The sequence below is a fragment of the Sapajus apella genome, unplaced genomic scaffold (assembly GCF_009761245.1).
Source record: "Sapajus apella isolate SASKATOON/1434 unplaced genomic scaffold, GSC_monkey_1.0 scaffold6, whole genome shotgun sequence".
NCBI lineage: Eukaryota > Metazoa > Chordata > Mammalia > Primates > Cebidae > Sapajus > Sapajus apella.
In genome coordinates, this window is record NW_022436946.1 from 61326417 (window position 1) to 61398505 (window position 72089).

Below are 72089 nucleotides of genomic sequence, written 5' to 3' on the forward strand. Positions count from 1 at the left end.
CAACCTCCGCCTCCCAGGTTCAAGCAATTCTCCTGTCTCAGCTTCCCAAGTAGCTGGAATTACAGGCCCATGCCACCACACCACCACGCCCGGCTAACTTTTGTATTATTAGTAGAGATGGGATTTCACCATATTGGCCAGGCTGGTCTCCAACTCCTGACCTCAAGTGATCTGCCTGCCTCGGCCTCTCAAAGTGCCTCCCAAAATGCTGGTATTGTTTTGAGATAGAGTCTTATTACAGGTGTGAGCCACCGCGCCCAGCCAATTCTTTCTTTCTTTTTTTGAGGCAGTGTCTCTTGCTCTGTCACCCAAGCTGGAGTGCAGTGGCATCATCCTGGCTCACTGCAACCTTCCCCTCCTGGACTCAAGCCATCAGCCTCCCCAGTAGCTGGGACTACAGGCGCTTGCCACTGCAGGCTAGTTTTTAAACATTTTTTTGTAGAATCAGGGTTTCGTCCTGTTGCTCAGGCTGGTCTCAAACTCCTAGGCTCAGGCAATCCAGCCATCTCAGCCTCCCAAAGTGCTGGGATTACAGGTATGAATGACCGCGCCTAGCCCGCATTAATTCTTTCTGAATCAACAATGCCTGGTTGTGGCCACTATCTTAGTTTCACCTCTATCACTGGTTTGTACTGTTGTTCTGGGTTCTGTGCTTCAGCATCCCTGATACCCTTCTGTTCACTTTTTTCCTTCTCAGTTCATGCTATATAGCACATTTAAAGCGGTTTGTTCAAAATCGTAATTAAAAAGGACTTACCAGAATATATCTTTCATTAACTTCTTTTAGATAGAATTCTTATACTCTTGAAACATTTTTTCAGTCACTTCAATTCAAACCACGTTTGTGATTCTAACCTTTAAATTTTGAAGTATGCTTTCCACTTGAGTTCTTTCAGATTCAGACAAACGACTGGTTTTACGCAACCACGCAGGTGAAGAGCATGTTCTATCGTGCAGCTTTCCATTCCTTAGCCCTGTGCTTCCATCTGTAGTCAATAAATATACTCCACAGGGAAAAAGAGAAAAAAATGAATTGAGTAAAAGAATTTTTACATGAACTGTCAGTAGACATTTTATAAGATTACTTTTTTAAGCTAAAATAAAAGTTCTACCAACCATTGACTAAATATATTTTAAAGCCTACAAACAAAACTATAATTCACAGACATATACATGAATACATAAAAGATGGAAGAAACCAAATATGATAAAATTGTCACATTTGAAAAATTAGAATAAAGGTCTGTAGGATCTGTATGAGAAATGCACAACTATACATGTCTTGTGGGGATGAAAAATAACCAACATTTGGTGTACAGATGCTCTTTGACTTACAGTGGGATCAGGTCCTAATAAATTCATTATAAGTTGAAATTATTGTAAGTCAAAAATGCATTTAATACTTAATCCACTGAACATCACAGCTTAGCCTAGCCTACCTTGAATGTGCTCAGAACACTTTCATTAGCCTGCAGTTGGGCAAAATCGTCTAACACAAAGCCTACTTTGTAATAAAGTGTTGAATATCTCATGTAATTTATTGAATATTTTACTGAAAGTGAAAAACAAAATGTTTGTATGAGCTCTCAAAGAATGGTTTCTATGGAATGAATATTGTCTTTTTACTGTTGTAAAGTTTAAAAATCTTAGTATGAACCATTGTAAGTCAGGTACTGTACAATGCTAAGCACTCTATTGAATCCACCGCACGACCCTGTGGACCAGGTGCAATTACTATCCTCATTTTGTAAACGAAGAAACCTGAGGCTTAATAAACAATTTGTTGAAAGCCCGTCACTTACCAATTGGTAGACCAAGATTCACACTTAAGCAGCCCAATCCCAGGCCACTGTACTGCTACAATGCACAAAGAGCTAAAATGGAAGTATGTGAAGGATTTCTTCCTGTATGGTGCAATTCTGAATGATTTTTTTTTTTTTTTGAGATGGAGTTTTACTCTTGTTGCCCAGGCTGGAGTACAGTGGTGTGATCTCAGCTCACTGTAACCTCCACCTCCCAGGTTCAAGCAATTCTCCTGCCTCAGCCTCCCAAGTAGCTGAGATTACAAGCGTGCACCACCACACCTGACTAATTTTTGTATTTTTAGCAGAGACAGAGTTTCACCACATTGGCCAGGCTGGTCTTGAACTCCTGACCTCAGGTGATCCACCTACCTCAGCCTCCCAAAGTGCTGGGATTACAGACATGAGCCACTGTGCTCTGCCTATGAATGATTTTTTGAAATCAGCTTCGTTAGGTTTAATAGACATAAAATTCACCAATATTAAGTGCACAATTGGATACATCTCAAAAGAAAAGTATACAATAATGTAATCATCACCGAAGTCATAATATAGAACATTTCTGTCATTGTGGAAAATTCCCCATGCCCTTTCAGCCGGCTTCTCCCTCCCATACTCTGTGGCTCTTAGTGACCACTCATTGGTCTCTTTTCTGTCATGTGAGTTTTGCATCTTCTAAAATTTCATGTTAATTGAATCATATAGTAGTAGCCTTTTGAGGATGAATTTTTAAATTTTCATAATGCTTTTGAGGTTTATGATGTCACATGTTATCAGTATGTTATTGATTTTTAAAAAAGAGACAGGGTCTTGCTCTGTTGCTCAGGTTGCAGTGCAATGGCACAATCATAGCTCTCATTGCAGCCTCAAACTCCTGGGCTCAAGCAATTCTCCTGCCTTAGCCTCCCAACTAGCTAAGACTACAGGCATGCACCACATGTAGCTAATTTGTATAAATTGTTTTTTTCAGTAGAGATAGGGACTCACTCTATTGCCAATGCTGGTCTGAACTCCTGGCCACAAGCAATCTTCCAGATTCAGCCTGTTATTCCTTTTTATGGATGAGTAATATTTCATTGCATGGGTGTGCCACAATTTATTCACCAATTGATAAGCATTTGGGCTGTTTCCAATTTGGGACAATTATAAATAAGGCTGCTATGAACATTTGTCCACAAGTCCTTGTATGGACATATGTTTTAATTTCTCTTCAGTAAATACTGGAAATATGACTTCCAGGTTATATGGCACGCAATACAAAATGTGTTCATAGGTAAAAATCACGATGATGGTATGCAAATAATTGTCTTTTGTTAAGACCCAATAGGCCTACAAAACCATATTAATATAAAAGGACATCTTTTATTTCAGTTAATCATTTCAACGATAACCTCTTTTATTTCTTTCATTTCTTATTTATAATTAATGATACTAAATTACTTTTTAATTAATTATCCAGAAATCAAGGGATAAAATACAAAACAAAATTTCAAATTTCTAGGTTGACCTTGATCCTGAGACCCCTGGAACTGGTGACCACAATCGTAGGGGTTTTTTTTGTTGTTGTTGTTTGTTTTTTATATTTCCCAAGGCCTTTCCCAAAGAGTCTGGAATTGTCTTTGCACTCCAAAGAACCCAGAGATAGTATTTTGTCAGGTACAAAGCTATTGTCCTGAACCAATAGAGGAAACAACTCCCCTTCATAAACCATCAGATATCATGAGACTTATTCACTATCACAAGAATAGCTTGGGAAAAACCTACCCCCATGATGCAATTACCTACCACTGGGTCCCTCCTACGACCACGTTGGGATTTTTACAATTCAAGGTGATATTTGGGTGGGGACACAGAGCCAAACCATATCATTATGTTTGAGGGCTGGAAAAACAATAATGGGCAGCTCCACTTAGTAACTGATATTATGCTATACTGGTGAGTGCTAACACTTAGAATCAGTAGCCTTCTGGCCTAACTGATATTCTTGCTTAGTGCTGAGTCCTTGCCACATTCGTGAAGAAATGGCTTGATTCAAGATTGAATTTCAGCATACAAAGTGGATTCTACAATATCAAAGACAAATTTTCCCAGTTCTCACATGTCTGTTCTTCTCAAGATTTCAGGTAGTGCCAGCTACTCTACATCCTAGAGACTTGATGAATTAACTAAAATACTGATAATGATATGGACAATGAAATCCAAGCTGAGACGGTCTCAGATGGAGATGAGGAACTTGTTAGGAACTGGGGTAAAACTATGTTTTATCAAAGAGACTGTTGGCATTTTGCCCCTGCCCTATAGAGATTTGTGGAACTTTTAACTTGATGGAAATGATTTAGGATATCTGGTGAAAGAAGTTTCTAAGCAGCAAAGCATTCAAGGGGTGCTGTTAAAAGCATTCAGTTTTTAAAAGGAAACAGAGTATAAAAGTTTGGAAAATCTGCAGCCTGAGCATGTGATGGAAAAGAAAACCGCATTTTCTGAAAAGAAATTCAAGCCTGCTATGGAAATTCACATAAATAACAAGGAACCAACTGTTAATTGCCAAGACAATGGAGAAAATGTTTCCAGGGCATCTGGCATGAGAGACCTTTGTGGAGCCCCTCCTATCACAGGTCCAGAGTTCTAGGATTGAAAAATGGTTTTGTGGTCTGGGCCCAGGGTCCTCCCTGCTCTGTGCAGCCTAGGGATTTGGTGCCCCGCTTCCCAGGGCATGCCCTGATTCTCCAGCCATGGCTAAAAGGGGCCAAGGTACAGCTCAGGCCCTGGCTTCAGAGGATGGAAGCCCCAAGCCCTGGGAGATTTCACATGGTGTTGAGTCTGCAGGTACACAGAAATCAAGAATTGAGGTTTGGAAAACTCCGTCTAGATTTCAGAGGATGTATGGAAACACCTGGATGTCCAGTCAAAAGTTTGCTGCAGGAGCAAGGACCTCATGGAGAACCTCTGCTAGGGCAGTGCAGAAGAGAAATGAGGGGTTGAAGCCTCCACACAGAGTCCTTACTGGGTCACTGACCAGTGGAGCTGTGAGAAGAGGGCCACCATCCTCCAGACCCCAGAATGGTAGATCCACCGAGAGCTTGCACCTTGCACCTGGAAAAGCTGCAGATGCTCAACACCAGCCTGTGAAAGCAGCTGGGGGTGGGTGTGGGGTGGCTTTACCCTGCAAAGCCACAGGGGCTGAACTGCCCAAGGCCATGGGAGCCCACCTCTTGCATCAGTGGGACCTGGATGTGAGACATGGAGTCAAAGATGATTTTGGAGCTTTAAGATTTGACTGCCTTGCTGGATTTTGGACTTGCATGGAACCTATAACTCCTTTGTTTTGGCTAATTTCTCCCATGTGGAATGGCTGTATTTACTCAATGCCTGTACCCTCATTGTACCTAGGAAGTAACTAATTCACTTTTGATTTTATGGGCTTATAGGCAGAATGGACTTTGTCTCAGATGAGACTTTGGACTGTGAACTTTTGCATTAATGCTGAAATGAGTTAAGACTTTGGGGGATTGTTGTGAAGGCATGATCGGTTTTGAAATGTGAGGACGAGATTTGGGAGGGGCCAGGGCAGAACGATATGGTTTGGCTCTGTCCCCATCCAAGTCTCACCTTGAATTGTAGCTCCCACAATTCCGTGTTGTGGGAGGGACCCAGTGGGAGACAATTGAATCAGGGGGGCAGTTCCCCCATACTGTTCTCATAGTAGTGAATAAGTCTCATGAGAGCTGCTGGTTTTATAAGGGAAACCCCTTTTACTTGGTTCTCAGTTCTCTCTTACCTGCTGCCACGTAAGATGTACCTTTTGGCCTCCCTAGCCATGTGGAACTGTGAGTCCATGAAACCTTTTTTTCTTTATATATTACCCAGTCTTGGGTATGTCTTTATCAGCAGCATGAAAACAGACTAATACAGACACCCAAGCTGGAGTACAGTGGCAGGATCATGACTCACTGCAGCCTCAACCTCCCAGGTTCGATCAAGCCTCCCACCTTGGCCTCTTGAGTAGCTGGGACTACAGGTGCGCATCACCACACTCAGCTAGTTTTTTGTACTTTTTGTAAAGGCAGGGTTTCACCACGTCACCCAGGCTAGTCTTGAACTCCTGGGCTCAAGCAATCTGCCCACTTCAGCCTCCTAAAGCACTGGGATTACAGGCATGAGCCACCGCACCTGGCCTAAAACACACAAGCTTTAAATAAGTCAGATGGAATCAGGGTTGCAGAAAGAAACCATCAGTGACTTCTTGGTAATCTTGGTAAACTAAGGGTCCACTGATTACTAAACTGCCCAACTTCTTGTGCTTTGTGACTCAGATTCTCCATCTGTCCGAGTGATGCTATACATCTGTTTCATAGAGCACAAGCTCCTTTACTCTAAAAAGAAAGTTCATGTCTTGGTAGCATAAATTCCAGAAAATTAAACTGCAGTAATTTCTTACAGTCCTCAGTCTTAGAGGCCTTCCCAGATGGCCTCCAGGAGTTAACATATCTTCCTAATTATCAGAAACCATGTGAATGGCATGCACTCTTACTGTACAGGTAGCCTTTAAGATAACTAAGAAAAATGAACTTCTTTAAGCTCTCTTTAAAGTAACTCTCCAAAATGTTTACAACTTTAATAATTTATATGGGGCATAGTATCTAAGGTCTATAATGGCCTCTCTAGATATTGTACACAAAGGAAACCGTATCTGGAGAGTTATTGTTCTCTTGTCAAGTTATGCTAAAAACTGGTTCATTTGGGGAAACTTTTTAAAAATAGTCTGACTTAATCTCTGTCTCAGTCAGTTTCACTAGAAAACCAGGAGTGAGAGTCCCAGTGAGATTTCAAAAACAACTTACTTTCAATTTTCTCTTGACTTTGCTATTCTCATCTTGCTACAGGCAGTTAGTCTCCAGAACCCTGAGGGAAAATTTGTCTTTCCTGACTGACATTAGGATGGTGGGAGGAAGCTACAGGGTGTACCCCACCACACATTGACCTGTGGGGCTTGGCATCCGGAGAGTACATCAGGCATGTTCAGGGAAGGGCATCCAGTTCTCCTCCCCATCACTCTTGGCTCCCTGCCCATGTCTGCTGGAAGGGTCAGGGTTCTGAAACCACTTTTGCAAAACTTATGACAGCGAGAGAAATCTAACATGGTAGATTCCATCTTGCTTCTAACCTCACAAGCTTATTGCTCTTGCTCACTCCTGAGTGTAGGCCAAGCTAGCCATGGGAGGAATTTACTGTTTATCTTAAAGCAAGGATGATGATAGCCCCTTCCCAAAACTACTCTCCTTCTAGTTCAGGGACTAAAACCACCTTTGTAAAATGAATGAAAGGCCAAAAGGTTAGAATTGTGGGAGGAGCCTGAATTCTAACAACAATGTAAAGCTCAGTAATAACCAGCCATGGTCCCTAGCTTGCTTACTACTCAGGAGTCATGTAGCCAGAGGTCACAAGAGTTGTAACTTCCCCAATTGTTCCTACAGATAATATCCCTATTGTAAAACCTAAGATTGGTCTTTGAGATATTTTTCAGACTTTTGCATCCTGATGAACTGACACAGCTCGGACCCATGACTCACACCAGGGAACTGAATCAATTGGTCCTGTAAATCCCAACCAGATGCTGGCTCCGCATGCGATGACAGTTCCAACACTCCTGAGATTTCATTCCCCAACCAATCAGTAGCACCCATTCCCCAGCTCCCTGCCTGCCAAATTATCCTTTAAAAATCCTAGCTTCTGAGTTCTTAGAGAAGTGGATTTGAGAAATATCTCCCATCTTTTTTTCTTTTACAACTGACAAATATAAGTGAGTCTGTAGCCCTATCAGACCAATCTGGCCCAACTTTTATGTAACAAAGTAGTGTGTTGTTTTTCAGTTGCCATGAACCCTCAGGTCATGTAACCTGAGCATGCCCAGATGGACCAAGCATTCAACCACACAGGGAACCTAATTGCTCAGACTGAGAAGTGGGAACTGAATTAAAGAAGTGGACATTGCATGGCAGAATCTAGAATCCAACTGGACTGAGCCCTGGCATCACCCCATGGCAGCATCCAGTTAGATCCTGCCTCCTGACGTCACCTCATTGCAAGATCCAATCAGATCATGCCTCATTACACAATGTTTGGAAAACCTGACCAGCCCCCAGCTCAGGGAGACACTGCTTTGGGGACTATCCCTGGTGTTCTCCTTACTCCTTACAAGTAATAAAATCCCCTTGGTAAACCTTCCTTAATTTTGGTCATTGGGTTAACACCCACCAAGCAACCGACCCCACCTGTTGTGTGGGTAGCAAGTCCTTCCTGAATTACTTTATATGGGGGTCCTAGAATTTAAATTGTATCCTACTGAATTTGAGAGAAATTGTTATTTTAAATTCACCATGCTACTGCATTCACCAAATGATAATCTCTTTACTGGAACTTAGCACACCTGCCCAGAACAGGAACAACCTGAGAACACATCCCTTTAATTGTTTTCTATGGCAATACATAGTGAAATAATTAATTATATATCTGATGTAGAAATGAAAAAAGACAAATACAGAAGTCTGTTTAGGCTTTATCCAAGAAATCTTTCCCCTCTTAATCAGTTTGCTCCCTCTTACTGCTTTTTCTTTTCAGACTTGGCTTATATAACCTGGAATGTGCTTTTTAATATTTTGGTTTTCCATGAAAATTCTTACAGCCCAACAGTACCCTGCACAAGGCTGGGGAATCAATGAATGGTTTTTGAGTAAATTTATTTAGTCTGGAATGAGGTCTTCTGTAGTTAAATTTCAATCGAAGACTTCTAATTGAGAGTTGTTTCCTCCTCCTTAATAACAAGATTAGAAGGTGTTTTCTTTCTTTCTGGCAGAATAAAATCTGCATGTCCTGGTGAAAGCTTAGGAAAGGTATAATTGATGTATTTTTGAAATGCCATCCTGGTTTCCTGTAATTCCTCCTCCAGGAAATCTTTCCAATTTGTCATGATTCCCAGCTGTTTTGCTATGGACAGCAGCTCCCCCTGGGTGTTAGCCAGTTTATCCATCACATTGTCAAGAGTGGCCTGATGTGTTTTCTCTGCTTCTTGAAGCACTTCCTGTACCTCTTCTTGTCTCTGCCTCTGAGCTATGCCATAGAAGACATTCATTTCATGTTCTTTTTCCCTCATCAGTCGGGCCACACTGGTCTTCTCATCCTTAATAGCTGTGATACCAGTATTCACAATTTCCTCCACGACTTTGCTACAAAAGATAATATGGATTTATAAGTTAGATGGATTAGCCACTAAAACCAAAGTAATTTCATCTTTAAACACAGATGAATGAGTAATTGTTGAGACAAGCCACCAGCCTGAGACAGGCTGATACAGATGAGCCTTTAGACTGCATCAGCTGTTTAGTTGTTAACAAAACACGTTTTCAGAGCAGGGAGGCTTCCTATGTACTTCCCTGCGGTGTGCTAGGGTGAGGCCACTAGTCTAACATCCAATGGCAACTTTAGGAACCCAAGGTCACCTTTGTCAGGAAAATATAAATGCACTGTGCTTAAAAATTAGGAGATAGGGTCAGAGTTCCAAACTCTGTAGAGAAAGTATTTCTTTTCTTTTTTTTTTTTTTTTTGAGATGGAGTCTCACCCTGTTGCCCAGGCTGGAGTACAATGGCACGATCTCAGGTCACTGCAACCTCTACCTCCCAGGTTCAAATTATTCTCCTGCCTCAGCTTCCCGAGTAGCTGGATTACAGGCGCCCGCCACCATGCCCAGCTAATTTTTGTATTTTTAATAGAGACGGGGTTTCACCAAGTTGGCCAGTCTGGTCTCGAACTCCTGACCTCGTGATCCACCCGCCTCAGCCTCCCAAAATGCTGGGATTACAAGCATGAGCCACCGTGCCTGGCCAAGAATGTCTTTATATTAATCCAGCTGCTGACCTTTAGCCAGAGATGAAAAAACTTTATACTCACAGGATAGATTTAGCTTTAATCTTGATTTTATCTGAGCAATACTCTATAACAGTCACCTAAACTTTTTGGGCTCAGGAGCTCTTTACATTCTCAAAATTATTGAGGAAGACCAAGAGCTTTTGTTTATATGAGTTATATCTATTGACATTAACAGTTATAGAAATGAAAAGGGAGACATTTTAAAAATATTATGTAAAATAAGAAATCTATTACTCAATATAAATATCTCTTATGAAAAATATTTTCCAAAACAATGAACTATTTCATGAGAAAAATGGTATCATTTAGCTTATTTTTTGAGACAGTGTCTTGCTCTGTCACCCAGGCTGGAGTGCAGTGGCCTGATCTTGGCTCACTGCAACCTCCACCTCCCAGGTTCAAGTGATTCTTACGCTTCAGCCTCCAGAGAAGCTAGGATTACAGGTGTGCACTACTATACCTGGCTAATTTTTGTATTTTTTTAGTAGAGATGGGATTTCACCATGTTGGCCAGGCTGGTCTTGAACTCCTGACCTCAAGTGATCTGCCTGCTTCTGCTTCCCAACATGCTGGCATTACAGGTATGAGCCACTGTGCCCAGCCTAATTAAAAAATTTTTTTTTGTAAAACACTTTAATATATGGCTTAATGGTAAAAAGCTGAATTTTCATACTGTTTCAATTTATTGTGATATCACACATTGCAAAACCCCTGGATAACACCATTATATACTCATAGGAGACGAAGAGTAAAAAAGGCAAATAACATGTTAGTGTTAGTAGGAAAATAGTTTAAATCTCATGGACTGCCTCCTTAAAGAGCCTCAGGGACCTTGAAGGGTCTATGGAGCACACTTTGAGAAGCACTGCTGAATGATTAATAGACCTCTGGCTATAATGTAGGGAATTATATATAATTTATAGCAGCCAACCATGTTGACCTCTTACCATGTCAAAGCAGGTTAATGAGCATTCTATGCATACATTATTCAGTGACTTCTCAAAAACAATTCTGTAGTGTGGTTCCAATACTATGCCCTTTTTATGAAGAAGCCACTGGGCTCAGGGAGTTTAAGTCATTTGCCTAAGTTTGCTTAATAAGTAAGAGAGGCAAAATCTATATCACAACTCAGGCAGTCTGAGTCCAGGTCACACCCTCAACGCACTGCACCCCACCCTATTCCTGGCTTCAATTCCACAACCTTAGAGGACTCATCCGAATGAAATTCACAGACACTCTGACCTCAAACTAAAGAATCAAAAATTCAAGCACTAAGGCAGTCTGGGAAGAGTTGGGGCTGGGTGCCATGTCTTATGCTTGTAACCCCAGGACTTTGGAAGGCTGAGGTAGGAGGATCACTTGAGTCCAGCCTGACCAACATGGCAAAACCCTCCCTCTACTAAAAATACAAAAATTATCTAGGCACTGTAGCACGTGCCTTTGACATGGTAAAAGCTTTTAGTCACTGTAATACATTTCCAGTGGATTTCTGCAGTTAATACAGTTTGAGACTGGGTGTGGTGGCTCACGCCTATAATCCCAGCACTTTGGGAGGTCAAGGTGGGTGGATCGCGAGGTCAGGAGTTCAAGACCAGCCTGGCCAAGATGGTGTAACCTTGTCTTTACTAAAAATACAAAAATTAGCCGGGCACTTGTTATCCCAGCTACTTGGGAGGCTGAGGCAGAGAACTGCTTGAACCTGGAAGGTAGAGGTTGCAGTTAGCTGAGATTGCGCCATTGTATTCCAGCCTGGGAAACAGAATGAGACTCCGCCTCAAAAAAAAAAAAAAAAAGTTTGAGCAAGCCTCTAAAGATTTGAGGTTTTAAGATCTCAATTGTACGGTTGTTAATAAAAATCCTCCCCCTCTGCCTCCCAGTCTAAAACAGCCTTTCCAAGATTTACCACTGGCCCTAAGTCCTAAATTCTACCCCCAAGATGAAATTCTCTCATCTTCTCAGAGTCTTTCAACTGGACTTCAAAACCTGACAGACTTCCCTAGTCTTGAAATAAATCACATCTTTTTTTAGCCACTATACTATTTCTCTTCTGTTTCCTACCAACTAAGCTATTTTCAATATTATTAACAGGGGTAATGATTATTGAGTACTTATCGTGTTGCAGGAACTGTGCTAAATATTTTACATGCATAAAATCTCATTTAATTTTCAAAACACATTGAAGCTGATACTTTATTTATTTAGAGATGAATCTGGCTCTGTCTTCCAGGCTGGAATGCAGTGGCACCATCTTGGCTCACCGCAACCTCCGCCTCCCAGGTTCAAGTGATCCTCCTACCTCAGTCTCGCAAGTATCTGGGATTACAAGCATGCACCACCACACATGGCTAATTTTTGTATTTTTAGTAGGGAGAGGGTTTCACTATGTTGGCCAGGCTTGAACTCCTAACCTTAAATGATCCACCCACCTTGGTCTCCCAAAGTGCTGGGATTACAGGTGTGAGCCACTATGCCTGGCGTATTTTTACTTAGAACCTGTGATTGTTCCCTTGTAACAGGTGAGAAAACTGAGGCTTAGAAAAGAATAAGTTATTTTTCAATGTCACACAACTGGGAAAGCCGGGGAGTTCCTGCTTCTATCTCATGAGTGGGCACTAAAAATTTTTTGTCAGGAGGGTGGCACAATGAAAATAACATTTTAGACTTGTTATTCAAGTCTAAGATTCAGTGGTTGAACTGAATCTTAGTGGGGTGAACTAGAGAGACCAATTAGTATCATTTCATAATATTCTTGAGGTGCAATGATGAGGGTCCGAACTAATGACAAAAGAGGGGGTTGGGAAAAGGGAGAGAAAGGGCTAAGCCTAGGAAATATTAAAAAGTCATAGGTGCCAGAATCTGTGACTGCTAGGACGTAGGGGATGTGGCAAAAAGAGGAATCAAAACCACCTTGCTGATATTCAACCTAGGTCACAGGAGAATGGAGGTTCCATTAATAGACTGAAGCTGTGTATAGAGTGGGGAGTGTGCATCGATACACATTCTTAGGATTTAGTCTGATGTTTTATAACATCCTCAGGCTGTTGATGAGATTGTCACGGTGACGAAGCTGCGTTCCCTGTGTCCTCTGACACAAGCAGGCATGAGCCTCCTGCCAGGTGGGGCTGACTTTCCTCTCACACAAACGGGAGGTTTCATTTACAGGCTAACTGGAAGGCTCTACCAGAATGGAGCTCAGGTAAAACTGATCCATTAATGCATATCTTAGTTACTCCAGCTCCCACCCTCAACGACAGTCTCTTTCAGACACCCTAATATCAAAATCTATTATTGCTAACAATCTGGTACTTAAAAAAAAAAAACTTTTCTTTTCTTTTTTTCCTTTTTTTGGTTCGAAACAGGGTCCCACTCTGTCGCCTAGGCTGGAGTGCAGTGGCACAATCTTGATTCTCTGCAAACTCTGCCTCCTGGGCTCAAGCAATTCTCCCACCTTAGCTTCCTGAGTAGTTGGGACTATAGGCACGTGTTAACATGCTCAGCTAATTTTTGTATTTTTTGTAGAGACAGGGTTTTGCCATGTTGGCCAGGCTGGACTAAAGTGATCCTCCCACCTCAGCCTCCCAAAATGCTGGGATTACAAGCATAAGCCACAGCGCCCAGCCCCAACTTTTCTCAGCCTGCCTCAGTGCTTGAATTTTTGATTCTTTAGTTTGAGGCCAGAGTATCTCTGAATTTCATTCTGATGAGTCTTCTAAAGTTGTGGAATTGAGGCTAGGAGTAGGATGGGGCGCAGTGTGTTGAGGGTGTGACCTGGAATGCCCATTTATTTTCATATCTCCCCTGCCTAGCGTGGTGCCCATTGTGGATACAACAGGTAAAAAAAAAAAAAAAAAAAAAAAAGGATGAATGAATAAGTGGGTAATACAGATGAAGTTCTCTCTAATACATGTTGTACTGAATAACACTAAATTTTAAAGCAGCTAAATTGGAACATTACAAAAGCTTAAAAGAATTCATGAGGCCAGGCACGGTAGTTCACACCTGTAATCCCAGCACTTTGGGAGGCAGAAGCAAGTGGATCACTTGAGATCAGGAGTTCGAGACCAGCCTGGCCAACATGGCAAAGCCCCATCTCTACTAAAAACAAAACAGATTACTTGGGCATGGTGGCAAGTGCCTGTAATTCCAGTACTCAGGAGGCTGAGGCAGGAAAATTGCTTGAAAATCGAGGCAAAGGTTGCAGTGAGCCGAGTTCACACCACTTCACTCCAGCCTAGGCAACAAAGCAAGACTCTCTCAAAAAACAAAACAAAATAAAAAAAAAAAAAACCAGAATTCATGCTTAAAAAGGATTCTTAACATAAGCAAAATGTTTGCCATAGGAAAATAGCCAATTCTTGGGATATGTATAAAACGTTTTTCAATGTTCATAAATGAGTATTGATATTTTTTTCCCAAAGAGGGCATAGAAAGCTTACCAAATGAGAAAGAACTGTGAAAGAACTAGGAATTAGTACTTTTTGGTTTTTCTTTCTTTCCTTTCTTTAAATTAAATCTTGGACATAATCTCTCTCCTCAAACATCTGAAGGATCACGGTGTACAGAGGAGGGGCAGGGCCAGAAGCCAAGGAAAAAGGCAAGGCCCAGAGTTTCTGGATCCACATTAGGAAGAACATGACAAGTAGAGGTGTTCAGTGTTTGGACCAACTATCTCAACCAGCAACATCAGGGAGGCTCACCAATGACTGGCTGGCATCTAGCAGAAGGAATGGCAAGTCCAGCTCCATAACCCCCAACGCCCATTCCAATGCGAAGTGAATGTCTACGCTTTCTGTAAGCAGTGAGGCTCTTCTGCCATCTCTATGAGGCCGTACATTTGTAATTTTGAAATACACACCATGTTTCAGGGTGGCACTAGCCAGAAATGTAACTATTTTCAAAATAGTTGTAGTATGTGTCCAAATTTACAGGATTCAGTCTGATATTTTATAAATCAGACTCTTGGAGAATGAAAACAAGTTACTAAATAAAAACATAATCTGATATCCAATAACTCAATCTTAGCTGATAGGAAAAAAAAAACCCATGGAAAATCCATACTAGCAATTGATCCTTTTGCCTGTTTAGTCCATAACAAGCTATTAATCTACTTTTCTTTCTTTCTCTTTCTTTCCTTCTTTCTTTTCTTTCTTTCTTTCTTTTCTTTCTTTCTTTCTTTTCTCTCTTTCCCCTCTCTCTCTCTCTCTTTCTCTCTCTCTCTCTTTCTTTCTTTCAGACAAAGTCTCACTCTGTCACCAGGCTGGAGTGCAGTGGCATGATCTCGGCTCACAGCAAGCTCTGCCTCCCAGGTTCAAGTGATTCTCCTGCCTCAGCCTCCCAAGTTGCTGGGATTGCAGGCACCTACCACCACTCCCAGCTAATTTTTATATTTTTAGTAGAGACAGGGTTTCATTGTGTTAACCAGGATGGTCTCAATCTCTTGATCTTGTGATCTACCCGCCTTGGCCTCCCAAAATGCTGAGATTACAAATATGAGCCACCACACCCGGCCTAATCTACTTTTCATTAGAACTGCAGTATTGGTAGCACTATTTCAGTCAGGTACAACCATTGTGTTTACCAGTAACCTATATTCTGATTTTTTGCCTGGGACACAGGGAACCCCTGGATCTCTGGTCTGGCAGGAGGCTGCAGGCATTTCAGAAGTTAGGCAGGTCAGGGACATCTCCAGATGCCAGCATTCAGCAGTGCATTTGTATCCCCAGGTTATTAACACTCTTGAACCTCCCCTTGGCTCTGCCTCATTATACATCACACTTTCTCCTTCCATGTCTTTGCTCATTCTGTTCTCATTCTTTTGCCTCTCTCACAAGTGGGACCTCCTACCTTTTCTCTTTAAAACCCAACCCAAGACTAACTTCCTCCAAAAAACCTGCTTCAGTACGTACCCCACCCACACTGCTTAACCTTTCCAGGACTTTGAACTCTTCCAGCACTTACGTGCTATCTGTACCAGTCCATCCAGACTTGCTTGTTGGGGCAGCCATGTTCTAGTGATTTCACAATGTTGAGGAAGGGCCCTTATTTTGTACCACATCCACAGAAGGTACTTGATAAGCTCTAGTGAAGTGAACAAACCCTCTAGAAAACTCACATATCTTCTCTACCTGTAGAGTAGGCAGCTTAATGGAGGGTCACAAGCTTTGGTGTCATAAAGGCCAGGGTTCAAATCAGGCCCTGTCACCTCCTTCCTCTGTGACCGTTGATAGTTTGCTTAGTTTCCCTTTAAGGCCTTAACCCTCCAGGGTCTTAGCCTGAAGATATGTAGGATGATAGAGTGTCCTAGGAAAAGCTATGCAGATACAAGGAGAAGTATACAAAAGGCCTTGCATGTGCTGGGTATTGAATAAGGACAGCTGTCACTAAGAATTACAGCCATGACCACAAAAATTCCTAAGTGGTCACTTCATTCATGCCTTGCCTTGGGCTAGAAAACAATTAGAACCTTTACGAACAGAGATTTTTTTTTTTTTTTTTAACTTTAAGAGTCCACTGTCTCTTGGGCAATCTGTTTAGAATCTAATCACCTCAATCCACAAAAAAAGTTTTCTATGTAGTTAACAAATTTCTCATAATATTTAAGTGTTATGAATCCTTAAGTCTTCATGAAAGTTTACAGTAAAACAAAAGATCTGCATAGAATTCTCAACACTGGTCTCTCTCCATGTATTAGTTTCTGCAAATTCTCTAAAGAACAGAGGAATCTGGAAGTGTCTAGATATACGATCTGGTGTGTGAAGAGTGGGTTCAACTAATTGGAACAAATTTAAATCATTTATTCAATAAATATTTCAAGAATGCCTACCATGTGCCAGACTTTCTTCCAGGCACTTGGGAAACATAAATAGGCAAAATGGGCATTCCAGCTGGATATATTTGAACACTACACATGGCATTTCATTAATCCTAGTCTACGGATTCAATAAAAGGCAGACATTGAAAACCTTCCATCAAATCTCACAGAGGAAAGGGCTAGATGGGACGCAAAAACAATCTAGCAAGAGAGAGAGGTGGGGCAGAGCTCCGGCAGATGGCTGGCAGGAGAGAAAGGAAAAGAAGGTCCACCTTCCAGTGCACTGGGGCACAACTCATTCCCTAAACCCCTCCTGGTATCCCCTCTCTGATCTTCCTCTTCTACCTCCACAATGACCTGTAGTCTATGCAGGAAAAGAGGTACCAGTTAAACTGTCACAGAGGCAGCTCTCATTCTCATTTATTTGTACTTCCTCTAGGATCTTACCTGTGACCCTATTCTGAAGAGTTCTAATGAAAAAGATTTGACCCATTAATTATATAGAAATGGCTTCATTTGTTAACTCAAGCAGCAAAGCAAAAGGGACCAGTCACAGACTAGAAGGCCAAATAGGGAGGTCTCAGTCTCATCTCTGCTGCTACAAATCAGTGACCTTGGGTAGGTAAATGACCTGGTAAAAAATCTGGAAATTATGGTTTTTCTCTTGCACCTGACAATCCCTGGGCTCCTAACTATTGTCCTGTTCCAGTAAAGAATCATTACATACATAGAAATAGGTATCTTGGTTCTTTTAAAATATATCTACGTATGACCTGATTTGTGTAAAAATGATCTGTGTTTATGCACATACATATGGCTGTAAAAACATCAAAAGGGCATGGAAAGATACAGATCCTATTGTTTAAAATAACTGTCTCTGGGAGGCAGGGAGGGTATAGGGGAAGCAGTGGATTAGGACTTGCAATTTTTGCTCTATATGTTTCCTTAATGTCAACTTCTTTTGCAACATATATTACTTGCATAATAAGAAAAAGACCAAAAAGTAACAATAACAGAATAGTGTATGATCTAGGCTAGAGAATGTGAAAATTGATTTTAATGACCTGTTTATGGGAAACTGTTTCTTGATTCCTCTCCTTGGCTTCTTAAAACTGGTGACACAGAATGAAAAATACCCTACTTAGAGAGTAGCTATCTTTCAAGGGGGAGAAAAGAAGATATGATTGAGGAAGAACACAAGAGAGCTTCAGAAATGTTGGCAATTTTCAATCCCTTAAGCTAGGTGGTAGCTTTTTGAGTATTTATGTTATTGTTATTATTATTAATTATTATTTTTTGAGATGGAGTCTTGCTCTTGTCACCTAGGCTGGAGTACAGTGGCATGATCTTGGCTCATTGCAACCTCCGCCTCCTGGGTTCAAGCTATTCTCCTGCCTCAGTCTCCTGAGTAGCTGGGATTACAGGTGCCCGCCACACTTGGCTAATTTTTGTAGTTTTGGTAGAGACAAGGTTTTGCCATGTTGGCTAGGCTGGTTTCGAACTCCTGACCTCAGGTGATCCACCCACCTCAGCCTAAGCCACACACATACTCTACAATATAAATTGTTCCCTCTATTTGGTATTTTCCATAATAAAAATGTAAAAACACAAAAACTGGGCAATATCCACCTATGTATCATAAACTTATCTGTTTCTCCAGATTGATTTTGATAAAGGAAGATACTAATTTGCAAATGGGTTCTCTGGAATACCTTTTCTGGGCCTGGATTGCTTCCTGGGCGATGAGTCTTTCTTCAGCCCTGGCTTTCTCCACAGCTTCAACTTTCTCTCTGTGGCATTCCATCATAATCCTTTGGATTCTGTGGACCATGCGCTGTTCCGCAGCCAAATGCTCTCTCTCCATTTCGTCATCCATGTTTTGATACATCTCTATCTTAGTTTTGGCTGTTATTTCCTGAAACAATAGCAAACTAGGTTTAGCTATTACAGGTTTGATGTTTAAAACAGCACATTAAGAGGCTATTTAAACCACAGTTTTATCTACCTGCTGGCAAGTGTACCTGTTAACACTGAGGATTTAAAACAAGAGTGTGTATGATATGGAAAACTTTTGTTTATATGATGTTAGGTAAAACAAAAAATGTATAAACGATGTAGCACAAATATCTATATAGATAATATTGAAAGGGAATATGGAAAAAAGAAAATAGTTGGGTTAGAGGGGTAGGGTTAAAGGTCTTTTTTTCCTTGATTGTCCAAATATTCTAGTATCATATTATCATTAGACATAATTACATAATGTAATTCTGCTTTAGTAAGCCAGACCTGGAAAATGGCAGAAATAATTATCATGCCTCCAGAGTGTCTCTGGTTAGGAGGAACCTGAGGTTCAGGTGGAAAACAAGTGCACGATGTTACAGTCACAGGAATCTGCCCACCTGTCCCCACACTGCTTCAGCACTCCAGCTTATTAGTGTTGAGGCGCTCTTTCTCCCTCACAGAAAGGACAGGACTAAGTGCTCCAATGCTCCAGGAAGGAGGCCCTGAGTAGGGCCTTCAATCAAACAAAGAGAGGAAGCACTACTCAAACCAAGACCTGTGGAAAACAGACTCACAAACTGTGCTCAAGGAAAGCCCTGTCACCATTTTGGAAACGCCTGCTAACTCCACAGTGTGCCTGGCACTCTGCGGCCCAGATGCTACAAACACGAGAAGGTGGGGATCTTGGTCCTCAGGGGATTCACTGTCTAGTGGAGGAGGCCCACGACCTAATTGTGTAATACATGTTACAGAAATATAACAATTTGTAGAAATATAACATTATAAAGAGGAGGAGCAATTCATTCTGTCCAGGTGTTTAAAAAACTTTTCATTTAAAGGTAATTTTTTTTTTTTTTTTGAGGAAGGTTCTCGCTCTGTTGCCCAGGCTGGGGTGCAATGGCATGATCACAGCTCACTTCAGCCTCGACCTCCCAGGCTCAGGTGATCCTCCCACCTCAGCCACCCATGTAGCTGAGACTATAGACACTTGTCACCTATGCCTGGCTTTTGTATTTTTTTGTAGAAATAGGGTTTCCCCATGTTGCCCAGACTTGTCTTGAATTTCTAGGCTCAAGTGATCTCCCCACCTTGACTTCCCAAAGTGCTGGAATTACAGTCATAAGCCACCATGCCGGGCCCAAAGGTAAATGTCTATCTCTATTTGGGAAGACATCAAAAGAACATAGAGAAATTATGATGTTATTTCACATAGCACATCAACGAAAGAACTAGGGATAGAAGACAGGATTGCTGACTGCCAGTTTCTCACTTCATTCCTGGCTGTGATGCTGTACTCTTTCAAGAGATTCATCAATTATACAGTCTAGTAAGATACAGTACAGTGGGTTTCGTTTCTTTTTCAATAGCTGCAGAATCCCCCCCCCCTTTTTTTTTAATGTAATCTTACCCAGAATGGAAAGGAATAAAACCAGTAAGAGTTCTCCTGGCTAAAGATTGCTCAATTCCCTTCAGCACCATTTCTATGGGAGCCCCTGAGAGAGCCAGCTCCATTTACAATGTCCAGAGAGAATCTTCAGCTGAAGCTGAGAGAAAGTCAAGAGAACTCTAAATTACAAGGGAAACTGAAATTGGTTTAGCTTCTTAGAAGATGATTTCAACAATTAAAATATCTGTGAAGACAGACCTTTCTCTTTTTTTCAAGAGCTTTCAACTTCTCACTTTGGCTACTTCAAGGGTAAAAAGTTAAAAAATGAAACACAACAGAAAGCAACTTTAAGAACCTCTCCAGAGTGGTCTCAGTTCATGTATTTAGAAAATACTTTAAGGAAAATATTAGCCATTTAGAAATGCTAGCTGGGTTTCCTATACTGCAGAAGGCTTTGTCTTTTAAATCCCTAAAATTTTTTGATAAAAGAATATTTTGAATGGAAATGTTTCTAAATGCCTTTAATACCATAGAAAGAACATTATGAAACAATCTAATACTTTCTTGATGATCCGCGCTTGGTAGACAAAGATGAATGATTGTACTGGGCCAAAAACTTCATGTGGCATTTAATAACTGTTCAAGTTCATAGAGCCACTCATATCTGTCAGAAATGACCCCAGATTGCTTTTTTAAAATTTAATCTTTGCTTTTTATAGGTACCAAATCAAATTTTTCTTTTCTTCAAAGAACACGAAAATTACTTGCCATCAGGCTGAGGACACTGCTGTAGCTGCTGTCAGTGAGCCCCTTTTTGTTACTTTTACTTTCCAGTATTGAATCTAGTTCCAATTTGAAAAATCAAGCAACTCCTGCTGTGTGCAGTGGCTCACGCCTATAATCCCAGCACTTTGGGAGGTCGAAGAGGGCAAATTCTTTGAGGCCAGGAGTTCGAGACCAGCCTGGCTGCCAGGCCAACATGGTAAAACCCCATCTCTACAAAAAATTCAAAATTAGCTGTGTGTGGTGGTGCACACTTGTAATTCCAATTGTGCACCACCACACCCGGCTACTTGGGAGGCTGAGGCAGGAGAATCACTTGAACTCAGGATGTGGAGGTTGCAATGAGCTAAGATCATAACACTGCACTACAGCCAGGGCTACAGAGACTCCACTTCAAAAGAAAAGAAAAATAAAGCATCTAAGTCTGTTGGGCTGAGGTTGTCAAGCACAATGACAACTGAGTGGGGTGAAGAGGTTTTGCTATGTGTAATAAGCCTGAGCTATGCTCTTGTAGTCAGAGTACTTTAACTTTTTAGAGGATATTTTAACTTACTTCTGGGTTTTCAAGTATATTATCAGTAATTGAGGCTGCTGGGTGGTTGAGCTTAAGACAGGTGAAGTACTACCATAATATATTCCTATTTGAATCAATCATTTTTTTTTCAGAACGAAATGTATTTAGAACTCTGCAAATATAAGAAGGAAAAAAAGCCAATGTCAATAAGGTGGTGTAAGACTGTTGTATGCTTGAGCTTTTTTGGTGCTAAGTGATTTTTTTTTTAATTTTCAATTTTTGAGGATGCATATTTTGATATAGGCAAACCATGTGTAATAATCACACGAAGGTAAATAGAATATCCCTCACCTCAAGCATTTATCCTTTGTGTTACAAACAATCCAATTATACTCTTTCAGTCATTTTTAAATGTACAATAAATTACTGAATCATAGAATTTAAAAATGACATTCTGCCCTTCACTTTGGCTGGGTTCTGAAGTAGGTATTCAGATAATTAGAAACTATTTGATTTCTAATTACTAACTAGGAATTCAGATAATTAAACTCAGTCCCTCTTTTATGTAGTAATAAAATCAAAATCAGTCTACTCCCTCACATAGCATGTGGAATACATATTTAAAGCTCCAAAAATAATTAAATAACTTGCTGTTTGTCAGTGTTTTTATTCAATGTAAGGTCTCTCAATTAAATTGGTTTTTACTGAAATCCATCTCGAGTGAGTCAGCCTGTATTTTGAGATATTATAAAAAACAGCTTCATGGCCTCCATCATGTTAACTGTACAGATGTTTGACAGGCATTTTACACAATGTCTCCCTCAGATGTTTCTCTGAGGTTTCATGACTAGGAATATCTAAGCCTCTCAAGTGCCTGATTTGTCGGTACAAATCAGACAGGATAAGTCACATTTCTCTCTTTGCATTAGCTGCCAGAAAGCCGAATCAGTGATAATTGCACAGGACATCATGGCATATATACATTTTTAAGTTTTAAATTTATTTGTGACTTTATTATATTTTCTACTCTAGCTTTTACTTTTTCCTTAGGTTTCATCTTGATATTATTGTCTTTCAATAATATAAACACCTTTTCAAGAGAAGAGACTACCTATCCATCAGATAGGATCTAGAAATCTTATTTAATGGCATGAATTTGAGACATACCAAACTCTTAACATCATGTAAGAGAAATACATGGTGGTCTCGACACATCAGAATTTAATATTTGGTTCTAGAGAAACTTGGTTTTCTGCTATATATTGGTAATCTCAAACTTTAAGATGTGTGAGAATCACTTGGGCTGGTGATGGAGTCTGTAGGTCAGAGTGAGGCCCAGGAATCTGTGTCAGGCTCCCAAGTGAATAGATTCTGATGCAGGTGGTTCACAGACAGGCCCTGAGAAGTAATACTGATGTCTATGTCTTGGTATCTTATAGACATAACATGTTGAAATAACCCTACATACTACTCTTAGAAGTCATTCCTTCATAAATTAAAAAAATATCTGAAATGGTGGTATAAATGTAAATACCCAACCCCTGGACAAATATTTCAGAAAGGTCCCTCTCCCTTTAACTATTTACCTTTAAATTTTCTTAGGACTTCTACTGAAGCACTAGGTACATCAACTCCCCTCAAAGGCTATGTGGGGTACATCATTCAAAGAAAGACTAGCATGTGAACCTTGAAACAGGTATCACATCTTATGTCTTTACAACCTAATGCCGGGAAGGACATTCAAAATGTGTATCAATCAGCACAGTAGGGCCCACCTATCTGAATGGACTTTGGCTGCAGCATTATAGCAGGGAACTAGAGCCCCTTGCCAAGCCATGAGTTATCCTTTTAAGTTGCTGGATTGGGAGAGGTCCAGGATACTGTGGGGGAAGCAACTAGGGTGACCATGGTGATAGAGCGCTCAAGCGGGTGACTATTTATCAACTGACAGAGAAGTATTTTAATACCTTAATTGCCAGTATGGCAGTATAGCCATACTTGTACATACCAGCTGAAGAGCAGGCTGCCTAAGACATGCTACAAATGCTGTTCACATTTTGAACTCAAACAAGGAATGGGCGGTGGGCCATCACAGCCAATATCCCTCAGGCACCATGCCAACCCTGGCTGAGGTAGGCCACTGGAGTGAAGCAGGGAGCATCTTGCCAGCCTTAAGGATCCCTGGGGAGCAGTTCCCCTTCCTGTTAGCAAGTCCTCTCTGGTAGACAGTTCATTTTATCTTACCTGGTACAGATCTAACATATGGTAGGTACTCATTGCTGCTATAATGAATAAATTGGCCCACAGTCCCTGAACTGCTTATCAGTGTTAAGTTAGGCCAAACTGAAGCCGGACCTCTGTCACTTTCCTCCAGCCTCTGCCCATGTATTGTCCTACCTGTACCTTAACCTATCCTGTCCTTCCCTTGGCCAAAATGTGAAAATAGTTCTGTATCTTTTTCCTTTGAGCAGATTTTGTAATCGAGGTATTTAGCTAACAATGAATCCTAGGGTCTCCACCTGCAAGTTTGTAAGTTACCTAGAGTCATGTACTTGAACAGGCTACAGGTTAGTATCCTTCATCTTGTGACATCTTGAGATGAGATTCTCTCTTAAATTCTTGAGAGAGCTAAGATGTCCCTGGCAGTGTAGTAAATGCAAAATTTAGAAAAAAGGATGTAATCAGAGAGCCCAGGAGAAGGAGAACAGCCTACTTCACTTGTTCAACAACTATTTGAGCACCTACTAAGTCAGGGAATTGTGCTGGGTACCAGGGCTAGTCCAGTGATGAGACAGACACCCCTGCTGAAAGCTGCAGTCATGCGGGGGAGTCAGACATTCAACAACTAACCGCACAGTCATTTATTTAATTACAACAGTGAAGACTGCTATGAAAAAGATCAGGGTGTCATGGACAGTATGTAGGTGGCAAGGCAAGGCTGGTCAGGCAAAGCTTCCCTTGGGAAGTAAGCTAGGGGTTCTTCTTCACTGATTCATCAGTGCTCCAGAGAGCTCAGCATCTCTTGTGAGAACCTCCCAGGGTTCCCAGCTAATGGCCATGAAACACCAATCTAGATTTTACTTATTATTATTTTCTCATTCCCTTGCCAATTTTTTTTCTTTTTACTAATGTAAGTACTTTTAAAAGACAAAAATAAGCCACTATAAAAACCTGTAAATCTTTTTGATGTTCCTCTTTCAAAATCTGAATTTCAATTTTGTGTCTTTCATTTGCTTCTTCAAGTGCTTTCTCCACTGCTTGTTTTTGAAGTTCATTAGCCTTTGAAAGAAAGAGTCCAATTATCTATTAATATATCAGAATAAGCACAAAGCAACATGTCTTACTGGGATGTTGGTAAATCAGGTTTTTAAGTTGATTGAAAATTAGCAACCACCATGGAATCCCCAATTTCTTGCTCCATTCCCATCTCAGATGTCTCACAGCAAACTGTCTGCCTTAGTCAGAGATGCTCTAACGCATCCCAATCCATGGCTAGCTTTGCTGTTTCTAGAATCACTAAAGGCAAGTCAGTTTTACTGTATGTAGACCGCTGGGTTGCCTTTTCTCTTTGGCACTTTATTTCTTGCTTGATTGGCTCTCAAAGTAACATTATGTGCATTGTGGAAAATCTGGAAAACACAGTAAAGTGAAAAGATGCACAAAGCTAGAAGGAGCTGAGTAAAGAGGCAGAGTACCATCCAGGTCCCCCGCATCAGGTCTTCAGAAAGAACTTTATTTGAAGAGAGTACACAGAACACTAGATCAACTTACATTCAAATTGTAGACTACTCACAAAAGCATCACCTTGTATTAGGGTGTATAATTGATGGTTCACAATCAGTTTGAATTTTACCACTAATAAAAATAGATGACCACAAAGATTTTGAGATAAATCAAAATCTGGGGTATGCAAAAGTACAGTATTATGTATGTTCAAAATATTTTCATAGTAAGCTTTTGCTGGCATTAATACTGGACAATACTATTTGCTATAATGTCTATTTTATAAAGAAACTGAGAAACATTGTTCTAAGCACTGTGGCTTGTTCTGCTTTCAAGGAGCTGTAATTCTCCTTAGGAATTATTGATGTGATTCTATGATTGGAAGAAGTGGGGCTGCAGGATTGAAGCTTTGCTTCAGTTTGATGCCTTGGATACCACTGTTGAGCCCTGATATTCAGACTGCCCTTAACAGTACTCAGCAGTTGTATGGACAAGTTGTCAAGGATTTGAGAGAGGGGAGGAAAGGGGAGTAGGCCACAATGAAGTATTTGAAAAAACAGGGGTATTACATGCTCCACAAATGGATAGTCTATATATTAAATGTTAGGCCATAAGAAACAACTATTGACAAGAAGTCTTCTTAGTTCTTTTTTCTTTTAGTTTTGGTTTCATTCAAATGAGAATAAAGGGAGCAGGAGTCCTTCATACAGAGTGCAGTTGAGAAGGAAGGAAGCGCCTGATGATGCCGGCTTCTTACTAAACACCTACTGTGTGCCAGGCACATTATTTCATTGAACCCTCCCAACTATCCCATAAAAAGAGTACTATTATTACTCTTATACAATGAAGCAACCAAGACTACAGAGGTTGTAGAACTTGCCCACGGTTCCACGGCTAGCCAGGATTCAGTCAGGTCTGACACTAATACACTATATGACCGTTTCAGACAAATCCAGAATGTGAAAGAAGTGTAAAGATGGACTTTAGGTTCATGTCTAACTCATTTTACCTGAGCCCATACTTCAGCTTCTGCTTTTGCAATGCATTCTCTGAGAATATCTTCTTGAAACTGTTCTTCTTTTTCCAGAATATTTGCCCCAATATCTGTGTTTGAAGAGAAATGGTCACAAACCTCCACTGACTGCTTCCTGGCTTTCCTTTCCACTATTATCTAGCCATTTATGAGGGCTGTTTAGGAGATACATCCTTATAGGAGATGCCGGTATAAATATTTCAAAGATACCCATTGAAAGGGTAAGTTTTTATCTAACTGATTAGGAGGGAATTCGCAGCACTGTCAGGCCTGAATAGAGTTGGTCATTCATCTCATCACACCGAGTCCACACAGCAGATAACTAAGGAGGTGAAATAAATGCCCTGTGGAAAGGAACACATTTTGTACAACCAAACTAGAATGATGAGTGAAAACTCAAGAGGTCTTAGCACATTATACAGGTCTCTCTCCCTGCTCCTATCTGGGTGCTAGGGCTAGCATCAGAAGAGGGGAAGTGAAATGTCTTCAACATTACATACCTTTCTTTAGTGTGTGGTTCTTTTTGAGTTTAACTGCTTCAGTATGGAGTGAGCTAAGGGGTAGAAGCTTATTATTTTTCTGCCAATGATCTAATTTGATTTCCAAATAATATTCCCATAGTAATATCCTCTCTACTCAGACAAGGTAATGAAAGTCTAGAGAGGTTAGAGGACCACACAGTATCAGCCAGAGGCAGAGCTGGACCTGGAGCCAAGATCTGAGCTCTCTGAGCTGGGCACAGGGTCTTTCCATCTTCTCCTGCCAGAATGGGTTGTCTGAGGTGGCTCATTAACTGTTACAGGAATGACAAACCCTCTGGATGCTGAAATCACACACAGTGATATCTTTCTCCGACCCAAACTCTTACAGTCCTTATTCTTTATTCCACTCATTTCTCACATGCTAAATGTGTTGAATTATTAACTTTTCATGTGATTAGGTCTTGATGCTCCATATCCTAAAATTATGAAGCACATCTTGTACTGTCGTGTATCTCTGATGGGGTCTAGTTTGGCAATAAGCACAGAAAAGACATTTGTGGACATGTGTGTTTGCCCAATGTCTCTTCTCTCTCTGGATAACAGGATCCATTTCTGTCAAGAACCTCCCTCCCTAACCTCAGGTAGTTCTGGTGGGACTGCCAATCATAGCAACCTTCTTGGCAGTTTTTACCCTCTCCTCCAGGTCACAATAATTAACCAGGATTGGGCAAATGCTCAAGACTGTTAACTAGGCTCTTGCCAAGCATTTTATATAAGATATAAGGAGAACACAGGTCTTTTTCCACTAGGATTTCTTTTCCTTTTTTCTTTTTGAGAGGGAGTCTTGTTTTGTCATCCAGGCTGCAGTGCAGTGTTGCCATCTCGGCTCACTGCAACCTCCGCCTCCTAGGTTCAAGTAATTCTCCTGACTTAGCCTCCCGAGTAGCTGGGATTACAGGCATGGGATTAACTATGCCTGGCTAATTTTTCTATTTTTAGTAGAAATGGGCTTTCACCATGTAGGGCAGGCTGGTCTTAAACTCTTGACCTCAAGTGATCAGCCCACCTCGGCCTCCCAAAGGGCTTGAATTGTATATAGCATGAGCCACTATGCCTGGCCTTCCTCTAGGATTTCTAAGCTGAAGGTAATAGATTTTTTTAAATTGCATTTTAGGTTTGGGGGTACATGTGAAGAACATGTAAGACTGTTGCATAGTGTGTTTGCCCACTACCACGCACATGGCAGTGTGATTTGCTGCCTTCCTCCCCATTACCTATAACTGGCATTTTTCCCCATGTTATCTCTCTTCATCTCCCCACCCCTCACTGTCTCTGGTAATAGATTTTTTGAGCTCTCTGGATCCATATTCCTCCTTTCCCAGCTGCTGGAGTAAGTCTAGCTGCAGCAGTAAACCATTAAGCCAACTTACTAAAGGAGTTAGACAGATTGAAAGCTTTGATGCCAGATCCCCCTTGGGTTTCTCACTTAAAAGGGTCAAGAAATTCCATTTTATGTAGTCTATTCTAAGTTATGTTTCTGTCAGTAGCAATTAAAAGTATATGTTTGGTGGCATAGAGTCTTTGCTACTACTTCATCAGTGAATCTTAAAAACACAAGGCAGCAAATATTATGGTAGAGACGGACACATACCACAAAAGCCCAATATCATGTAGAAATAATCAGAAAAGATTTTCTAGGGTGAAATGTGACTAAGCATCGACCATCAACGTGTTGAACTTCATAAAAATGTGATACAAGTGTAGGTTACCACTATCCTCTTTAATGTTTAAATCCCATTACTTTATATTAGTTGTTCTCAACACTGATTGTACAACAGGATCCCTGCAAAGCTTTTTTTAAAAAATGTACATACTGTAAAAGGAACAAACTATTAATAAGCAACTTGGATGAATCTCAAGGGCATTATGCTGAGTGAAAAAAGCCAATTTCAATGGGTTATATAATGTATGATTCTGTTTAGATAGCATTCTCACAGTGATAACATTATGGTGATGGAGGACAGATTAGTGGTTGCCAGGGGTTGAAGTCTGGGGAAAAGAGAGTGACAATTAAGGGGTAACATGGGGGAGTTCCTTTGAGGTGACGGAACAGCTCCATGTTGTGATTGTGATGGTTGTTACATTAATATATACATGTGATACAATTAATAAAACTCTATGCCAAGGGGGGAAAAAGTATACATAAGGTCTGTACCTGAATTAATAGTATGTTTCAATGCCAATGTCCTGGCTTTGACAAAGTACCAGGATTATGTCAGATATCAATGGAAGCTAGATGAAGGGTACAAGGGAACTCTGAACTATTTTACAACTTGTGAGACTTAAACTATCTCAAAATAAAAAAGGTTATTTAAATGTGAAGGAAAAAATACACACGCTTAGTCCTGACTGTAGAGGTCCTAATTTAGTGGCTCCGTGTTAGATTAGTATTAAATCCAGTGGGTCAAAGTAATTTTCAGATTCAATGCTATCCCCATCAAGCTACCAATGACCTTCTTCACAGAACTGGAAAAAACCACCTTAAACTTCATATGGAACCAAAAGAGAGTCCGCATAGCCAAGTCAATTCTAAGCAAAAAGAACAAAGCGGGAGGCATCACACTACCGGACTTCAAACTATACTACAAGGCTACAGTAATCAAAACAGCATGGTACCAGTACCAAAACAGAGATATAGACCAATGGAACAGAACAGAGGTCTCGGAGGCAACACAACATGTCTACAACGGTCTGATCTTTGACAAACCAGACAAAAACAAGCAATGGGGAAAGGATTCCCTGTTTAATAAATGGTGTTGGGAAAACTGGCTAGCCATGTGCAGAAGGCAGAAACTGGACCCCTTCCTGATGCCTTACACTAAAATTAACTCCAGATGGATTAAAGACTTAAACATAAGACCTAACACCATAAAAACCCAGAAGAAAATCTAGGCAAAACCATTCAGGACATAGGCGTAGGCAAGGACTTCATGACCAAAACACCAAAAGCATTGGCAACAAAAGCCAAAATAGACAAATGGGACCTAATCAAGCTCCACAGCTTCTGCACGGCAAAAGAAACAGTCATTAGAGTGAATCGGCAACCAACAGAATGGGAAAAAATTTTTGCAGTTTACCCATCTGACAAAGGGCTGATATCCAGAATTTACAAAGAACTAAAACAGATTTACAGGAAAAAAACAAACAAGCCCATTCAAAAGTGGGCAAAGGATATGAACAGATACTTTACAAAAGAAGACATACATGAGGCCAACAAACATATGAAAAAATGCTCATCATCATTGGTCATCAGAGAAATGCAAATCAAAACTACATTGAGATACCATCTCACGCCAGTTAGAATGGCGATCATTAAAAAATCTGGAGACAACAGATGCTGGAGAGGATGTGGAGAAATAGGAACACTTTTACACTGTTGGTGGGAGTATAAATTAGTTCAACCATTGTGGAAGACAGTGTGGCGATTCCTCAAGGACCTAGAAATAGAAATTCCACTTGACCCAGCAATCCCATTACTGGGTATATATCCAAAGGATTATAAATCGTTCTACTATAAGGACACGTGCACACGAATGTTCATTGCAGCACTGTTTACAATAGCAAAGACTTGGAACCAACCCAAATGCCCATCAATGATAGACTGGACAGGGAAAATGTGGCACATATACACCATGGAATATTATGCAGCCATCAAAAACAATGAGTTTGTGTCCTTTGTAGGGACATGGATGAACCTGGAAACCATCATTCTCAACAAACTGACACAAGAACAAAAAATCAAACACTGCATGTTCTCACTCATAGGAGGGTGTTGAAAAATGAGAACACACGGACACAGGGAGGGTAGCATCATACATTGAGGTCTGTGGGGGAGAACTAGGGGAGGGACAATGGGGGTTGGGGAGGGATAACATGGGGAGAAATGCCAGATATAGGTGATGGGGAGGAAGGCAGCAAACCACATTGCCATGGAATACTATGCATATACCTATGCAGCAATGCTGCAGGTTCTTCACATGTACCCCAAAACTTAAAATGCAATAAAATAAATTAAAAAAAAAACCCAGTGGGTCTGTGTTTGGATATCTGTACTAATATATTTTCAAAGTTCTATATAGTACACTGCTAAGATTGAGAACTACTGTCCTATGAAATACTCAGTAGCTCTTCTATGGACATTTTAACATGCTTTTGAACTTACTTATAAAGAACAGAGAATTTAGACTGTTTAAAAAACTTAAAACAGTTCAATGACAAATAAAGGCCATTGAATGGAAAAGATTAATTTCTAATGATAGATTTAACTTATCCATTTAAGGTTTGGGTTAGCTATTCCATAAGGCATAAGGAATCAATCATTAAGGGGTATCTAAGAATGGAGAAACACTGTCTTGTGTATGAAAAGTCAAGTCACTTTAGAGATTATAATGAATCATTCAAACTAAGCATTTACTAAATGCCAAAAAAAAAATTTTGGTATTTATGTTTTTAGAATATGATTCCAATTTGATCTCCCCCCTACGTTTTAGTTTTTTTTCCCAAACACCTCTGTTCTTCAACTTTTCATATTTTCAAATATCAGGAGTGAAATAAAATCACCCTTGTTTACCATTTTAAAGGAAGAGAGCGGCCAGGCGCGGTGGCTCACGCCTATAATCCCAGCACTTTGGGAGGCCAAGGCGGGTGGATCACGAGGTCAAGAGATCGAGACCATCCTGGTCAACAAGGTGAAACCCCGTCTCTACTAAAAGTACAAAAATTAGCTGGGCATGATGGTGCGTGCCTGTAGTCCCAGCTACTGGGGAGGCTGAGGCAGGAGAATTGCTTGAACCCAGGAGGCGGAGGTTGCGGTGAGCCAAGATCGTGCCATTGCACTCCAGTCTGGGCAACAACAGCGAAACTCCGTCTCAAAAAAAAAAAAAAAAAGGAAGAGAGGATCAGATAAGTATTTTGAGAGTTCTTAGGAAAATACTTACAAGGTTCAAGCTCAGATTGAGAACTCTTATGGGGATAAAAGAGAGACAGAAAGCTATAGCACAATTTGATTTGCTTATGTATTATATATGCATATGTATGCACAGTAAATGTTCTCATGTTATCTATATGTAACTACTTTCATGCCACCAGCTACTACTTAAAGGTTATAGTTTTTTTTACCCATTTATTGGGATTTTTTTTTTTGAGGCAGAGTCTCCCTCTGTCATCCAGGCTGGAGTGCAATGGCATGATCTCAGCTCACTGCAACCTCCAACTCCTGGGTTCAAGTGATTCTCTTACCTCAGCCTCCCAAATAGCTGGGATTACAGGCATGTGCCACCATACCTGCCCAATTTTTTTTAATAGAGACAGGGTTTCACCATGTTGGCCAAGCTAGTCTTGAACTCTTGGGCTCAAGCAATCCGCCCACCTCGGCTACCCAAAGTGCTGGGATTACAGGCACGAGCCACCGTGTCCATCCAATTAGGGTATTATTTAGAGATAATATTTCCTCTCCTATACATACTGAAGGTGCCCAAGTATGGCCAAGGGCAAAATGAACTCACATTTACTATTATGTGCCAGGATTTATAATAGATACAAATACTTCATTAAAGTATCCTAATAACCTGTAAGATAGGTATTAATATCTTTATTTGCATATAAGGAGATAAACTGAGATGCTAAATTTCCTGCCCAATACACACAACTGTAAGTGGAGAAGCTGTATTCCAACCAATATTATTTTTAAACATCCCTGTAGGGACAAGAACGATGAAGAGAAAAAAGCTGATAAAAGTCTATGTAACAGAAAGAATGAAGGCTATGAAGTGTTAGAACAAAGGAAAACAATAAAGTCACTTACCTAGTATGTCTTTGTGAGTGTAAAAGCGTGTCTTAAGTGGCTTGTATTCATGGATCCGTGTGAAGGTTTTTCCAAAAGGGGCTGGTGGAATTATTTTGTTACAAATAGCACAGCAAACAAAGTTTGTGTAATCTGAATTTCTGATCATAGTTAAATATCCTATGTCTTCTCCTATTTACAGTTAAAATAATCTTAGAATCAGAAAAAGACGTTTCAAGAAAAGCTGAAAGTTTAAGAAAGCTGGAAGAGGTTCAGGGTTTTAGGATAGTGCTAGAGGCTGGTAAGGATTAAATGATTCACATGATTAGGCAGTGGTTATGTGCCTAACATTAAAGAATGGTACTAAAAGCCCCTGCCATAGGAGGTATGGGCACCAGATTTGGGAAGATTTAAGCAGTTGCTCCTTCTCAGACTCTAGCATTAAATTGTTAACTTACTTAGCAACTGTTGCTAGGTAAGACAAGCTTTGCTCATAAAAGTAACTTCAAACAATGACAAAAGGGAACATGATACAGCCATTCATTTTCCAGATACTTTCTATATTAGTTTTCTGTTGCTCCTGTCTTACTATGTTTTCTGTTGCTTATAATAGAATACTTGAAACTGGATATCTTATAAAGGAAATTATTTCTTACAGTTTGTGGAGGCTGAGAAGTCCAAGGTGGAGGAGCTGCATCAGGTAAGAATCTTCTTGATGGTGGGAACTCGCTAGGGTGGTACAGGGTAAGACATGGCCAGGGGCTGAGCTCACATGCTAGCTCAGGCCTCTCTTCCTCTTCTCATAAAGGCACCAGTTCTCTTCCCATGAGAATCCATTAATCCCTTAACCTGTGAATAAATTCACTCACCTCTTAAAGCCCCCACTTCTCAATATTATCGCTTTGGGGATTAAAGTTCAACTGAGTTTTGCAGGGGACAAATATTCAAATCATAGCACCATTGTTACAAACTAACACAAACTTCATGGCTTAAATGTAACACAAATTTATCCTCTTGCATTTCTGGAGATCAGAAGTCTAAAATGAGAGTTAGGGACTAAAATCAAGTTGTTAGAAGGGCTTGTTCCTTCTGGAGGTTTCAGAGGAGAATCTGATTCTTTGCCTTTTCCAGCAGGCCATTCATATTCCTTGGACTCATGGCCTCTCATCATACAGTCTTTTCTCCCCATGCTTCCACGGTGACACTGTCTCTTCCTCCGATCTTCTGCCCTGCTTTAAGGACCCTGGTAATTATACCAGGCCCATCTAGTTAATCGAGGATAACCTCCCCGTCTCAAAATCCTAAACTTACCCATATCTGTAAAGTCTCTTTTGCCATATAAAGTAACATATTTACAGGTTCTAGAGATTAGGATCTGGACATTTTTGCAGGAAAGGAGAGTAACAGTCAGCCTACTACACTTTCTTTTAAATGGGTTTTTAAAGAATTAATTTTGTTTAAGGCCAAAAACAGAGGTAGATTAATTTCTTTTAGGTTTTTAATAAACGTGATGTTTTGATGCCATGGTAGTAAAACTGGGATATATCATCGTATCTGGAAGAAGAAATTACTTTCACTAAGTCAGCATTCTAAATTATAAAACCCGGTTTTAAAAAATCACAGTTAACTAATTTGTTCCCGTAATTTTAGAAAAAAGCCATAGAAATTCTGCCTATCACAAAAATCTGTGCAACTGATTACACCAAGTCATTTTTAAAAATTGCCTGACAATGTCATATGCTGCATCTATTCGGGAAGACTATTTTATAATAGGTGAATGCCATCAGTGAAATTAATTTCAACAATATGACTCCCATAGGGCCCTGAGCTAAGTGTACCACAAGTTACACTATAATTTGTAGTGACACATACGGCATGATAACTGACTGATGACTTTAAGTAATTATCAAATTGTGCCAGGTGTGACTTCGAGAAAAGGGTTAACTGGGACTTGGAGAGGAGTTAAAAACAGAGATGAATTTGTAGTGAGAATGGGGACTACTGTGTACACACAGTTTGTCATCTGGATTGAGAACTGAGGCTATTTGTGCCAATGACTTTCCTATGTGTTACTAGAAATTCTTGCCCAGATGGGAGGGTAACTAATTGGCCTTAATTTGCCTGGGACTATCCCTGTTTTAAAACTGAAAGTCCTGAACTGTCTTAGTGTCTGGCAAATTGGAAGAGTTGGACCCCCTATGGAAAGATAGGGCTATAAAACCAATAAATAATTTCAGTGTTTGCCTTAGGAAATCCTTGAAAACCAATTTATCAAATGGATAGCTTGCTGATCTAGGCAAACAGCTCTTTCATCGAAACATGAGATTATTCCCCTAGGCAAAGTTAAAAGTTCACTTAACATTTATCAAACAGTTTACTAATCAAGACTTGCTTCAAGATCTCATCTGTTATGTCAGGTACCTTGCCCATTCTCAACCAGATTTCTGCGTTGAAAGATCCTTCTTTAATCACTTGAACTCAGACCTCAAAACACTTTAATATCTTCCCCTGACCATTCCCTTCTTAAATACAGCTAACTTTGTAAAAGTGGTATTTCCCCTTAGTGCAGATTTAATAAGCTTAGTTTTGTTTGATCATCCGGTTGTTCTGATGGTCTTTTGGGGGAGCTGGCAGTTAACAATCCTTTATATAATTCTGTTTTAAAGTACAGGAGTGTTTTTCTATTTAAGATCTAAACTTACTTTTAAGGGCTAATGTGGCTGCTTTATTATTATGTGGACATTTATACACAGGAGGTGGTACAGTATGGTGAAAAGATCCCTAGACTTTAGAGCTAGAAGATATAGGTTCCAGTCCTTTCTGAGAATCACCATGATCTTTGGTAGATCTCTTAGCCATTCTCAGGCTACTGTCTTAACCATAAATTGACAGGATTGGATCAGGTGAAGTTCAATGTTCAGAATCTTCAGACTGTTTAAAGGTGTTTTATTTTTGATGGCTATACCCTAATTCAACAGAGAAAGGATGAAAATATCAACACATAGCCAGGCAGCCTTTGACACTTGGCATACACAAAGACTGTCCTACAACTTGTAGCCACTCTGTAAAAAGTATCATAGTTAGGTAATTGTTCCTAAAATTCAATATGATTCTCTCCTCACACTACTTTTCACAGCTCTGTCCTTGACTGACTCTAGTTACTTTGGTTCATTCACATACACGTTACATGACTTAAGTCTGTACCTTGTACAGTTTCTGCTTCCCTTCTGCCCTGCAATCTTTTGACAGTTCACGCAACTAATACCTCCTCTGCCACCAAACATCAACTTATTGTGTTGAATAGTTAAAAATTCTAAAAGGTAGCAATGTAACATTAAATGCATAAGTTAAAAACAGAAGAACCCTAGTTCTGTGACAACCAAAATACATAGGGAAACCAAAAACAAAAGACAATCTTTAAATGAAAAGGCATTTTGTTTCACTGAAGTGCATTTTAAACTATATGAAGTACATTATACAGAGAGGCATAGCAAATAAATATGTAAATATTTGGGGCTCAGTAGTAAAGATTTGATTTAGTTCCATGCAAATTCAATTAGTTAAGTTCTTTAATATTTACAAATCACACATAACTACATTTTCATGTACCTTGCAAAACCACAATAAAGTATGACAAATTAAAAAAAGCATTGATAAACTCTAGCTGTGCTGTTATTATTACTTGGTAATATTAATAACAACTGAAGCAAAACTTCAGAGGTGAGATTTACTACTGAGGCCCAATTACAACGATTTGGAGAATTAGATATACATCTAGAAATGAAACAGGTCCAGAACCCTTGTGAGAAAGATTTGAATTGTATAAGGCAGAATCTGGCCAGACATAGGGGCCCAGCCTTGACCTCTGTCCTAGGTCCCTGGGCCAGGTGTCAGGACAGCCAAGGCCTTTCTACTGCCTGCCTCCAGTGGGTGCTGATTATGGGGCTGGGCTTTGTTTAGACTCATTTGTAGCCTCATTTCTGTCCCCACTTCCATAAAAGAATGCTTCAGAGAATAAGAAACATTCTGAAAAGAAAAAAACAAAAAGGTCTGCTGGCATATAAACCTCAAAAGAAAAAAAAAATTTGTAGGGTAAACCTGGTGCAATAAGGAGACCTTATCTATTGAGTAGTTCTAGTTTTTAAATTAACTGTAAGTACACTTGGTTTTATGTTTATAACAGGTAATATTTAGTCGCGGTCAAAAACATCATACCTCATTATAACATATTTTTTTTTTTTTTAAAGAAAAACTCCAATTACTCTGGGATATTATTTTATTTAAACTTTATTTTAGTAGCTGAGTGGAAGGATCTTTTTAATTAAAATAAAATTCTGGACCAAAAATAGCTAAAATGGAAACTGAAATATATGAACCATTTGTGACACTATAAAACCTACTTGTCAGAGCCAACTCAGTTTTTCATATCTCATATTTTTAATACTGACTTCAGGCTTTAAAATTTCTATTTCTCTTTCTTTAAAAATGTAAGTTCTATGCCAGGAAGAACATGGTTATTTTGCAAATAGCAAAATACAACTAAACTCTCATGACAGCTGCACCAGTGTAATTAACTTAAAATATTTAAAACATCATGCAAATTTAACAGCATGGTACTTTCATTATACAGAATTTAATAATTAACAAAAACAACTTCTATTCTCATGGCACTTTTATAAGAGGATTTAAGGAAAGAAAAATATTATGAAGCTCACTCTGTGAAAAAAGAATGAGATAATGGCTGCAGCTGTGAAAGGACAAAATTTATGACAGTTGTATGGTTGCAATTGCTATCTTCTCTCTTCATTAGCATATTCTAGAACAAGGAACATGACACTGCACACTCACAGTCTTTCAGTTGAAGATTTCAGAGTCCTTAAAAAAGGTCCATCTGCAGTAACCAGCATTACTAATCCCATTTAGATGTTTTCCGCCTCATGTAACTGTGCCCCTCACTATCAATAGCTTCATAGAGGTCCTTTTTATTCCCTTGTGTTGCATGTAGATAACCAATATATGCCACGCAAAGTGAAAGAGTTACCAATCCAAAAGCCATTACAGGTTTGTTCTGTCAAAGAAAAAAAAATTATAAAGCTTTATTAAGGCTAACAATTTGAGGAGACTCAAATAGTTGCACTTTCCTCCTGAAGTGCCACATCTTTATTACAACACTAGCATAACCATGGCAATTTATTCCGTTCTTTATTCAATTAGCTAAACTACTGATTACCTAGAGATTATAGAAGACTCTTGCTTCTCCTCTCCAGTCTTCCTCCCATCTACACCCTGAACATCTCAGACCTCTGCCTTCAGGAAGGTGACAGCTGGGAAAGGACTGGGCCAGAACTGTCAGGGAACTTCTGAGTTTTCAGTGTTGAAGTGGAGGAGCTGCTTAACCTCCTGGGTCCTGGGACCAAGTCTCTCATTTGCAAACCTCATTTTATTAGGAAGTGAGGAATGAAGTACACATGCTATTCTTCTTGCCCAAGTCATGAATAACTGGCAAAAATCCTCTTATATATTAGGCACAGAAATAATGATGACGTATACACTCTTCACCGGGAACCTACTCTATTACCTCAAGAAATTTAGTGATTGGAACAGATATTACGCTGTTAACCTTGATTTACTCTTGGACAATCCAAGGCCCTAAGAGGCAAAGTGGTGCTTTCAGTTTAAAACCCACACACAGTAAAGCTGTGTTGTTGTTGTTGTTGTTGTTGTTTTTAAGAGACAGGATCTCACTCTGATGTCCAGGCTGGAGTGCAGTGGTGCAATCACAGGTTACTACAGTCTCAAACTCCTGGGCTCAAGTGATTTTCCTACCTCAGGCTCCCAAGTAGCTGGGACTACATGTGTGCACCACCATGCCTGGCTAATTTTTTGTATTTTTAATAAATACAAGGTTTCACCATGTTGGCCAGGCTGGTTTCGAACTCCTGACTTCAAGTGATCTGCCCGCTTCGGCCTCCCAAATTGCTGGGATTAACAGGTGTGAGCCACTGTGGCCGGTCTAATTTTAAATTTTTTTGTAGAGATAGAGTACCATTATGTTGAACTCCTGGCCTCAAGATATCCCTCTACCTCAGCCTCCCAAAGTATTGGGATTGCAGGCATGAGTCATGATGCCCAGAACAAAAAAAAAAAAAAAAAAAAAAGCTTTTAAATATAGAAAAGATATTCACAACTCAACTCCAGAGAAGTATTTTATGTATTAACTTTGTTATTCCTGAAACTGTACCTTAGACCCTTTTCTTCACATGTTCACACTCAAGAATTTGCCTTTCTTAGGTCAATGTAAATGCACAGTAGTGATACAAATAATAGTTTCTGCTTCTGTCACCATACCTGCTGTACCACTACTGAGAAAGAAAAGAAACTCTTTAACAGAGGAATGTAAGCTCCCTTTAAATTACCGGGCCCAGAGAGGCACTGGAATGAGATAGTAATTACGTCTTGAGATAAGTAATAATTCTGAAGCGCTTGCTATGTGGGTTCTGGACTGACACCACCAATAGTTATGCATTAACCTTACAATGCCATCCACTAGACATCATAACTTATATCCTATAGTTCAACAATGCATAGTCATTACTAATCAATATCATTTCTGTAAACCAATGAAAATTACTGAAAAGCAACTTTTGTACTTGCCCCCTCTCCTAATTCATCTTTTTTCTTAAAAACTCCAGCCTCTCCTTTGTTCTCCAGAGCACTTCCCAAGGTTACTATGAAGTGTTTCCCAGGCTGCAGTCCTCAATGTTGGCCCAAATAAACTTTCTACCTATATTAATTTGCCTCAGTTTCTTCCTTTAAGTGACATTTCTATTTCAAATCTTAATCACAGAAGAATAAGGGTCAAACTTTTTCACTTAGATGAACACCTAAGAAAGAACACAGACTAAGCAGTTTAAATGTACAATTCTTGAAATGCTTTTAGCAATTAAAAGAACACGTTAGTTCAAAGCTTTTAAAATATTTTACCTTGATTTAATGATCTGATTAAGTTGACCTATTTAGCTTTAAAACAGTTTACACTGCTAACTATGTTAATAAAATTCTAATCAGATTCAACACACTTAAATATTTATATTTTAATTTGATTTTATGTTTATTTTAAAATAGTATTTACATTTATTTAAAAATAAACTTCAGCCAGATGGGCATGGTGGCTTGTGCCTGTAATCCCAACAATTTGGGAGGCTGAGGTGGGAGAATCGCTTAAAGCCAGGAGTCGAAAACCAGCTTGGGAAACATAGTGAGACTCCATCTCTACAAAAAATTTTAAAAATGAGCCAGGCATGACAGTGTGCACCTGTAGTCCCAGCTATTCTGGAGGCAGAGGTGTGAGGATCACCTAAGCCCAGGAGTTTGAAGCTGCAGTGAGCTATAATTGCACCACTGTATTACAGCCTGGGTGACAGAACCTCTAATAAGGAAATAAATACATGAATTTCATCAAATCAAATGTTTTGGAATTTTTCACAAAGTATCTGTAATATTGCTTAGATAAAAACATTACCTACCGACTGGAATTACAGTCTGTAAGAATGGTCATATTTTCATTTTGGTTTCCTTGCTTAAACAGAAGGTCTTATTTACCTTATAGTAACTAATCAAACAACAAAAGTTGTCTTCAAATTAATGCAACTAATAAAATAGTACTTTAGATAGTTTTAGAAGCCGATCCACTAAAGTACAACCATTTTCTTCAAATATCCTCAAAATATTTACTTTCAAATGCCCTTAAAATATTTACTTTTATATTTGTATTTATATGTGAAACAACATTTTCAATCATCATTCCACCTGCTTTTAGTCACAGAGAAGTCTTATTTGTCAACATAAAATTTCCAGGATAAAACCAATTACAAGAAAACTAGAACTTTCTATTTCTGACAGTCTGGTTGAATTAAACATAAAGCCTTATCTTGGATGTATTTCTTACAGGTTTAATGAAGAGCTCTGGATTCACAGCACGAAATAAGGTTGTTGTGCGCACCCCTCTAAGCCCTGGGCTTTCAAAGTCTTTCCCTTTGGGTGCTTCTCTTTTGAATGTTGGAGGCTCAGGTGCTGAAGACATCTTGATCAATGATGATTTATTATACCTAAAAACAAAACATGTTTTTTCCCTTCATAACTGTGCTTCTCTAATAAATTTATTTAAAAAGTCATTTTTTAATCATGCATGTTGCAGGGAATAAAAAGTCATTCTTAAATTATTTATTTGAATTCTAACCCAGACACATACCAAATGTGATTGTCAATTATCTTATTACTTCGTATAATGCACTTTGTAAATGGTGCTTTAATTTGATAATTTCATTCATTATTTTAATTTTCATCTCAAAAGAGGTGGGCAAATGTTGTTTTCCTACTTTTCAACTGGACTGAGTCACATCATATCACATGAAACCAGGATTAAGAGTAGGTGAGGCCAGTAGGTTATCCATTCCCTTCATTTCCTTGTTTTCCCGCTTCCTCACCTTTCAACAGCCCCTCCAGAACACCAACCTGAAGAAAAGACCAGCATTCCTTTGCTCATTATCTTCTCCTACAGATTCACTCCTGGCCAGTTTCCCCCACTGCTCCTCTTTCTTCCTCCACTAGCCCACCTACAAACTCATTTTCCCAAGCAGTGAGGATAAGGGGCTGTTTGTACTCACTCCTCCTTTGCCAATCAACAACTTTCTGGGTAGGACATGGCCTGCTATCTCCTTAATCTGAATATCCTTTTCTATCTTAGTTACTCTAAATCTATCCTATTAAATCCAGGTGTGTCTTCTGACTTCTGGTTTTCCTAGCTGAAATGTCAGTAGTTTGAAAGTATTTTTCTCTTCTAGGTATTATTAGGCAAAAGCTTATTCTTATCATCTCTGCCATCTAATGCTGGGATGAGAGGTGAGGGTTGAAAGAGAGGAGGTAGAGATAGCAAGCTTCCAAAGATGGACATTAATAACAATATAGTAAAATTATTTTAGGAGAAATGCTGCAACTCACTATATAGTAAATGTTATAAAAGAGCCAAACATTCATATTTAGACACACATTGGGGCTTTGTCTGTACAAGTATTCTTTTTTTCTTTTTTTGAGACAGTCTTACTCGATTGCCTAGACTGGAAGGCAGGTGCAGTGCCACAAACATAACTCACTGCAACCTGCAGCCTTGAACTCCTGGGCTCAAGTAATCCTCCCACCTCAGCCTCCTAGGTAGCTAGGACTACAAGCATGCACCACCACACCTAGGTAACTATATTGTGTGTGTGTGTGTGTGTGCGTGTGTGTGTGTGTGTGCGCGCGCGCACGCGTGTAGGGGCAGGGTCTTGCTATGTTGCTCAGGCTGGTCTCAAACTCCTGGCCACAAAGCAATCCTGCCTCTGTCTCCCAAAGTGCAGGGATTATAGGCATGAGCCACGACACCTGGCTAGTACAAGTATTCATTAAGCTTACTATTTTATAGACTTTATAAAATCAATATTTACACAACTTTTTAGTTAAGGAAAAAACTAGGAGCTTGCTTTTTCAAAATCCTTTGTGTTACAGTAGTCACTAAATATACATCTATACTACTTAACTGGGTATGTACCTAAAGAGGAACATCTGCTTGAAGAAAAAGGAATGCTCTAGACACTTTCTACACTTCCAAAAACTTCAGAAATGTTCACTGTTGCTGGTTCTCTCACTTATTCCTCATGCATATTATGCTCATCATTGTTGCCTTCTTCATTGATATCACCATGGCTTTCTGGTTCAATTTTTACATCAGTTAGCACTCCTGTAGCAACTTCAGGATTTGATAACTTGGGAAATAGTTAAATTACTATCTGTAGCCACATTGTCTTCAAAATCAAACTGGGACATCAATGACAGTAGCAGTTGAGTGCTAGATTGGTTCAAACACCACGTTTGGCTGCAGTCTTCTTCCAGGAAGACCTCAGGGGATTCCACAGGAATCATGCCTGTTTTCTGCTAACACTTCATGACTGAAGATAACTTCATAGATCATCAGGTCTCCACAATCATGTCAATAGCTTATTCAAATTGCTTTTCTCTGTTTTCTCTTCATCCTCTACATTTAGAAAGAGTTGTTCCAGCAACTGCTTTCAGAAGTGAGCTTTCACTGTGCCAATTTTATCCTGATTCAATGGCTATGTAGTTCAATGGGAAAAACTCAACCCATACATGATCCAAGGGTGGGAGTATGTTGTGGGCAGAGCAATTGTCTGTCAGCAAGAGGATACCGTGTATTGCTCCTTGCACTCCCTTGTCAATCTTTATCAGCCATTCAGTAACACATTTCTCCTTATTCAGGCATGTGTATTGGCTTGGTAATCACAGGGGAACATTTCTGAAGCACTGAGAGTTAGCTAACTTGCCAAAGACGATTGTTCCAGAATGCATTACAGTAGAATACACCAATCATCAATCTCTGTTTATTTCCTTTGCAAAGTCTACCTTTGGCAGGAAGCATATGATAAGGTAACAAGGACACCTATTTCATTAGCATTTAAAACTCCATTCAGGCTGGGCAAGGTGGCTCACACCTGTAATCAGTGTTTTGGGAGGCAGAGGTAGAAGAACTGCTTGAACCCAGAGTTTGAGATCAGCCTGGGCAACATAGCTAGACCCTGTATCCAAAAAGAAACAAACAAACAAGCCATTCGAGCTATAACCAGCAATTTGTTTTTGTCTTAAAATTTCTCCTGCACATAAGTTAATAATTTTCTCTACTGAAACAGTGTTTTCTTCACTACAGGCAACTTGTCAAAAAGATTCCAGAATACACCTGAAGTTTGTTCAGGCAGCCTGCACTTGCTTGAAACTCATCATGCCTGATAAGGTCTGGATGTTTGTCCCCACCAAATCTCAAGCTGAACTGTAATCCCCAGTGTTGAACTGTAATCCCCAGGGTTGAAGGTGGAATCTGATGGGAAGTATCTGGATCATGGGGGCAGATCCCTCATGAGTGGCTTGGTGCCATCCTTGTGGTAATGAGAGAGTTCTCACTCTGAGTTCACGTGAGATCTGGTTGTTTAAGAGTATGGCACTTCCTCCCTCCCCTCTTGCTTCCTGTCTCACCATGTGACATGCCTGTTCCCACTTCATCTTCCAGAACTGAAAGCTTCTTGAAGCCCTCACTGGGGGCAGATGTTGGCACCATGCTTCCTGCACAGCCTGCTGAACTGTTAAGCCAATTAAATCTCTTTTCTTTATACATTACCCAGCATCAGGTATTTCTTATAGTGATGCAAGAACAGACTAATGCAATGCCCAAGGTTGGCAAAAATCCAATGCTTTCTACAGCATAGTTACGTGCCCATTTCTTGCATGAACCCAATACCATGCAAAAACAGTGACAAAAGAGACCTCACATTCACTTTTGCTTTAGTCCTAGACACCCTCTTTAAATGTTCTCTTCAATCTTGGCTCAATTTTTTAAAACTGTGAACAGGAGGCGTAGTGGTGTTAAATTCCTTTGCTATTTCTCCTGTCTTGTGGCAGCAATCTGCTGCTTCTACTACCATCATTTTTTTCTTCTAATAAGTACTACTGGTGATTCATCTTTCTTCTCTTAGCCATGATGGTATTTATAAATCATGATGGGTTTGTACATATATTTAGAATTTAAGTAACAAATGTTGGCCACCAGGTGCCTACACCAGGTGTCAGTGATGCTTCTCCCTGTGCTAAAAACTTGTTTGAGTATAAATGTGGGTGCTATAGTTTGGATATTTGTCTCCCAAACCTCACGCCAAATTTGATCTCCAGTGTTGGAGGTAAGGCCTAGTGGGAGGTGTTTGGGCCATGAAGGTGGATCCTTCATGAATAAACGAACAGCCTCCCTGAAGGAGGGAGGCGATCAAGTGAGTTCTCACTCTATCAGTTCCCTGGAGAACTGGTTGTTAAAAAGAGTCACCGCCCTCTCTTTCTAGCTTCCTCTCTCTTACCATGTGATCGCTGCGCATACCTGATCACTTCGACCTTCCACCTGAGCCCCTCACCAGAAACAGATGCTGACACCATGCTTCCTGTACAGCCTGCAGAACCATAGTTCCTCAGAGCATAGTTTATCACATATACTTTGTGTGGATGATAATGTACCATGAATTGAGGATTGATGAACTCACTCTACAACTGATGTCCAAAATCATATAAAATTATGTTATATATAATTATATATTAAATTTTTATAGTATACATAATTAATATAATAAATTATATATTAAACAACGATTTCTTGTAATATGTAATTTACATTATATATTATTACTCTATATACTTTATATACTTACCTGGAGTATATAAAATTATATACTGTATATAATTTTGGATTTCAGGTGTGGAGTGAGTTAATCATCCCCCCAGGGAGGGCATTAATCTATTCATGAGGGATCTGCTGCCATTCGTGTGTGTGTGTGTATGGGGGGAGGCGAGAAAGAGACAAAGGCTAGTTACAGCTAACAAAAATGTCACTATTTTATAATTAAATGGATGCAGTGATGCTGTTATGAAATTCAACCTATATGAAATATGTCTGTAAAAAACTATATAGTTATACAGTATTCTAACACTAATTGTGATGACTTAATTTTAATTGTAAGATTGCTTTATCTCCTTTTTTCCTTGACAGAACCTATATTTCTTTTGTAATGAATCAATAAAATAAGTAATCAGGGTAGTACTTGTTATATTGCGACTCCCGGACACCCACATTTACCTTAATAATTCACTGTTTATATTCGACTCTTTGCTAGAAATGACAGAATATTTGGACTGGAAACTCACATGTATATTTTAAAAGATTTAATATACCACAATTTCACTGTTATTGACACTTCCTGGAAAGTATGAGAACAACATTTTCTATTATTTATCATTCTTTTATTAGAAGTGGGATAAAACAGCTCAGTTTTATTGCTGCTTCTCCTTTATGAGCCACAGTCACTGATGTTACAACGTTTCTCCCAAAATTGCATGAACTTATTTATGCCATCTATCAAACTAAGAATTTTTAACAAGTATCTGTACTTTGTTAAAAAAAATACAGGTTACTGAGACCAAAAGGGTCTTAGCAGCCAAGAATTTGTTATATGTAACTATACTTAAAAAACAAACAAACAAAAAACCGTCCTCTTTAAATAGGAGAAAAATCTTCTGTGTTTCTTCACATGCCGGCTTACAGAGGTGTACAGGCATGGCTGAGGCAGAAATTCAAGATGTGCCAGTTGAATAAATAAAACCGGCAGAATGCAAAACCTTAGTCATTTCTTCATAGATGTGTAAATTTTTTTTCAGAAAAACAAATCTGTATTTTAACAAGCAAACTTTTAATCTTGAAGTTAAAGCTGACTAGCTATTTTCATGTACAGAACTAATATAAGTTCCATTTTTAAAAGCCGCAGAACTACTCATAAGGTCAAAGTATGGCAATAACTTATTCTGACATTACCACTCATGTGAACTATACCTAATACAAAACCAGTTAATGTCTAGCACACTTCCATCAGAACTTTCTTAGTCTTCCCACTAGTTTCTCCACCTTCTTCCCTTACTCTTTTTGTTTCCACTGCAGCTGTCACTCATTTATTTACCGATGATATTGGCCAATCTCTATTTATTATCACTTTGCAGATCTATTTATTTTTAAGCTGGATTTAAAAACCTCATTTACTGTGTTAAAACAGTAATCACATAAAACGTACATACACACAGATTAGCAGGAATGATGGGAACCTGGCATTACACTGCTCTTGGCTAAGTAATTTTGTGATTCATTTGTGTGCTGGCCTACCTGCGAAATAATTAATCAGGCACCCGGGGCTGTGCAATCTGCCCAGGTGCCCCACTCTTACTTCTTCATTTTTCCATCACCCACTTCTTGTTCCCTTCTTTACGCATAATTAGGAAACTGTTATTTTTCTTTTCTTTTCTTTTCCATTTATCTTTTCTTAAAAAAAAAAAAAAGAACATTTCACACCTGCCTACAAAAAAGGTCTAAACTAAGCTGTATTTACTTCATTTGTTTCTCCCCGGTAAAAGGTTTTTTACCTTTTTCTTCTGTCCATCCTCCTGTGATGGAAGCATGCAATGGAAAAAGAAGCCAAGATAAAGGAGTGTCCATTCACCCAACTCCATGAGAGTCATTTACATCTTTACCTTGAAATTAGTAACACAACCTGAGAGGCTGTACAGATGGTCCTACTCCAAGAGTCAGGACTAGTCATTTCTGAATGATTTTCCCTACTTTAGTAAAATTATTGCTTGGGGGTTATTTCAGACACATGACTACCTATTCATATATTGTACATGTAAATTAGACCAAGGAATAAAGAATATAAGCATTACTTTAAGGAAAACACTTCATCTTCAAATATACATTTTAGAAATAAGCACCTCATTAGAAGATAAAACAAAATGACCAGAATCATAAAATGGTAACGAGCAGGAATCTTATCAATAATGAAAGCGTTTCATTTAAAAGACTCAGAGAATTATTAAATGGGCAAAATATTTTAATAAAAGTATAATACACTTACACTTCTGGTTTCACATGCCACCACATTATCTTAATACTTAAGAAACTAACTTGAAGTCTTAATATTTAAGAAATTAACTTGAATACTTAAGACCTGGGGCAGAAAACCTTAAAAATAATTTAAATTAATTCAAACAAGTTTGGGATAGAATCAGAGGACTTTATGGCTCGAGGGAATCTAGTATAGCTTCAAATTCTCACTTTGCTACTTATAAGCTGTGTGTCTTTGAGTGACGACTCTGATTCTCAGTTTCCACTTTATAAAAGGGGCAATACTATCTACTGGATGGATAGGTACTAAATGTATGCATCAAATAAGATGACACATTTCAAAGGATGCAGATGTTCAATGAATGGTAGCTACTGTCATCCTCACCATTTAGTCTACCTCCCCCTTCTGAACCCCCTTTTGAGAAACCCAGACCCAAGAAGGCTGTGATCATCTAGGTCTCCCAATTTCCAGCCCACCAATATTTCACCACCTCACCCCATCTTACTCCTAAATTGATAAAAGGCCTTTGTATGTATATTACAAGATTCAAGAAACAAAATTATAATCACTTAAGCTTTAAAAATGAATTATATATATGCTGTTTTTACAATAAAATATACTTTTAAAAAAATGTATCTTTCCCGCTGGGCGGAGTGGCTCACGCCTGGGTGGATCACTTGAGTTCAGGAGTTCGAAATCAGCCTGGCCAACACGGTGAAACCCCATCTGTACTAAAAATACAAAAATTAACTGGGTGTAGTGGCGGGCGCCTATAATCCCAGCTCCTCAGGAGGCTGAGGCACGAGAATCGCTTGAACCTGTAAGGTGGAGGTTACAGTGAGCCGCGATCGCGCCACTGCACCCCAGCCTGGCAACAGAGAGACTCTACTTTAAATAAAACAAAACAAACAACAACAAAAAGTATCTTTCTACCTCTGGTATATACTACTTTCCCCGAAAAAAAAAGGGAAAGCCCTTGCTGCCGACAACCTGAGGACGGACAATCTGAGTCTTACCTGGCTTCCCCCAATGTCATGGGCTACGGTTGGCTACCGAAGGCCTACTCAAAGACAGACGCACTGGAAGCCTCCAGAAGAAACTTCATTCAGTTCATTTCTGCACATTGCGTTGCAGGGCTGAAAAAGCACGAATGTCCACACAGTGACAAAAGAAAAGGGGCGTCCCCTGAAAACACCACCTGTTCCCCTAAATGTGAGTGTGGTGAACCGGGACACTAAGAACTTGGAGGACAGAGAGAGTTCTCACAATGGGGGTGTCCATGGATGAAGCGCCGAACAGCCTGGCGTCCGAAAAGTGAGTCCCGGAAATGGGCTCCGTGGGGCCAGAGAGCTCCACGACTTGGGGTGCGGGTTCAGGGTGTCCACGGAAAGGCAAAGATTTGGGCTGCCTGAGAGGACGCTCCCTCCCTGTGAGGGAGGCCAGCAGGGCGGCCGGGAAGGCCAGAGACGTGGTGGTACGACCGCCCCGTCCCCTGCAGTCCGGCGCCCCGCCACCGAGCACCGCCGACGCCGCCGCTTACCTTTCGCGGGGTCACCTCCTCACAGCCCCGAGTCACCCCGCCCAGCTCCGCGTCGCCTCGCCTTCCCGCCTGCGAGAGAGAGCGGCGGAGCGCGCCCGGCGCGGCGCCACAGCGTCCCCTACCTTCCGGAGGCTGCGGCGCAGCGGCGCGGGAATGCGGGGACCAGCCCAGCGCTTGCCCCACAGGTGGGGAGGACCTCGCGCCAGTCCTTGGAGCCTGCGGGCTGGAGTTTGCAAGGGGCGTTTCTGCTTTCTTCCTTTTTTGACCTTTAGTTTTCCATCTCCCAACTTCAAATTACCTTTCAGTTTCGTGTGTATGTTTGTATAAATAAAAGGAGACATCTAGAAGTATGTCTATTTCATGAAAGCGGAAAGCATTACAATTTGGGAAAGAAAGCTAGTTCTGATCTCCTCCTACCCCTATTTTAGGGGCACAGTCATTTAAGTGTAGAGTTAATACTCTGCCATTCCATTAGGGACTTGAGAGTCCAAGGTGCAGGATGTAGCATGCAGGTGCAGTTGAGACAAGAACAGACATATGAATGCTGGTTTGCACATCCTTTGCTGAGATACACGTTTGTTGGGATACACGTGAAAATGGATATGGTTTGGCTCTGTGTCCCTACCCAAATGTCCTATGAAATAACAGTCCCTTATGTTGAAGGAGGGGCCTGGTGAAAGGTCATTGAATCATGGGGCAGACTTCCCAGTTGCTGTTCCCATGATGGGGTTCTCAGAAAATCTATTTGTTTAAAAATGTGTAGCACTTCCTCCTTCACACTCTCTCTCTGGTGCCATGGTAAGACATACTTGCTTCCCCTTCCAACAAGGTTGTAAGTTTCCTGAGACCTCTGGAGCCATACCTCCTGTACAGCCTGTGGAATTGTGAGTTAATTAAACCTCTTTTCTTTATACCTTACCCAGACTCAGGTAGTTATTTATAGCAGTGTGAGATGAACTAATACAAAAACCAAAAATAAAATTCTAAACACTACCACCACCCACCCACCCTCCGGAAAGGAATGGACCTTTGTCTTGGCCAAGGTAATGTCAAAAAACCCTGAAAAACGAGTTCAGGCCCTGATAGGAAGTGGGGTGGGGGGTGGTTGGACATGCCTCATTATACCCTCCTCCCATTGGAGTTTAGACACACAGCATTAACACTAAAATGGAGATCTTAAGACTGACAAAATAGACTGTAGCAATAAGAAATTCCAACCTGACTCAGGAATAACATCATGTGACACATAGTGGGCCCTGAAAGAAATAAAAATGTTACCCCAAAATATATTTATTTGACATATTTTGAAATGGACTTGCAATGCTGTCTCTTGTGGGGAAAATTTACATTCCATAGAGAATCTCCTTCCCTTACTAAATCTTTTCCAGAGAGTTTGACATCTTTTAAGGTTTGATAAGAGACATTCACGTGTATTCTCTGAAGCCAGCTACCTGGAGGCTTCATCCACATGAGAACCTGGCTGCCACAACACCCTGCTTACCTTAACTCAAGCTGGCTTCACATCTTCAGGCAGAGCTTAACCCTTTCAACGAACTGACAACGTGAAGATCTTTGAATTCGCCTGTGATCTGGAAACCCACCCCCACACTGCTTTGAGATGGGACAAACCAATGTATACCTGACATGTATTGATATATGTCTTTGCCTGTAACTTCCATTTCTCTAAAATGTGTAAAATCAAGCTGTAGCCCAACCATCTTGGGCACATGTTCTCAGGACCGCCTGAGGCTGTGTCACACGCCATGGTCCTTAACACTGGTGAAATAAACCCCTAAATTAATTGAGTCTCATATACATTTTGGTTTACACAAGTTATATTAAAACAAACAGAACAGTTGGAATAGAAGGTACCCATATTTTGGCATGGGTTTATATAAAGCTTTGGCAGATAGGTTCTGAATTTAAAACTTGTTCTCTCCAGCCAAATTAACTTCACATTTGATTTGAGTTTTTTTTTAATTTTAATATTTATGTGTATATATTTATGGGGTACATGAGATATTTTGATACAAGCATACAATGCACAGTAATCACATCAGGGTAAATAAATGGAGTATTCACCACATTGAGCATTTACCATTCATGATACAAACATTCCAATTATATGCTTAGTTTTTTTTAATTTTTTTTTTTTTTTTTTTTTTCGAGACGGAGTTTCGCTCTTGTTACCCAGGCTGGAGTGCAATGGCGTGATCTCGGCTCACCACAACCTTTGCCTCCTGGGTTCAGGCAATTCTCCTGCCTCAGCCTCCTGAGTAGCTGGGATTACAGGCACGCGCCACCATGCCCAGCTAATGTTTTGCATTTTTAGTAGAGACGGGGTTTCCCCATGTTGACCAGGATGGCCTCGATCTCCTGACCTCGTGATCCACCCGCCTCGGCCTCCCAAAGTGCTGGGATTATATGCTTGAGCCACCGCGCCCAGCTTAAATTTTTATTTATTTGAGATGGAGTCTCGCTCTGTTGCTAGGCTGGAGTGCAATGGCCCGATCTTGGCTCACTGCAACCTCCGACTCCCTGATTCAAGCAATTCTCCTGCCTCAGCTTCCCGAGTAGCTGGAATTAGAGGCATTGCACCATTACGCCCAGCTAATTTTTGTATTTTTAGTAGAGATGGAGTTTCACCATGTTGCCGAGGATGGTCTCAATCTTCTGACTTCATGATCCGCCCACCTTGACCTCCCAAACTGCTGGGATTACAGGTGTGAGCCACTGTGCCCAGCCTACTCTTAGTTATTTTTAAATGTATAATCAATTATTGCTGTCTGTAGTTACCCTGTTGTGCTATCAAATACTAGATCTTACTCATTTTATCTAAGTATACCTTTGTACCCACTAAAAATCCCCATTTCCCACTTACCCCACCCTCACTACCCTTCCTAGTGTCTGGTAACCGTCATTCTACTCTATCTCCATGAGTTCTTTGGTTTAATTTTTCTCTCCTACAAATAAGTAAGAAATGCAACATTGTCTTTCTGTGTCTACATTATTTCACTGAAAATAATATCCTCAAGTTCCATCTATGTTGCTGCAAATTGTTTTTTATGTCTGAACAGTACTCTGTTGTAGATATGTACCACATTTTTTCTTTATCCATTTATCTGTTGATGGACACTTAGACTGCATCTAAATTTGGTTATTGTGAATAGTGCTGCAGTAAACATGGGAGAGCAGAAATCTTTTTGATGTGTTGATTTCCCTTCTTTTGGGTATATATGTGGCTTGAGGTTTAATTTTTAAAAGCTCATTGACATCTTGTATTAAAAGGCAAGCTGCTGACAAAATAAGTTAAATTTCAATTAAAAAGCTGTTACTGCAGTAGCTAAAAAGAATTGCAGGGCTACAAAACACTACTCAGCAGACCCAAACTTTTTTCTTATCCCTTAGCGTTCTCAGTAATCTGTAACATGTCAAATATCACTGTGGAAACAAAGTACTTTTATTGTTATGATCAATAGAGTGATCAGATGAAAGAATACCAGAAACACACTATTGCAACAAAATTGGGTTTACCATCTTGGCTTTAGTAGGTATAGAAGACAATGGATTGCCATCTTTATTGCTGTAATGTGTTAAGCATTATATGCGAGTAGAATCTAGTTTAATTGTTTCAGGTGGAAAGTATTCTTTGAGTTTCCATTTTGAATGTGTTTAGACTAAACAAACAACAATTTAAAAAAAAAGGATGTGTAAGAATAGAGCACAAGCTCTAGGCAAAGATAACAGAGAAAAGCCTGAAGGCCTTGCCTATTTCACGGATATGAATATAATGTGAATGACATGACCTGTTTAGTCATTTTTGTTTACAATTCATTCCATTTTATGCTTTTAAGAAATTACTTTGAAGAGTGATGCTAATCTGATTTAGCTTTTGTAAACTTCATTTTGAGCAGGGCCATCAATATTTAATAATATTTCCAGGAGATTTCGTATTTGAAGGGATTGCATTAAGCGAAGATTAATCTGCGTGAACACACATTCAAAGGGACCATGGCATCTATTTTAATCTGGGGTTCCTAAAGTGTGCTCTGGGAAAAATACTGGTGGTCTGGAAGCCTTCTCAAGGGATCACTGATGACACTAGTGCTTTTTAAAACTCAGGCAATAATAGTTGATTGATAATATTTAATAAAAATCATACATTACTGGTATTTTATCAAATGCAGGTCTTCTTTTTTAAAAAATGACATAAATGCTGGTGCTTCTTTTTTTCCTAGCAGAAAGCCAAGCCAAAGTAGTTGATATAATCAATGTGGGCCAAGGATATCTGATTCCCTTGAATGAATTATTAGTTGACAAATAAAAAAATTAAACATGTTGTGGTAATTTGAAAAAATCTTCCTAATTATTCACCCCTCCCTGTGCCCCCACCTCATCCATGCTCTCCCATTCTGACTCTGGGGGGTCACGCTTGTGATTTATTTTTGCTAATATGATACTAGCAAATGTGACACAAAATAAGCTGGAAATGTACCTGAACTGGTAAACATACTCCAGCTAGCCTATTGGAGATGAAAAACATGCAGAGCAAAGCCAAGTGACCCTGATCATTCCAACTGAGGCCACTCTAGATTGACCAGACAGGTGTGCACTCCCTGAGTGAGGTCAGTCAAGCCTGCCCAGATCAGCCAAACTCTGCATATTCATGAACTTAAATATGTGTATTTTTGTTTGCCACACTGAGGTTCAGTTGGTGGTTGTGCAGCATTAGGTTGTCAATAGATAACTGACAATATGCCCTTTGTTGTGAATTCCTTGGAATCAAAGAGTTTTTGCCTGGAGCTTAAGGAGTGGTCAGTTTTCTAGTGGTGCTTGTGTGACATTGTGCTGGCCTAGAGCCAGAACCGGAGCAAAACTATTTTATAAAATACAAAACTGTTTTTAGATAAGTTGAAATGGCTGCCCCATTCTCCTCACAATAACTACTGTCCTTGGCCTCTGTAAATAGAACTGCCAGTTTGTTCTTCAAAACTATGTAAAGCTGCTTACCTTTTCTTATCAGTAACTGCTCTCTGTGGCCCTAATGTGACAGGCAAGCAGTCCTAACCCATGCCATCTTGGCTCCTGCGACTTGTAATAAGTAACTAAGGTCTGTGATTTCCACCTTAACCAGATAATGTGTAAACAAATGTTTATCTTGACTTCTGTAAACCACTTAAGTAACAGACGGAATGACAAAAGTCCCCTAGCCCTTGGAATGTCCGGAGACCCCCACCCTCACCTCTGCCCAGGAGGTAATTTACAGAATCCACCAGCCCTCGGAATGTCTGAAGCCTTTTCATCCCCATCCCTGCCCCTCACCCCCACTCCCAAGGTGGTTTTTCGGGTATAAAAAATCGTGGCACCCTCCTGTTGCCTCCACAGGTTGGAGAGACGTGAGTCCTCTGTGGTCGCCGGCATAATAAAATGACCCTGCAATCTGGCATACTTTTGTCTTGTGATAACTTTCCACACTCGGTCGAATACAACACTTGTAAGATGACAAACATCTTGCTATTTTTGAAAACTATGTAGTTGTCTGCCATCACAGGAATGTCTGACCTAGGGAGAAAATGAAATCTATCAAATGGTATGAGACATAAATTAATACAAAAAAAATGAATGGGGAACTGATATTATTAGAGGGTCATATTTCATTACTGTTTTTCTTCCAAACAATTTTAGCAGAACTGTTTTAAATACTTTTTATGTCAGGTCATTTTGTATTTACATCTCTCACATTTTGAAATACTAGAAATAATAATAACTTATTCTGTATTATTTAACGTCTCAGAGCACCTTAAAAATGATATGAGGTGAAAACATTTTTATTCTGTTTGTCTTTTGAAAAAAGCCTGTTTCTTATCAGTGTAGTTAGGCTCAGGTTAGCAAGAAAATTTTTGGTGCATTTAGTGTGCCACATGATTTCTTGGGCACCAGGAATTCAAAGATGATTAAGACATAATCTTTGCCCTTAAAACTCTTAAATATTAGCGAGGAAGGCTTGGCGCAGTGGCTCGTGCCTGTAATTCCAGCACTTTGTGAGGCTGAGGTGGGCAGATCACCTGAGGTCAGGAGTTCAAGACCAGCCTGGCTAACATGGTGAAACCCTGTATTCTACAAAAAAATACAAAAAAATCAGCCAGGCGTGGTGGCGCGCACCTATAATCCCAGCTGTTCAGGAGGCTAGGGCAGGAAAATCGCTTGAACCTGGGAGGCAGAGGTTGCAGTCAGCCAAGACTGCACCACTGCACTCCAGCTTGGGCAACGAGAGTAAAACTCAATCTCAAAAAACAAAAAATTAATGAGAGAAACAAATATAAAACAAATAATTTCTTGCTTTGTTTTGTTTTTGAGACAGGGTCTCACTTTATTGCCTAGGCTGGAGTGCAGTGGCGTGATCTCAGCTCACTGCAATCTCTGCCTCCCAGGCTCAAGCAATTCTTGGACCTCAGCCTCCCGAGTAGATGGAATTATAGGCACGTGCCACCACGCCGGACTAATTTTATTTTATTTTTGTATTTTTAGTAGAGACAGGGGCTTACCATGTTGGCCAGGCTGGTCTCGAACTCCTGATCTGAAGTAATCTGCCCACCTCAGCCTCCCAAAGTGCTGGGATTACAGGCATGAGCCACTATGCCCAGCCAGATAATTTCAATATAAAGGGATTTGGACAAGGTTCCATAGAAACACAGAGAATTATATATTGCTTGGCCTGGATATACCACAAAGGATGGTATGTGGCTGACGACTGAGCCAAGAATCACAATCAAAGTGAAAACCAAGGTAAGGAAAATAAAATTAAAAGGATGTTTCAGGGCAAAGGAGACAAAATGAACACAAACCTCAAAGCATGAAGCCAAACACTGTGGTGTGTTACTTATGGCTAAAAAATGGATAATAAAATGGAGTGTAGGAGAAAATGACATGGGGGAAACAGATGGGGCCAGTCCAGGAAGGCTCATGTGCATCCACGTTTAGGGAATGAGTAGAGCAGAGGAGACCACGAAAGGGTTTGAGAAGAAATGGTGAGAATAGAGTGAGGACGATCAGAAGAGGAGAGCCTTGAAATCCAGAGGAGTCAAGATGATTAAGAACATTAACACTCCATCTGCTTGCCACCAGCCAAGCTTCCCTATAAGCTGTTGTCCTCCTTTCTAAAATACATATCTAATCATGTCACTCTTCGGCTTCACACTCCCTGGTGGAACACTCTTTCCTGCCCCTGCCCTTTGCCTTACTCCTACTTATCCTTCACAAGGATAATCAGGGGAGGCGTCACACCCACAGCTCAGCCCTACTTGGTCTCTAGGAGCTGACTTTTGGAGAAGTGGAGCTATGCAAGAAAAAGAAAAAACTAAGAAACTGAAATAATTTTATGAGGAGAGGAGCAGAGCATGACAATTCTGAGCCCTTGCAGAGATTGGGCACATGGAGGCAGCAACTTCTGCTCCCACCCATTCGACATGTCTAGTGTCTATTGTAGGAGTTGTTAGGAAAGGAGGTTCTTTCTTTATAAGTGGGAGGGAAGAGATTTGTGCATCAGCTTATGCATATGGAAGAATAGAAAACGGCAAGGTTTCTTGTTCCTTGGCCAACATAAAACAAAATCTGACCCCCTAAAGGGATGGTGAGCAGGAAGAACCGGAAGAGAGCATTTGTTGAATATAGGGTCTTGAGGACACAGCACACACCTGTTATTTCAGTTGCAAATGACAGAAACGACTGAAACTAAAGTTCAAAAGGAGTTATATTACCTTATGTAATGGGAAGTCTACGGAGGGAATAGGTTTCAGCAGTGAGATATAGGACATCCAGACATGTCAACAGGAATGTCTAGTCTCATGTCTCCATTTTGTTTTTTCTTTTTCTTTCTTTCTTTCTTTCTTTTTTTTTTTTTTTTTTTTTTTGAGATGGAGGCTGTCACCCAGGCTAGAGTGCAGTGGTGTGATCTCAGCTCACTGCAGTCACCACCTCCTGTGTTCCAGTGATTCTCATGCCTCAGCCTCCCAAGCAATAGTAACTATAGGCATGCCCCACCACGCCCTGCTATTTTTTTTGGTATTTTTAGTAGAGATGGGTTTTGCTATGTTGACCAGGCTGGTCTTGAACTCCTGACCTCAGGTGATCCACCTGCCTTGGCCTTCCAAAGTGCTGGGATTACAGGTGTGAGCCACCATACCTGGCCTCTACTCTGTTTCATAAATACACGGATTTCATATATTGGGTACATCCCTGCTGGCGGTTCCAGGCTTCTTTCCTGTTAAAATGCATCCAAGTGGAAAGGGAGCTTTCCCCATCAAATCTCATAGAACGACTCTTTTGGCCTTTTTGGGGTTCTGTGCACTTTTTCAGGACAAATTGCTCTGAACAGGAGGAAAGAGATCATGGCAGGACAGCCCAGGGTTAAGGTGGTATTATCATAATTGCGGAGGTGCAGTTCCCCAGTGGCTGGGCTGGGAGACAGATGCTGGGACGATGAAATCAACAGAGGCCCACTTCACACAAGGGGTCAAGGAGTAGCTTCTGAAAAGCAGCGTCCACAAAACAGCTCTTTTTCCACTGAGTGGTACTTTGGCTACATTTTTGTGGAAAAGAGATAACTTCTTCCAACTGTGGCTAATTAAATGAGGGGGCCAGAGTGGAAAGATAGGTGGGGCTATTTTGCTCCGAGCACACATGAGAGATCTATCCTCTCTGAGTGCACATGAGAGATTTCTGAGAGACTTTAAAAAAAGTTTATCATTACCTGACATCACATTATTTACTTCTTTATTGTCTCTTCTCTATTAGAATGTCAGCTCTGCGAAGGCATGGATGCTCCAGGAAAGCTCCGTTCCTGGATGCATATGTTTTGCTTACAGTTGGATTCCTAGGTATATTGAAGAGTTCTAGAAATAGTAATTGAGGAAATGTTGAGTAGACCAGGGAGATGCTAAGGAAGGAGGCGGGGTGCCATTCCCAGAATGAGGGTGAGAGTGAGATAATGTCAAAGAGGGCCAAGTGAAGAGGAGTGGAACTGGTCAGGATGGGTCTACAGCCTCTAACCACATCCTAAGAAATTCTGTAGCTTCTTTCCGTAGCGCCCAGGCTACAGAAACAACTTGTCTCTAGGTACGGAGGCACAGGTCTCTTATTTCTTCATGAACTTCATAAACATCCCATAACTCAATGAAAACACAAACAAAACCCTAAAGTCATCCTTCTTCCTACTCTTCTACCCTTGCTCAATCTCACTTCCCAGAAAGGAGGGAAAATAGGGGAGCACTCTGAATAAGAGAGGGGCCTGTGTGAGACTTTGTTGCAGATCTTTTGTAACTAGCCACATCCTTGGGCAGGGAGGGCTAAGGTCCTAAAGATTGCAGGGAGAAGCAAGTAAGTCAGTGAAATGCCAGTATCAATGTTCTAATGGCCTCATATTTACCCAGATACTAGAAAAGCATGGAAACATTGAGGTTGTACTAGAAATTGCTACTCACCACACAATGCCTGTGAAATAAAACAACTTTAATGTAGATAAAAAAGCAGTACCTTATGAAATGTATAGTTATTTAGGGAGACGCCCCAGAGCTTAACAGATAATAACTCGCAAGATTTCTTAGTGCTTCTGAAGACTTGTCAATTGGTCCAAAATAGCCACATCCCCTCAGCGTTATCCTACATGAGGAGTTCTCAAACTTGAGCATGCATTACAATCACCCGGAGAATCTTATTAAAACATAGATTGATTCTGGAGGTCTGGAGTGGGCCTGGGAATTTCCGGGTTAAAAAAAATTTTTTTAAGAGATGGGGTCTTGCTATGTTGCCCAGGCTGGAGTGCAGTGGCTATTCCCAGGCAAGATGCCACTACTGATCAGCATGGGAGTTTTGACCTGCTGCGTTTCTGATCTGGGCTGGTTCACCCCTCCTTAGGCAACCTGGTGGTCCCCTGCTCCCGGGAGGTCACCATATTGTTGCCAAACTTAGTGCGGACACCTGATCAGCATAGCGCACTACAGCCCAGAACTCCTGGGCTCAAGCGATCCTCCCGCCTCAGTCTCCTGAGTAGCTGGGACTACAGGCACGCACTACTGCACCCGGCCCATTTTTAAAATGTTCTGGTGGGGCATGGTGGCTGACGCCTGTAATCCTAGCATTTTGGGAGGCTGAGGCAGGCAGATCACAATGTCAGGAGATCCAGACCATCCCGGCTAACACGGTGAAGCCCCATCTCTACTAAAAATACAAAAAATTAGCCAGGTGTGGTGGCATGCGCCTGTAGTCCCACCTACTTGGGAGGCTGAGGCAGGAGAATCACTTGAAGCCAGGAGACAGAGGCTGCAGCGAGCTGAGATCACATCACTGCACTCCAGGCTGGGCGACAGAAAAAAAGTTGTGAGGTGCTGCTGCTGTTCCTCAAACCCCACTTTGAAAAATACTGATAAGGTAGTTGCTTTCCTTTTCCATGTGCCAAATAAGACATAATTTATTTTTATTACACAGTTTCTACTTTGGGGAGAGTGATGTGTGATACTTTAACTCAAGAAAATTCTCTGAAGATTTAAATTTCTGACCTAACAAAGCTTCCAGCAAAATAGACATAACCACCATTTCAGATGGTTGAGATTTGAATACTAGTAGAGTTAATAATAAATCTTTATGGATTAGGAATGGGGCAATTTTATTTGAATACAGTGACATTTATCCTGAGAGGGCACTTCACAAGACTTACAAGAAATACAGAAATTTTGGGGATACTAAAACTCTATTTTTAACTTCATCCTTTTAGGGCATAAAAAAAATTTATTTATTTAGATGCATAAGCTATAATAAAGTCCTTTACTGTAATGGTCCTAAACGGTGTCCCATAATGCCTCAAATGAAACTAAAAAGTCTTAAGTTCAATGAATAGGAAGAATTCCTTTTCTTTTATTTTTGTCTATGTTTTTATCCCCTTTCTTCTCCTGTTCCTTGATTCATTTGAAAACTTGTGAGGTTTCCTCAAATCATTTAGAAGTTGTTATACAACAGATGGCACACAGGCATGGTTATTTGTAGATTACAGTCATTGTTTTATTCACAGCAGAGCTGTGAATGTGCCACATTAAGGTAACCCAATGACAAGCTAAGTGCTTTTCTTGATTAATAATAGAAGTTGTTAAAAATGCACAGTGAAAAGGCTGAAATCTCCAGCAGAGGACAGTCTCACATGGTAACAGGACTTTTGGGTTTTTTTAATCTGAACAAGATGTTCACTGTATTTCTGTTTCAGGTCACTAAACCTTTACCACTCACTCCAAGCAACTAGGAATACCCTGTCTCTTTCAGGCATGGCTCATAAATATCATATATTACACATCTTCTTCCTGAAGGAAGTAGAGCTTTGATCAATACAATTTAAATAGGCAGGCCTGTGCTACTTCTGTATCAGCGAATACCTAAGGGAAACAGAGGAGGTGAATATTGGGTTGGCTTCAGTGAATTTTCTCTCTCAGTGATCTTGGTTCCACAATTCCTGGTTACATTGGTGGCTCTCTGACACCTTCAGACAATTTAACTTTGTTTTGTTTTTGTGTTGTATTTGCTGCTTTGGTTGTTCTCAAATAGAGGATTGATTGGCCACAAATCTGTCATAGTCAATGGGAGGGGACCCCTCCATTCCCTTTGATTCTGTCTCTGACTCCAGCCAATTCCTGCTTTCAAGGACCAGAACACTTTCTTACTTTTGATTGATCAAAACCTCTTTGATTCTGGTGACAGAGTTGTTCAAGCACTCTTTATCTCCTCCCCTTGTCCAAGACACGTCCTTCTCTGGAGGATCATGATAAGAAAGCCAAAGAGAAAGATGGCCCCGCATTCCAGGATTGAGCGGACTGTTTCCACAAAATCCTTAAGTCTTCAAACCGAGTCTCCTCATCTGCCCTGACCCTGCCTGTGCAGGTGGAGTGAGGAGCACCACTGACTCAGCGCTCATCCTCCCAGAAGCTCTTGCCTCAGGACGCTGTAATCATTTGTGGAAGCCTAAAAATGTTTCTATCATCTTCTAAACTAAATTCCTTAAGGAACTTTCATTGTCTATATATATTCAATTGCCTTTTCATGTGACAATAACTTTGTTAAATTTTCTCTAGAGAATCAACAAAAATAATTCAGACATTTCTTCAGCATAGTTGTTTAAAATGTGCTTTTTATTATTATTATTATTATTATTTTTTTTTTTTTGAGGTGGAGTCTCGCTCGTTACCCAGGCTGGAGTGCAATGGCGCGATCTCGGCTCACCAGAACCTCCGTCTCCTGGGTTCAGGCAATTCTCCTGCCTCAGCCTCCTGAGTAGCTGGGATTACAGGCACATGCCACTATGCCCAGCTAATTTTTTGTATTTTTAGTAGAGATGGGGTTTCACCATGTTGACCAGGATGGTCTCGATCTCTTGACCTCGTGATCCACCCGCCTCGGCCTCCCAAAGTGCTGGGATTACAGGTGTGAGCCACCACGCCCGGCCCGCTTTTTATTATTAATAACTTTTAATGTATTACTTTCTGATCATCACATTTTTTTCTGATTACTTTCTACTAATAATATTTATACTGGGAATGAAAAATTTGGGGAAAACTTCCATTAAGTTTCTCCATATTTGGAAGATTTTTCCACAGACTAAAATCTGCCTTGATATGTTTCTCCTCCAAGCTCACATCCTTTTGATGCTGGGTAGCACTGGACACATTCAAATTGCAATGAGACATTGATCTCTGCTCCTTTGGTTACAACACTGGGTGAGTCAGCACAGTGGGAGGTAGGATGAATCTTGGAAGCCACCCCTATACCATAACACTTAGCCATAAATCAACTGTAAACATGAATGAATGTGAACCGCACAAATACGCCTCACTAAATCAAAACTAAGCCCAAATTAGCTTACTCAAACCCTTAGTTGGGTCCTGTGGCCTCTCCAACTCTATCTGATAGGAGGGAAAGTACAATGAAGGAGAAGTTAGAGTAGAAAGAGATAGCTGTTTTTGATGGATTATGGTTAAAATGTATTTGCAGATTTTACAGAAACATGTTACTATGAAAACATACTGCCCAGGCCCTTCCCAGGGCCTTGCAAGGGCCATGAAGCTTAACTTCATTAGCTTCAGGGTAAATCTACCTTGCATTTAAATATTATTAAAGATCACCCCCTGCAAAGAGTTAGCTAATTTAGAATGTGGGCTCTGAAATAATCGCAGACCAAGAAAAGAGGGCTAGGTCTTTTCCCTTTATATAAATTATATAAATTCATACATATGATCTTGGAGAGATTCAGTACCACATCAAACCCCTACCCCTAATAGTCTCATATCAGTAGGACTTCCTGAGGGAGGAACAAAAGAGCACTATTCATGTCCCTACAAAGGACACAAACTCATCGTTTTTGATGGAAGAGCAGAAGATCAAATACCGCATGTTCTCACTCATAGGTGGGTGTTGAACAATGAGAACACATGGACACAGGGAGGGAAGCACTACACACTGGGGTCAGTTGGGGGGAAATAGGGGAGGGAGGGTGGGGGGTGGGGAGCTGGGGAGAGATAGCAGGGGGAGAGATGCCAGATGTAGGTGATGGGGAGGAAGGCAGCAAATCACACTGCCACATGTGTACCTATGAAACAATCTTGCATGTTCTTCACATGTACCCCAAAACCTGAAATGCAATAAAATAAATAAATGGGGAAAAAAATAAAAAAATATATAAAAATAAAAATAAATAATAAAAAAATAATAAAATATTTAATATTGCTTTCAAAGGAAAAAAAAAAAAGAGCACTATTATTTATTCCCCAAATCCTTTCTCTCTTTCCTGCCAAGTCTTCAGTCCAGTACACTTGTAATATTATTTAATACTTTGCCCCTTTAACCTTAAATCAAACTAACATTCATCAAATACCTATTGCCTGTCAGACGCTGTTACCCAATGCTTTCACATTATTGCCAGATAACTAGGCCGACAATTCCTGAGGACATAATAAAGGTACAGTTGCAATGAGTCTATCCCAATCGCTCTAGATGGGAAATCATTACTTATGTACATATTTATGTTTCATATATTAATCTCCAGATTACACTTAAAGTATAAGGATTTATATAAATTTTCTAAAATAGGATTCTATTGCCTGCGTTTATGTCTCTATATAAAATTTAACTCTTGGCTGTGTACAGTGGCTCATGACTGTAATCCCAGTGCTTTGGGATGCCGATGAGGGGTGATCACAAGATCAGGAGTTCAAGATCAGCATGGCTAGCATGGTGAAACTCAGTCTCTACTAAAAATACAAAAAATTAGCCTGGCATGGTGGCAGGTCCCTGTAATCCCAGCTACTTGGGAGGCTGAGGCAGGAGAACTGCTTGAACCCAGGAGGCAGAGGTTGCAGTGAGCCGAGACCATGCCATTGCACTTCAGCCGGGGCAACAGAGTGAGACTCTATCTCCAAATAAATAAATAAAGTAAAATTTAACTCTTAAAATAGGATTCTTCTTAGGGGTATGTAAGTGGTTAAGAATTGTTTATTTGGCAAAAGTTGGTGGAGATCAGTTTGTTGTTGGTTTTTCAGCACCTGCATTAACATCCATGTGCACACACTGTTATTTTTTTTAAGCAAACTCAAATAAGGAAGGAGCAAGATAAAATCCTAGACTTATCTGTCACATGACTACAATAACTGTTGTACTGTGTATACAACAAATACACAAGTTGCCTCTAAATGTTTTTTGATACTGCACACTTGTTTTCTGAAGATCCACAAAATGCTGAAGAGTGAAATATGGCTTTTTATTTGTAGACTCAACAACAAGAAAATTAGGGCTAGAGGCACAGGCATGCACCAACTTAGAGCTCTGTCAAACCCTGAAAGGTCTGAGGCAGTGGCAGCTAAATTGATGTGAGGTAATATGTGAGTTCTTCTTTCTTAGGAAAAATAATATCTCAAAATATTTCTTGGACATGGAAATTGCTTATAAAATATTTAATGCTTTAAGTGAAAATACTGAAAATGTGAGCCCTTTCAATTACTGGGAGGAGTCATGGTATCTGGCTGGGACCAGAGCGGTGGCTCTGCTGACAGTCAGCCATGGTGTGGGGCAAGGCCCTTCATGCCACTGGGCTGCCAGGCAGGAATGAACTGTGATTAAAATCAAGAAGACAGAACTCACGTATTCATTTGAAAAAGGTTGAAAACTCACTTTAGATATAGAAATGGTGCTGAAATGTGACCATTTCTATGCCCCTCAAATATTCTGTACTTACAGAGTATTTTCTGTCCATCCTTCCTATATCCATCAGAAGATGGGTGAACCAACTATGGCACAAGAAGAGGCAGCAGCTGAAGGCACAGAGCCCTTCACCCTATTTCTCCCTGAACAGGAAACCTCAAAAACACTTGTCACTTGACAGAGTTGATGTCACAAATGTCAATCATTACTAAGCAATGCTTATTGCATTCCTGGAATTGCTCTAGATGCTATAATCATCTCCTGCTACTGGCATAACTGAAAATTGCCAGGCACTTCCTTCTTCATGTAGGTATCTTATGTTCCAATTTGTACCAAAAAGTAATTGTGCTGAGATGTGGAGGCAGCCCACCCCATAAGTGTGTTGATGCCCAGAACAAAAGGTAGTTGTTTTTCCCCCCAAATCTACGCATATTTCTCTCATTTCTTATGCCATTTTTTTTTTTTTTGCCAGGAAATTATACAACCCAAGGTCAGTGTTGCTTGGGTTGATCATGATAGCTGTCATCCATTGAGCAGCTGTGGTTTCATTTAACCATTATAAGATGCTTTCCCCATTTTGCAGACAAGGAAATGGAAGCTTAGAGAAGTGAAGTATCCTGAGCAAGGCCACAAAATCAAGTAAGGAATAAGTCCAGGATTCCAAGCCCAGTTTGTTTGAACTCAGAGTCTATGGAATATCGAGGGGAAAACAAACAAACCTGGAACTAGAAATGACACCAAATTCTGATAAGTAACTCCACTGCACCTTGCTCTCCAGGTGAAACATTTCAAGTTACTACAATCCTTCTTTCTATGTCACAGTTAGAGATGTCCTCATTACCCTGGTCACTGTCTTTTTAGATCTACTTGAGTTTGTCAAAGGCCCTATTCAGGCCAGAACAAAACACAGTGTTCCAACTCCCTTTAACCAGTGCAAAAAGACCAGAATCCCTGGCTGCTCTTGGGAGGGATGCTGTTGAGAAATAAAGGTCAAGTTCAAATCACAGCTCTACATGTGTGATGGTTCCCGGTGCATAGGAGTACTTATGACTTCTGTCACTGCAGCCAGCTCTGGTGCTAATGCTTAGAACCTTGACCATGTTTTTCTCATATGGCATCTGCATTCAACACAACTCCATGGTCTTTCTTAATGGAGTGATCACTTAGATGTGTCTTCTTGCAGCCCCCACCCTTGTGTATTTCATCCAGAAGGGACACACCAGTAAGTAAAGCTCTGGCTTACACTGCCTTTGTCTGTTCTGGGCTGTGCACTTGCTGATTGTCTTGCAAGGCCGCATACTCACGCTGAAGAGGAAGCTATTAAAATCAAAATCCAAAAGGAGCAGAGAAGAACAGGGCTTATAATATTTATTTTATCCTTTCTCCCGTTCTGCCTTTCTTATTTCGCTTTACCTTTAGCCTTTTGACTTCAATATGGTGTTATTTTCTATTACAATACTCCGCTCTTTCTGTGGTCATTATTATATTTGGTTTGGGAGAACCCAAACCAAAGATGGAGGTGGAAGAATTAAATCCCTTTGTCAAAAGTGTAGCAGAGGCACTGTATCCATAATATGCCCATGTTAATGCCTCTCTTTCCATAAAGATCCAACTTGTATCCTGCTCTCTATAGAGCCTCTTCTGAATGACCCCAGCCCCTGGTAATTTCTCCTTCTTCCAGCTTCTGTGTGAGATACTGCAAGATTCTGAAGGGATCTTTGTCTGGAAAATTACACCTCTGTCATACTGGATTTTTGCATGCTACCTTTGTTTGGGTTAGTGGTGACATTTTCAGAAGGCTGGGATTCTCTGAATCATCAGCGCCCGGGGCTTCAGTACAGTCACCTTCAAGGTTGTGGCACAACAAACATCCTCAGTCCAGCTGCTCCTAGCAGCAGGTGTCTTAGTACAAACAGATGATGTTTTAAGATCATGGATAAAGTTTGATGAGTGCTAATAATAAACAAAGGAGTGGAAACTGAAGGGGATGAGCAATTCCAGAGACAAGACTTTGGGATCTTATTACGATTGTGGCACTTTGGGAACTGGGAACTGGATTGATATTCTGGAATCCTGAGATCTCTGTAAAAACAACAACAACAACAACAAAACAAAACAAAAACCCAGAAAACAAAGCAACATATGCTTTATTGAATATGGAAAAAATTTGTCTAGTAATTTCCCAGTAACATAACTAATAATACAGATTGATGATTTAAAAAATAAACTGCATTCTTCTTTGGATTTTGGATTGCATATATGGACATATGGAATAATTCCAAGGGATGTGAATGTGAAGAGCAACCAGAGAGAACTGCACTGAAACTCACATGGTTTGTGGATGTGGATATAGTAACTTGAAGAAAAAAGCTCTGAGATGTGCGTTTCATTTCCAGAGCTCCTTTCTGTGCTTTTCATGCTGGCTCTGAGACCTAAAGCAGGCTACTCCCTGTGGTTATGTTTTCTCATCTCTAAAATGAAGGAATGAAGGTGTTCAATTTCATGCCATCTAAAACATTTCCAACTGTAAAATTCTCTTTCTAAGCTATTCTCATTCCAAGAGGAAATCATTTTGTTTTCATTTCTACATATCTTCAATTTTAGATGATCTCATGCCTAGAAATGGTTCCATAAAAGGATAAAGTACTTTAAATCTCTATCTCATCTGTTTTTTATATACACAGAAAATGTTTGTTATCAATGATTTCTGGGGTTGGGAATGTGATTTTTACTTTTCTCTCTACTGCTATACTATTAGATTTTTTTTCATAATAGTATACATTTACTAAAAATATGAAAATGAAAACTATGCCCTTTTACTTTTTGGAATTCCAAGAATAGGACATGTGAAGTGAAGTTAAATTAAGCTCATCAAACATAAATTAACTTGTTATCTTGCTCATTGAATTTTTGTAGATAGCTTTTGGTAAAATGGTGGAAAGTCATTTAAAGAGATGAAACACATTCTCATTCTTCCAGCTTCTTTGTGTGGATGATAGCAAGGTTTTATACAAAGGAATATTCAATGAACTGTGTGTATATGAGTGACTTTGGATTTTTTCCAGTTTCAGTTCTCTTTCAATATATATTGAAAACAGCAGAGACCCAAGAATTCTCATCTAAGTTATGAGCCAAAACAAATGATCAGGTTACACCTGTTTGGCTTACACTACCTTGGAAACCATTTTCCTGGGCTTAAAGCACTAGTTTGCTCTCAGGGAAACAACATAATCAACTCATGCTTTTATAAATCAAATGAGCAACTGACTGGATCTCTTCTTAATCTCCACATCCGTGTCAAGAGGTAAGTTAAGCTTATTTCTCTTATGATAGGATTTGTCTATTTAATGGGAAAATTGCACTTCTTGTAATTGGGTAGTTAATACTTCTTTTAAAAAAGTTTCAGCGAGAGAAGTTATCTAAATTATTGCAAACCTCGTCATACTGCCATCCAATTTTGTGCTGCATCACACGGGCTCTTTCTAGATAAGCTGCCACGAAATAAGATTGCCTATGTGGAATGTGTGGTTGACTCTCAGGCTTTCAGAGGCTGTAGCCGAGAAAGAATGCCAAGCCTGAGCAAAGAGTGTGAGGGCTGCTGTGAATGAGCAGCAAGGAGAGGCACAGAGGAGCAGTCCAGGACCTTCTAGGGACATTTTCTGTGTGGATGGAGGACAGCTATAGCACTGTTTCTAATAGGAGATTCTCTAAAAATGGCAATGCTTATACAGGAAATTTAAAAACCTTGCAAGTGGTGTGTATGCACAGGTGTTGGCCTATGTGGATACTGTTCTTTGTACTCAGTATTTCATGGATTCCCAGTGTCGAAAATTTTTTTTTTTACATACAATTATTTACACGTATAAAACCTAAAACTACATGTAGATTTATGGCTCTTATGTATCTATATTTACAAAATAAAAATTGAACATTACGAAACCAACACAATTAAAATAATTAAAGTTTAGCAGACAAAAGATATCATTTTGCTGAAACTAAATCACTACTCATTGAGAGAACCAGCTACTGACTATAGAAGCCTGAATCTTTGAAGCTGGGCTCACCTGTTCTGTGGGCCAGCTGACGGCTTGTTTGTTGGCTACCTTTTGTCTCCAATTAAACTATTTGCAGGCTTCATTCCTGCTGTATATCTACCCCTCGTGGCTTCATTTATTTGACTTTCTCTTGAGCATACCCATTATGTGTTGTTTCTCATAGGCTGAGATAATTAAAGTTCTGGTACTTGGTTCCAGTATGATTTTAAGTACAATGCAAATGTTTTGTGCAAAGGGCCAGATAATAAATATTTTAGGTTTTGAGGGCCATACTGTCTCTGTCGCAACTACTCAACACTGCAGTTCTAGCATGAAAGCAGCCATCAACAACAGTAAACATCTAGGCATGGCTGGGTCTTAAAAAGTGTTAATTACAAAACAGGTGGTAGACTGTATTGGGCCTGAGTGCTGTGTAGTTTGCTGAACTCTCATAAATGTAAGTGCACAATGCTGAAATCCTCTGGCAGTCCTGAAATATGAGCTGGTCATTCAATTTTTTTGCTTTTCTGTGTGTGTTTATTTGTTTGCTTGTTTGAGATGGGGTCTCCCTCTGTCGCCAGGCTGGAGTGCAGTGGCTCAGTCTTGGCTCACTGCAGCCTCTGCCTTCCGGGTTCAAGCAATTCTCCTGCCTCAGCCTCCCAAGTAGCTGAGACTATAGGCAGGCACCACCACATGCAGCTAATTTTTTTTGTATTTTTAGTAGAGATGGGGTTTCACCATGTTGGCCAGGATGGTCTCAATCTGTTGACCTTGTGATCTGTCTTCCTCGGCCTCCCAAAGAGCTGGGATTACAGGCATGAGCCACCGTGCCTGGCCTGTGTTTGTTTTTTAAAAGCTTAGGGATAACAACGTACATATAAACTTCTTGTAGACACTTGAGAATATAACAACAAACCCTCAGGGGGCCACAGATCCTGGGTTTGGGAAATACTGTTTCCAAATAGGCCATGCTCAAAAATAAAATTGCCTTGTATTCAAACCGGGAATTAAAGAGTTTGCTAGTGTCAGCAGGCACAACAGGACCCAGAGGTGGAACGATGCCCATGAGAGGGAAACACTTTTCTTTAGGGGTCAAATGATTTGTGTGCAAGATAGAACAGAGTTATGAATGGACCAGAGAATTCAGCACTCAAGAGAGAGTAGAGATTAGCCATGAAGAATTTGGGTTCTTCTACTGCTGGATTTGCTACTGACTTATTGGAAGTGTTGGATGAGTCTCCTACCTCTCTGGGTTTCAGTTTTTCCATCGCTAAATTGAAAGTTGTACCATACATCCTGCCCACTATTGAGGATGGAGGTAAGCATTGGATGAGATGCTGTGAAAATCTGAAGAAATGGTCAAGTGCCCAAGGATGAGCAAAATTGTTACTAAGAGTTGAAAGGAGCTGGGTATGAAGGTTGATGAATTTTTCAGGGAGTGTTGCTGGCAGTCTACAAGGCAATTGGAAATCTAGTGCTCCTGAAGCACAAGTTCCAAAACAGCACTTTTGGGGGATTATGAAGCAGCTCTCCGGCTCCCAGCAGTGCAAGCGATTTTTGGACAGTATTTATGCAGGGTAGCCTTGCCTGTCTTCCTCCCAGAGGCCAGCTTGACATTGCCTGAACCTCGCAGGAAGTAAAGCCTTCTGTGTTGGGGGAGAAGTTGCCAGTGTGGCAAAGCTCAATCCTGCAATAAGAGAAGAACGAGCGAGCTGCTCTACAGGGGTCTCAACAGTGTCACCACAGTCGGAACTGGCACTCAGTTCCAAAAGTTCAGAAAGTCAGTTGTATTGTCTACTCAGAGTTTAATCTATTCTAAGTGATTCATCCACATGAGCCAAGCCCAGAGAGCCTGATTTATAAAATGCATCTCCAGCAACTGGAACTCTTGTATCTAATCTCAGGAGGACTTCCTTGCACAGAATAAACAATTTCAGCAAGAAAATATTACTCAGAAGGTTGCTTGGTAAATTGGTGTAATAAGAATCAAACAATTGTTATGTGTAGTATCTGAAATTCAAAATTTCCTGCGAATTCTACATTTTTACTTGTTTGATCTGACAACTGTAGTTCCTTCTCTTAAAGCACATGTGATCTGTACAGATGTTAATCACATAAACAAGTTTATGATTACAACTTACAAGTGGCATGAAGGAAAAATGCCAACATAATGAACAAGAATACCAAGGAAAACCTAATTTAGATTAGTGGGGTCCAGGGAAGCCACTCTGATTCAGGTTAAGGGGAACAGAGTATTGCAGGATTGAGGAACAGAATGGATGTAGTGTCTAAAGGAGAAACTGAAACAAGGAAAGCATGTTTGGAGTCCAGTATCCTTTGGAGATATGCAAGACGAGGTTAGAGATGCAGGCAAGGACACAACTACACAGGCTTCTGTTGTCCAGGTAAGTGTTTGGCCTTTTCCCCTCTACCCTCTATGCAATAGAAAGCCATGGTAGGGCAGAGAAATGAGAATAGTCTCCATTTTAAAAGTTCATCTGGCTATGGAACGGATAATGGGTTGGAGGGGGCAAGAATGAGAAAAGGAGTGACAGGAAGCTATTATGGTGTTCCAGGCAGGAGATAAATGTGGCTTGGATTCGAGTGGTGGAAGTGCAGATGAAAAGAGTGAAAAGTTTTGGTATGTATTTCAAGGGTAAAAACTTTGGCCTTGAATATAGTCTGGATGTGGGGATTGAGGCAGAGAGAAGGATGAATGACTTCCAAGTTTCTGGCCTCAACACTTGGGCAGATGGTGTTGCAGTTTACTGAGGCAGAGAACACTGAGAAGGATCAGTGCTTTGGATGTGAGAAAGAAAGTGAAGAAAGTACCGGCAGGATTTCACTATTGAATATTAGTTAAAGAGATGACATCCTAGTGGAGATGACAAGAAGGCAGCTGAAAGTCGGAGCTGACAGGTCCGCACTGGAGATAGGTAATGTGGGAGTCACTGACATACATGCAGAGGCAAGAAAGATTTAAAAGGATTCACTATATGATTTTATAACAGATGTTTGTTAATTGGCTGGCTTTGTAAACATTATTCTATAAACAGCTTTCTTCAATTGTTGAACCAAATATACACGTATGAAAGAGTGATAGGTCTCTGATTTCATACTGTTTCTTATTAGGTTTATTTTTTTTCAGATTTGATTTTATATACCCTTATTGAAAAAATATGGATAATGCACAAAAGTATTATTCACATTTTGTTGTCCTTTCTTTTGTCCCTATCTCTACTCCCTAAACAAACTGTTCTCTTTAAATGTTCAGCTTATATAGGCCCCATGTATTCCATAACATCATGTTGTATATCTTAAATATATATAATCACATTTATTTTTGTTTTTGGTGGTGGTGGTGTTTTTTGTTTTTGTTTTTGAAATGGGGTCTCACTCTGTTGCCCAGGCTGGAGTGCAGTGGCATGATTTCACTGCAACCTCCACCTCCCAGGTTCAAGCAATTCTCCTGCTTCAGCCTCTCAAGTAGCTGGGATTACAGGGACCTGCCATCATGCCCGGCTAATTTTCATATTTTTAGTAAATACAGGGTTTCACCATGTTGGCCTGGCTGGTCTCTAACTCCTGACCTCAGGTGATTTGCCAGCCTCAGCCTCCCAAAGTGCTGGAATTACAGGCATGAGCCACTGTGTCCTGCCAGTCTCCTTATATTTTAAATAGGCTTCCTCTCACTTTTTTTTTAACTTTTTAATTGTGGTGAACTATAAATGACATAAAATTTACCATTTTAATTGGTTTTAAGTGTATAATTCAGTGGCATTAATTACATCACAATGCCATACAACTATCACTACAATCTATTTCTAAAACTTTCATTACCCCCGACAGAAACTCTGTAATAATTAAACATTGACTTCCCATTCTCCTTTCCTTAGCCCTTAGTAATCTCTAATTTACTTTCTGTCTCTATTAATTTGCCTATTCTAGATATTTCATATAAATGGAATCATACGATGCTTGTCCTTTTGTGACTGGCTTCTTTCACTTGATATAAGGGCTTCCAGGTTAATCTATTCTGTTGCATATATCAGAACGTTATCCTTTTTTATGCTTGAGTAATGCATGTACAAACCACATTTTGTTTATCCATCCATCTGTTGACAGACACTTGTGTTGCTTCCACCTGTTGGCTATTGAGAATAATGCTGCAATGAACATTTGAGTACATGGATCTACTTGAGTCTCTGTTTTCAATTCTTTTGGGTATATATCTAAGAGTGGAATTGCTGGGTCATATGGTAATCCTATGAAACTGCAAAACTGTTTTCTACAGTGGCTGCAACATTTTACATTCCCACCAGCAAAGTAAAAGTGTTCCAATTTCTCCACATTTCTCTCACCAACACTTGTGGTTTTGTTTTTTAAGTTATAGTCATCCTAGTAAGTGCAAAGTGGTGTCTCATTGTAGTTTTGATTTCCATTTCCCTACTAATAAT

General features: G+C 40.1%; 2 protein-coding genes across 2 annotated transcripts; both read right to left on the reverse strand.

The window, feature by feature from the left end:
* Positions 1-8196: 8196 nt before the first annotated feature.
* Positions 8197-35111, reverse strand: CUNH6orf163 (chromosome unknown C6orf163 homolog). The gene is made up of 5 exons (XM_032275306.1): positions 32324-35111; positions 25955-26049; positions 24394-24501; positions 18250-18452; positions 8197-9025 (listed from the first exon to the last, which is right to left on the reverse strand). The coding sequence occupies exons 1-5, from the start codon at positions 32469-32471 to the stop codon at positions 8590-8592; spliced, it is 990 nt and encodes a 329-aa protein (XP_032131197.1). The 5' UTR covers positions 32472-35111; the 3' UTR covers positions 8197-8589.
* A 125-nt stretch (positions 35112-35236) lies between these two features.
* SMIM8 (small integral membrane protein 8) lies at positions 35237-47398 on the reverse strand. Its single transcript, XM_032275304.1, has 3 exons — positions 46460-47398; positions 40251-40410; positions 35237-37370 (listed from the first exon to the last, which is right to left on the reverse strand). The coding sequence occupies exons 1-3, from the start codon at positions 46525-46527 to the stop codon at positions 37212-37214; spliced, it is 387 nt and encodes a 128-aa protein (XP_032131195.1). The 5' UTR covers positions 46528-47398; the 3' UTR covers positions 35237-37211.
* Positions 47399-72089: the final 24691 nt, after the last annotated feature.

What these genes read in the sequence shown, in the direction of transcription:
- CUNH6orf163 (XM_032275306.1), bottom strand. Translation starts at nt 32,471, where the DNA reads ATGATCAGAAATTCAGATTACACAAACTTTGTTTGCTGTGCTATTTGT. An exon ending in AAGCTGAAGTATGGGCTCAG is followed by an intron (nt 24,502 to 25,954) that starts GTAAAATGAGTT and finishes TTTCTTTCAAAG; the next exon opens with GCTAATGAACTTCAAAAACA. An exon ending in AACATCAAAAAGATTTACAG is followed by an intron (nt 18,453 to 24,393) that starts GTTTTTATAGTG and finishes CTATTGTTTCAG; the next exon opens with GAAATAACAGCCAAAACTAA.
- SMIM8 (XM_032275304.1), bottom strand. Translation starts at nt 46,527, where the DNA reads ATGACTAGTCCTGACTCTTGGAGTAGGACCATCTGTACAGCCTCTCAG. An exon ending in GTTGTGTTACTAATTTCAAG is followed by an intron (nt 40,411 to 46,459) that starts GTAAAGATGTAA and finishes TTTTGTTTTTAG; the next exon opens with GTATAATAAATCATCATTGA. An exon ending in CAGAGCTCTTCATTAAACCT is followed by an intron (nt 37,371 to 40,250) that starts GTAAGAAATACA and finishes TTTCTTTGACAG; the next exon opens with AACAAACCTGTAATGGCTTT.